A 72,089-nucleotide genomic window follows, 5' to 3' on the forward strand; every position below is an offset into this window, starting at 1 on the left:
AATTTTAGGATTAGGGTTAGGAATAGGGTTAGGGTTAGAGTTATGGATAGGGTTACGGTTAGGCTTTGTTTACGGTTAGTGTTATGGTAATGGTTATGGTTAGAGATATGGGTTAGGGTTAGCGTTAGGGTTAGTGTTAGTGTTAGTGTTTGCTTTATGCTAGGTTTAGTGTTAGGGTTAGGGTTAGGTATTACAGTCAGGCTTAGGTTTAGTTTAAGGGGTATGGTTACAGTTAGGGTTATGGTCTGGTTTATGATTAGGTTTAGAGATTATTGTTACAGTTAGGGTTATGTTTAGGGTTAGTGTTACGGTTAGGGTTAGATGTTATGGTTTGGGTTAGGGTTAGGTTTAGGTTTAGGTTTAGGGTTAGGGTTAGGGTTAGGGTTAGAAGTTAGTTTTAGGGTTAGGCTTAGAGGTTATGGTTAGGGTTAGGGTTAGTGTTAAAGCTTATGTTCATGGTTAGGGTTAGCGTCAGGGTTAGGAATAGGGTAATGGTTAAGATTAGGGTTACTGGTTAATTTTAGGGTTAGGGTTATGGTTAGGTTTAGGGTTAGGTCTTGAAGTTAGTGTTAGGGTTAGAGTTAGGGTTAGGTTTAGGGTTAGGGTTAGAGTTAGTTTTAGGTTTAGGGTTAGAGTTAGGTTTAGGGTTAGGGTTAGGCTTAGGGTTATAGTTAGGGTAAGGGTTACAATTAGGTTATGGTTAGGGTAAGGGTTAGGGTTAGGGTTTGGGTTTAGGTGTGAGGTATAGGTTTATTGGTTAGGGTAATGGTTAGGGTTATAGTTAGGGTTATTGTTTAGGGTTAGGATTAGGATTAGTGTTATGGTTAAGGTTAGGGTTAGGGTTAGGATTAGGGTTAGGGTTAGGGTTATGGTTAGGGTTAGTGTTAGGCTTAGGGTTAGGGTTAGTTTTAGGCTTAGGGTTAAAACTATGGGTTTGGGTTAGGTTTAAGTTTAGTGCTAGGTTTAGGTTCATGGTTAGGGTTAGGCCTGGGTTATGCTAGGTTTAGGGTTAGGGTTAGGTATTACAGATTGGGATAGTGTTCGTTTAACGGGTAGGGTTAAGGTTAGGGTAAGGGATTAATGTTAGGTTTAGGGTTAGAGTTAGGGTTAGGGGTTCGTGTTAGTGTTAGTGTTAGTGTTAGGCTTAGGGTTAGTGTTATGGTTATAGTTTAGTGCTACATTTAGTGTTAGGGTTAGTGTTATGGTTAGGGTTACAGTTAGGGTTAGGGTTATGGTTAGAATTTAGCATTCTGTTAGGGTAAGAGTTAGAGTTAGGTTTAGGGTTATGGTTAGGCTTAGAGGTGATGGTTAGCGTTAGGCTTAGGCTTAGGGTTAAATATTAGGTTTAGCGTTTGGTTTATGTTTAGGGTGAGGGTTAAGGATAGGGTAAGGTTTATTGTTAGGGTTAGTGTTTAGGTTTAGGGTTAGGATTACAGTTCGTGCTAGGGTTAGGTTTAGAGGTTAGTGTTAGTGTTAGGATTAGATTTAGGATTAGTGTTAAGGTTAGGGTTAAGGTTAGAGTTAGAGTTATTGTTAGGTTTAAGCCTAGGGTTATGGTCAGTGTTAGGTTTACAATTAAGTTCAGGTTAGTGTTAGGGTTAGGTTTAGGTTTTGCGTTAGATTTAGCTTTAGTGTTAGGGTTAGGTTTACGGGTTGGGTGTTAGGGATAGGGTTAAGGTTATGGTTATGGTTAGGGTTAGGGTTTGGGTTAGGGTCATTTTAGGGTTAGGGTTAGGGTTATGGTTAGGCTTAGGATTAGAATTTTGGTTTAGGTTTAGTGTTAGGGTTAGGTTTAGGGGTTGGTGTTAGGGATAGGCTTATGATTATGGTTAGGTTTAGGGTTAGGTTAGTGTTAGGGTTAGGGTTAGGTTTAGGGTTTGGGTTAGGGTTAGGATTAGAATTTAGTGTTAGGTTTAGGGTTAGGTTTAGGTTTATGGGTTATGGTTAGTGTTAGGGTTATTGTTAGAGGTTAGCGTTAGGTTTAGGTTTAGGGTTTGGGTTAGGGTTACATTTAAAGGTTAGTGTTAGGGTTAGGGATACAGTTAGAGTTTAGGGTTAGTGTTAGGGTAAGGGTTATGTTTAGGGTTTTATTTAGGTTTAGGGTTAGTGTTTAGGGTTATGTTTTGGTTTGGGGTTAGGATTTCTGTTATGGTTAACGTTAGTGTTAGTTTTAGGGTTAGGGTTTGGTTAGGGTTAGGGTTAGGTTAGGGTTAGTCTTAGGGTTATGATTAAGGTTAGGTTTAGGGGTTAGGTGTTAGGGAGGTTTAGGGTTAGGCTTTGTGTTACAGTTAGGGTAGGATTTAGATTAGTTTTAGGGTTAGTGTTAGGGTTAGGCTTAGGATTAGGGTTAGGTTTAGGTTTTTTGGTTAGGGTTAGTGTCAGGGTTAGAAGTTAGGTTTAGTGTTAGGGTTAGGGTTAGGATTAGGATTAGGGTTAAGTTATGGTTAGAGGTTAGCATTTGTTTTAGGGTTAGTCTTAGGTTTACGGTTAGGTGTAGGGTTAGGCTTAGAATTTATGGTTATGGTTATGGTTAGGGTTAGGGTTAGGGTTAAAGCTAGGGTTAAAGCTGAGGTTCCGTGTTATGGTTATGGTTAGGGTTAGACTTATGGTTATGGTTATGGTTAGAGGTTAGGGTTAGGGTTAGGGTTAGGGTTAGTGTTAGAGGTATGTGTTAATGTTAGGGTTAGATTTAGGGTTATGGTTGGTTTAGCGTTAGGGTTAGGGTTAGGGTTAGGTTTAGGGTTAGGTGTTAAGTGTTAGGACGAGGGTAATGGTTAGGCTTAGGGTTAGTGTTAGGGTTAGGGCTAGGGATTAGGTATTAGGGATAGATTTAGCGTTAGGGTTACGGTTAGTGTTAGGTTTAGGGTAAGTTTTAGGTTTAGGGATAGTGTTAGGTTTAGGGTTAGGTTTAGTGTCAGGTATAGTGTTAGGGTTAGTATTAGGTTTACAATTTAGTTTTAGGGTTACATTTATTGTTAAGCTTAGGGTTAGGTTTAGGTTTTGGGTAAGAATTTATGGTTGGGGTTGGGTTAGTTTTAGGGTTACATTTAATGTTAGGGTTAGGTGTTAGGGAGAGGGTTAGACTTAGGCTTCCGGTTCTGGTTAGATTTTGGTTAACGATTAGGTTTAGGCTTAGGGTTATTTTTAGGGTTAGAGTTAGGTTTAGGGTTAGGGTTAGATTTAGAGGTAGGTTTAGGTTAGAGTTAGGGGTTAGGTGTTAGCGACATGGGTAGGGTTAGGGTTAGAGTTAGGGTTAGTCTTAGAGGTATGGTTTAGGGTAAGGGTTACATTTAGGGTTATGGTATGTTTAGGGTTAGGGTTAGTTTTAGAGGTTAGGGTTAAGGTTATGTTTCTGGTTAGGGTCAAGGTTAGGGTAGGGTTAGAAGTAAGGTTTAGGTGTAGGTTTAGGGTTCAGGATAGTGTTATGGTAGGTTTAGGGTTAGGGTTCGGGTTAGGTATTACGGTCAGTCTTAGGGTTATTTCAAGGGGTAGGGTTATGTTTAGGGTTAGGTATTAATGTTAGGTTTGGGGTTAAGTTTATGGTTAGGGTTATGGTTAGGGTTAGTGTTAGGTTTAGGATTAGAGTTTAGGATTAGGATTAGGTTTAGTGTTAGTGTTAGGTTTAGGTGAGGTTTAGGGTTAACTTTTAGGATTAGGGTTATGTTTAGGGTTAGGATTAGTACTTAGGGTTAGAATTAGATTTAGGGTTAGGGTTAGGGTTAGGGTTAGGGTTAGGTTTAGGTTTAGGTGCTAAGTGTTAGGAAGAGGGTTATGGTTAGGCTTCGGGTTAGGGTTAGGTTTAGGGTTAGAGTTTAGGTATTAGGGATAGACTTTGTGTTAGGTTAGGATTGGGTTTAGGGTTAGGGTTTGGTTTAGAGTTAGAGTTTATGTTTATGTTTAGGTTTAGTGTTAAGGTTAGGGTTAGTTTTAGGATTACAATTTATGGTTGGGGTAGGGTTAGGATTAGGGTTAAATTTAATGTTAGGGTTAGGGTTAGGTTTAGGATTAGAGTTAGGGGTTAGGTGTTAGGGAGAGTGTTAGGGTTAGGCTTCCGGTTATGGTTAAGTTTTGGGTTATGATTGGTTTTAGGCTCAGGGTTATGGTAAATTTAGCGTTAGGTGTAGTGTTAGGTTATTTTTAGGGTTAGATTTAGAGGTAGGCTTAGGGTTACGTTTAGGGGTTAGGTGTTAGCAACAGGATTAGGGTTAGGGTTATTGTTATGTATTACAGTCAGGCTTCGTGTTAATTTAAGTGGTAGAATTAGGGTTAGGGTAAGGGATTAATGTTAAGTTTAGGGTTAAGGTTATGGATAGGTTTAGGGTTAGTGGTAGGATTAGAAGTTAGTGTTAGAGGTATGCTTAGGATTATGCTTACGGTTAGGATTAGGGTTAGTTTTAGGCTTAGGGTTAGGGGTTATGGTTTAGGGAGAGGTTTAACGTTAGGCTTCGTATTACGGTTAGTGTTAGGGTTATGATTAGCTTTAGGGTAAGGCTTAGGTTTAGGGTTAGTGTTAGTGTTAGTCTTAGGGTTAATTTTAGTGTTAGTTTTAGGATTAGGTTTAGCCTTACGGTTAGGGGTTAGGTGTTAGGGATAGGGTTAGGTTTAGGGTTAGGTTTAAGGTTAGGGTTAGCGTTAGGGATAGTGTTAGGTTTAGAGTTAGGGTTTAGGGTTAGTGTTAGGGTTAAGGTTAGGGTTAGTGTTATGTTTGGGTTAGAGTTTATGGTTATGGATAGGTTAGGGTTAGGCTTAGGGTTAGTGTTAGTGTTAGGGTTAGAGTTAGGTTTACTGATATGATTAGGGTGAGGATTAGAGATCAGGTGTTAGGAAGAGGGTTAGGGTTAGGCTTTGGGTTAGTGTTTGGGTTAGCGTTACGATTAGGTTTACTTTTAGGGTTTGGGGTTAGATTTAGGGTTAGTATTAGAGTTTAGGGTTAGGGGTTAGGTGTTAGTGATAATGTTTGGGTTAGTGTTAGGTTTAGGGTTAGGGTTAAGGTTAGGGATAGTGTTAGTGTTAGGGTTAGGGTTAGTGGTTAAGTTTAGGGTTATGATTACTGTTAGTGTTAGGGTTAAGTTTAGAGTTTAGTGTTTGTGTTAGGGTTAGGGTTAGGGTTAGGGATAGTGTTAGGGTTAGGGGTAGTGTTAAGATTAGAATTTAGGGTTAGGCTTAGGGTTAGGATTAGGTTTAGGGTTAGGGATAGGGGTTAGATATTAGCCTTAATTTAGGGTTAGGGTTAGTGTTACGTTTAGAGTTTAGCGTTAGATTTAGCATTAGGGTTAGGGTTAGGGTTATGATTATGGTTAGAGTTAAAGGTTACGATTAAGGTTAGGAGTAGAAGTTTGGTTTAGTGTTAGTGTTAGGGTTGGGGTTAGTGTTAGGGTTAGGGTTAGATGTTAGTGTTAGGTTTAGAGTTAGGTTTTGGGTTAAGGTTAGGGTTAGTGTTAGGTGTAGGTTTAGAGGTACGGGTTAGGGTTAGAGTTAGAGTTAGGGTTATGGTTAGGGTTAGGGTTATGGCTGGTTTAGGGTTAGGTTTAGGTTTAGTGTTAGGGTTAGGGTCAGTTTTAGAGGTATGGGTTAGGGTTAGGGTTAGTGTTAGGTTTAGGGTTATGGTCGGTTTAGGGTTAGGGTTCGTGATAGAGGTTAGTGTTAAGGTTAGGGTTGTGCTTAGGTTCAGGTTTAGGGTAGGGTTAGAAGTAAGGTTTAGGGTTAGGTTTAGGGGTAGGGTTAGGTTTAGGGATAATATTACAGTAGGTTTAGGGTTAGGGTTCGGGTTAGGTATTACTGTCAGTGTTCAGGTTAGTTTAAGGGGTAGGGTTAGGGTTAGGGTTAGCCATTAATGTTGGGTTTGGGTTTAGGCTTATGGTTATGGTTAGGGTTAGTGTTATGGTTAGGGTTAGAGATTAGTATTAGGGTTAGGTTTAGGGTTAGTGTTAGGGTTAGGTTACATTTAGGGTTAAATTTTAGGGTTAGGGTTATGTTTAGGGTTAGGGTTATTTTTAGGGTTAGGATTAGAATTTAGGGTTAGAGTTAGCTTTAGCGTTAGGGTTATGGTTACATTTAGGGTTAGGGTTAGGTTTAGGTTTAGAGTTAGGTGTTAGGCATATGGTTAGGCTTCAGGTTAGTGTTAGGGTTAGGTTTAGGGTAAGGTTTAGGGTTAGGGTTACTGTTAGCTTTAGGTTTAGATTTAGGGTTAGGGATAGTGTCAGGGTTAGAGTTTAGTTTTAGGGTTAGGTATAGGGTTAAGGTTAGGGTTAGGGTTACACTTAGGGCTATGTTTAGAGGTAAGGTTTCGATTTAGGGTTAGGGTTAGGGTTAGAGTTTAGGGTTAGGGGTAGGGGTAACGTTAGGATTAGGATTAGAAGTTTGGGTTAGGGTTATGATTATGGTTAGTGTTAGTATTAGTGTTCAGGTTAGTGATACGGTTAGTGTTAGGCATCAGGTGTTTGGGAGAGGGTTAGCGTTAGGGTTAGGTTTAGTGTTAGGGTTACAGTTAGGGCTCGTTTAGGATTAGGGTTAGGTGTTTGGTGTTAGGGAGAGGATTAGCGTTAGGCTTCAGGTTACTGTTAGTGTTAGTGTTATGATTAGGGTAGGTTTAGGGTTAATATTAAGGTCAGAGTTAGGTTTACGGTTAGGTTTAGGGTTAGGTTTAGGCTTAGGGTTAGGGGCTAGGAGTTAGGGATATGGTTAGGGTTAGGGTTAGGGCTAGTGTTAGGTTTATGGTTAGGTTTATGTTTATGGATAGTGTTAGGGTTAGGGTTAGGGTTTAGGATTAGCGTTAGGATTAGGTTTAGGTTTAGGATGAGAGTTAGGCTTACGGGTAGTGGTTAGCGTTAGGTTTAGTGTTTGAGTGTGGGTTGGGGTTATGATTAGGATTAGGCTTAGAGTTTATGATTAGGGTTAGTGTTAGGGGTAGGGTTAAAGCTTAGGGTTAGGGTTAGGGTTAAGGTTAGCTTTAGTGTTAGGTTTAGGCGTCGAGTTTAAGGTAAGGGTTAGGTTTAGGGTTAGGTATATTTTTAGCTTTAGGGTTAGGGTTGGAGTTTAGGGTTAGGGTTAGGGTTAATGTTATGATTAGGGATAGGGTTAGGTTGAAGTTTAGGGTTAGGTTTAGGGTTAGTGTTATTGCATATATATTTAAGATAGTTATCTCTTCCTCTTGAAGTTTTCCCCTAACCAGTATGTAGTGACATTCTTTATGTCTTAGAATCATTCCTGGTTTGAAGTTCACATTGTCTGCCAAAAAATAGCTACCCTTGTTTTGTTTCGTTTTTTTCACTTTCTGTTGCCTGATGCATTGTTTTCCATCCTTTGACTTTCTGTCTGTGAGTTTCATTTTGGGTTAGATGGGTTTCTTGTAGACAGCCTGTGATTGGTCATTGTTTCTTGATCCATTCTACCAGTCTGTTTCTTTTAATTGGTGAATTGAGGCCACTCACACTAAAGTTTATAACTGTTATATATTGGTTTCCTGTTGACATGTTATCTTTCCATACTGATTAATTGTCTGGCTTGCTTAGTAGTTTTATTCATGAGTATCCAAACTGTCTTTCAGAATTCTTTGCAGGGTTAGCTTGGTGGTCATAAATTTCTTTAGATGTTCTTTGTCATGAAAGTTAAAGATGCAACAGGAGGATATAACCTGTCAGTAGACTTGCAAATTAATTGTCAATATAAAATGACTGCATCTGTGAGTGCATCCTTTATTGGCAATTCAGGTACACAAAGGCCAGACAGCCTAGGCCAGAAAGGTAGGTTCAGGTGACAGGAAGCACCATGTGGGTTCCTAAACCATGTGCTTCTTGATCATGCAACACAGAATGTAATGGCTTAATATCCATAGAGAATCTACAACAGTCTTCAAAACCAAGCTATTGATATAGCTGGGCTTCTCCACATGAGAAAATTGGCATGGGACATTAGCTAACTAAAGAACTTTGTCATGTCTGAAAAATGTTACCTCTTACCATTTCCCATCTGTTGTAGTCAGGGTTTGCAAAGAAAGAGATCTAATATGCTACTTATAATTGATAAGATTGTATTAAAATATTTACTCCCCAAAAGTCAGATTTAGACAGGTGTAGATCTGTCCACATACTAGATACCTAAAGAATCCAGCTGAGAATCTGAATCCTATGACAATATACTTCTTAAGTCCTGCTGAACATCTAGAGCCCATGGCAAGGACCACCACAAGTTTACCTGGAGATCTAGAGGAACTGCCAATATCTCATGCAAGTCTCTATGAAGGTTGTGTACTAGGAAGAGTCAAAGTTCAGTGTTGGAAGCTACAAAGTCTGTGCACTTGGGTGCAGCATGTGTGCCGTCAGGCTAAATGATCAGTACTAAAGCCAAGACAAAAAGCTCAAGTTGAGGGCCAGAGATCTGCAAAAGAAAACAGTAGCCATGCACAGTACTAATGATGTCCTGAGCTCCTCCTCCTCTGATGATGATTTCTGTGTTCATATCTGGAAAACTGATACCAGCTTCTCCATGAGAATTAACAGCCCAGTGCATTCACCTCCATTTCTCCTTTGACATTGTTTGTAACAACCCTTCAATAGATGCTCTATGCCCAAAACCATGGTGCCTCAGTGCACTGGGTGATCCAAGTTGACATTACTAAGTGGGCCACACCACCAAAGCAGTTCTTTAGATACTTAAATTCCAAAACAGACTTTATAGGGTTCTGAGGATTGATCTCAGTGGCATAAGCATCTGCTTAGCAAGCTTAAGGTCATGAGTTTGATCCTCTGTACTAAAAAAAAAGGACATTATATAACTCCCTTATCTTAAAGTAGTCATCTGGTCTACCTCACATAAACAACAGTGAGAAAACTTGAGGCAAATTCAGTTGTAATAATCAGGAACACATACCTCCAGAGAGCTTTCTTCTCATGTTCCTTGACAAACCTCTCATGGGAACTATGTGGTCTCTTTCCTGTGTGTGTGTGTTACACTCTGCTTAATTGTGGACATTTGCATCAAACTCTAGACAAGGTGATTGATTATATAAGGCCATTTTAAAATCTTTTTGAAGGAAAAAACAAACAGTTATATACATTTGTATACATAAGTCTCACTGTAGTACATTGACAGCACTGAACACAGGAGAGAATGCCATGAGGCTGGTGGTATGCACATCACCACCTCAGTAAGGTCACAGTGGTTATAGATGCTGGAGGTAAAAAGTGGAAATAATTTAACAACCAAAACAGTTGAGATAAAAAAAAATACCGAATATGCACTTAACATACCAAATCAAAACTGGGCCTGATGGCATGTGTGTGTAAGCCACGTACTTGAGAAGCTGAGGCAGGAGAATTGTTTTAGAGCACTCTGGGCTATAAAGTGATCTCAAAGTCAACCTGAACTTCATACCAAGTTGTTGCCTTCAAAAGATAAACAGTTCAAATCTAATAAGCATAGTGTAGTAGTGATGGCCTTGTTACATTAGCATGACTATCATGCTTATATCATGCTCATCACACTATAAAAACCTAACTTAGAGCCCATTTCATAATAAAATATCATATCATTTACTAAACAGAGTACACTGATGAGTATTTGTTGTTCATCATTGGCATTTGGTGGTGATGGAGCAGTGCTTGTTGCTGCTCTCCACAGAAAAGTGACTATTGCTGCAGTGAACAGGAATATGAATGAATCACTGCAGTGGGTCCTTAGATCTTTGAGTATGAGACCCACTAATGGAAGCACTGCACTTAGTGGACTTACTATGTTTAATCATTTGAATACTTTGAACACTGACTTCAGTAGTGGTTGAAGTACTTGCTAACATTTCCACCAACAAAGTTTTATAGTTTCTTTTCTCCTGCTGTCTCATGAGTGTTCTTTTGATCTTGTGGTGATTTGTCTGTGCAATGAGATGGTGTACTGATTTGTATTTCTCTATTGTGCATAAATGCTCAATAGTTCTTCAGGTATTTCTTGACAATTTGTACCTGTTCTGAAAAGTGTGTATTCATTTCATGTTTCTATGGGATTTACATGTTAGCTGTCAGGGGGTAACATCCAATCTTCTCCTATCCTGTAGATTATTTCTTCATCCTTTTTTAATTTGATTTTTGTTCTGTTTTGTTTTTTGGCTTCCTCATTTGTGTATGAGTATTAAAATTTTATATAATCCTTTTTGCTTGTTTTGTTACCCTATCTTATTTACTATAAAAAGCACCAGCAATAGCATTGAGTAAAAAGTTTTGTTAATGCCACTACATTCAGAAAATAGAAGGCCTGGCTCATCATGTTGCACTATGTTTTACTCTAACACAGGTATCATTAAGACTGCTGCACAAATTAGCATGAAAATCACATTTCCTGAGCCAAAAAAAAAAAAACCCTTGATTTGCAGATTGATTCAGTTATCCTATCCTACATTTATATTCTTGACCTAAACATACCTGTTTCCTTAAACTTCAAATGCAGGTATAAAAACAACTGCCACATATTCTGCTAATCATCTAGCAAAATTGCCTCCCAAAGTCAGCTTCAATGCCATGATCATCTGATCTCATTCTCTACGGATGCTGGGAATAAAGGAATCGCACTTAGCCTAGGGCTTTATACGTAAGACGTTAGCAGTACAATTATTCAAATAAAAGATAATCAATGATTGCATACTTTTTATTAGTTTTTATCAAATAACCAGAAATATAAAAGTGACTATTGTAATGTGTTCAATACAACAATCAACTGGTTGAAATGGCAACTGCCCCAATGACGCTCAGAATAGTCAGTGGATAAACAAATGTGCTTCCAAAGTGATGTTAGGGGAATAATTACTGAGTGGCCAAGTGATAAAAGTATGATCCAAAAAGTTCATACATATATTTCTCAAAGGAAGACTGAGACTCACTGCCTGGGATATCTTAAATTTTCTCATAAAATCAGAATCAAATGCAGAGTTGGTGCAAATCTATAATCCCAGGACTCAAGAGGCTGAGAGAGGAGGACTGTTGTGAAGTCAAAGAAATTGTGGGCACCATAGTGATATACATAGTGAAATCCTGCCTCAATAAAACAAAACAAAACTAAACAAAGTAAAATGAAACATCACAGTTCAATGGAGAATGAATTCTTCAAAACTTAATTCCATGTCTTGGTTATTAATTTTATGAATAGACACATTTTTTTGAAAAAGCAATTTGGATGCTAGATTGCAACTCACAGCCAAATGGGAGCACTGATTTTTGTGCTGAGGCACTGCATTGGTCCCTGTGCACTGTTTCTAAAGCAGAGCTCACAGTGGAAGCGTGCAGGACCAGCATCCACAAAGCAAAGAGGTAGCCAAATATTTCATGAATCACTTTGATAAACCTCAGATGATATCTCTTCAAATCTCATTTAGGCCATTAAGGCCTTTGTTCTTAGTATACTTAAGCAGCATTTTGAAATTTGAATTTAGTTTCATACAACAAAACATAAATAACATTAAATATGGTACATAAAAAATAACTCAAATGATAATGGAAAACTGTGTATGTAAACAATGTATAAACATTGAAACAAGACACACATTTCAAATTACAGAATTGCATTGCAAATTACAGAATTACATTGCAAAACACATAATTCATGGGTTAACAGGTATGTGGAATACTGAATATTGTTAGAGCTGGTATTATTCATCTCAAGTAAGAAATCAGAAGCCAACTTTAACTTGATGCTTACCCTAAGAACTACTTGACTTTAAGTAAAGATACTCTCATTTGTAAATCCTGCTATTGACACCCTGTATCATGCCAATCACTTGCACATCCTTTCTATACTACTCTGATCTACACTACACAGAAAACCCTTCATGCATAACAATGGATATCCCTGCAGCACAACTTCTATTTAGGGCTTCTATTTTATACCACTTAGTAAAGTCCTTTGCAGAGAATTTCTATATATAAACAATGTGTATTAGCAGCCAAACTGTTAAGTCAGCTGTTAATTCAGAGATGACACGCCTATTCCTTTCCATTCAGAAGGATACCATGTGTATGTGTCCATGCAAATGCATAAAATTTAGCATTTTTCAATCAGAGTTTAACAGGCAGGTGATTCAGGAATTTGTCCTTAGCAAGCACACTTTACCGTGCCCTTGATAACACTTTCATCATATCTGCTTCATTTTTCTCAGAATTCAAAAATCAATGGCTGTTCTCACAAACAGTCTGTGAGCAGAGCTGTCACCTAAATAATTATGTTCAAAATTCTTTTGCATTGTCATGTATGATACACAGTTCACCAGGTGTTTGGGAAGCCTTCCTCCACTGAGGCATATCACTACACATCTTTGAATACTCAGTACCTTTGCCAACACCTGTGATGAGGATGGAAAAACAAGAACATACTATAAATTTAGGAGATCACTCTAAATACAACAAAGCACCAGTTTAAGGAGAGCAGTTGTGGCTATAAGGCCCTGTATCACAGACATTTATAAACATCAGACCCTCCAAGTCTGCTTCTCACAGCAATGAAGTCAGAGACCTTCCTCACTACTTTTGTAGCAGCTACAAAATGCATCAGAGTCAGGGTGTCGCCAAGCTCCTTCCCTCACTGAGCTTGTGGAGGTGCCAAGGCAACAGAGAATTCCAAAGATGATACTGGAATCTGCTGCTGTCAAAGAGAAGATAGAGTCACTCTTGCCACCAGAAAGAGGCAAAATGCACAATGGATGACCCACAGCCAATGCTGGAGGACCTCAGGAGCTGAAGCTAACTAAATACCTGAAGATCGAGACACCGGAACTGCTTCTAACCACTTGTAACTGGTTTAGGCCATTTGCACCCTATTTCTGGGCTCCCATCCACAGCCTTACCATTCTGTGGCTCAAAGATCTCCCAGGTTCTTTCCTAATGTCATGATCACGTGACATTGAAACCACTGACTGAGTGGTTTCAATGTCCAGTACTGTGCTCACAACAGGTCAATAATGCCCTGATACAGGAAAGATCTAAGAGACCACCTTTCATGGCCCACCTGGTTGGACAGTTTATATAGCCCACCTCTTCATTAGTGATTGAGTCTTGTTCTACTGCCCTCCTTCTGAGTCAAGAATAAACAGGGAAAGGAACCCCTCCTTGCAAGAGAGGATCCCAAATGATAGACTTCTGGAGCTGGCTGTCTCCTTCAGTGCTGATATCCACAGAGGAGTGCTTGTACCAGAGATTTACCTCAGGCTTTTTATTTCCAAATCCATTTGATTTCAAGGATAAAAAGAAAAAGTAAACCTAAATTTCAAAACATGTCAATCAGGGGACAAAAATGGTAAATACATTGCACACAGTCATCCCCAGATCATTCACCCAGAGCACAAGACATTTGTATTCAATTTTCCAAACAATACTGAGCTGAGTTATTCAAATAATGTTGGCAGCAAGACAGGGCTAGATCCTCCAAGGAGCCCTTGCAGAAGTTCAGATACCTTGCAACTATGGGGAAGACAGTCACTTCTTACTAGGAGTCAGACTTCAGGATAAAGGATTAAGCAAATGTATTCATATTGTAAGGATTGATTCGAAATAATTCCCTAGCACTCTGAGGAAGTCAACAGTCATGATTCAAATAAATGTATCCCTATCCTAAAGCCTGATATTCTAAATAATTCCTATCATTCTGGTGAAGTCATGAGTCACCTTCTGAACCCACTAAGTGAAGGGTCACTACTGCATAAAAACGTCTGCTTTCTATGTGACTCCCTTCCCCATTTGATCCCAATTTAATCAACATACTTGAACTATTAATCATATTGACTCCCATATTATTTTTTGTCTTCCTCCTTTTTATCAGTACCAGGGATCGAACTTACAACCACACACTTATTATGTACATCTGCCTTGTGAGTTCCAAGTATTCCCACCTTAAATGCATCTCACCAAATGATTTTACTCTATAAAAGTCCCTAGAAAAGACAGTCTTTGGCAACCCACTCAGGACCCTTTCTCTCACTCAGACAGCTTTCTTTCTCCCAATAAATATGTTCTACTCTTAAATTCTGTTGTTCCTAAAATTTTGCTTCAATTTTAGAGAGCACAAACTCATACCAGATATAGTAGATCAGGAGTTTCTTTCCCCTGTAGCAACGCCATTATAAATTTTTCTCTTTAGTGAATTCAGATAAATGAGTAGCAGTTTGTGTTCTATAAAGCTGATGTCACCTCTTCAGGGATACTCTCATTGAAGGTCTTTATGCCTGCATTTAAGTGCTGCTTCTGTTTTCTGAAAGTGAACTGATCTGTAATTTTGGTTATGGTATCTATGTCTCCTGCAGGACTTCCTAGAGCTATTGTAGGATCAGTACACTGGGAATTTTCAGGAGAAAGATGACTGGAGTGCTAACATCCTGAAGAAACAAACATCTATGATTCTTTGAAGTTGCATGAATTGGTCACTTTTCTCTTGCTCTGTCAAAATACTTGACACACACAACTAAAGGAGAAAAGGTTCCACATATTTCAGCCCATGACCATCTTGCTCCATGGTAGAAACATCTTTCGACAAGGCTGTAGTAGCGGGAAAACTACTCACCCAGTGCAGCATGGAGGAAGACAGAAAGGGAAAAAGTCCAAGCAGAGATGCACCTTCACACCCGCAGCCCAGTGACTTCCTCCTTCCAGCCAGGTTCCCTTCCCAACAGCCCATCCTGCTATGTCCTCTGTGGATCAGCCCCTGCAGGAGATGAGCACTCTCACAATTCTTTCAGCTCTCTAGGCCCACCTCTGCCCTCTGTTGCAGTGGGGATAAATCCCCCAATACATGAGACTTTGGGGACACATCCTGTTTAATCATAACATTACCTAACTCTGGGGGCAACAGCTGTGACATTCAGTGCTCAGAGACAAATTCCTAAATGAGGGGCATATGGTCTGACCTCTAAATTCAGAGACAGCAAGACTGAGATAGAGAGACAGAAACAGAGACACAAAAAAAGACAGACAGATGGAGTGACTGGGAGATAGACAAAGAACTAAAGGAAGAAGAAAATTTTTAAAAGGCCTCAGAACATAACAAAATCGACATGCTACCAGCAGAGAGGAAACTTAAAGGATTCCTGCCATACTTGAGGCCATTTGGTACACAGGAAAAGTGAAAATAACACATTTTTGAACCTCTGTCACTAATAGATAATGAAACAGAGCCATATTAATATCTATATTAAGAAAGAAAAGAGCCCAAATGTGAAGAACCCACACAGAGTTAAAAGAAAAAATGAGACCAACAATTTAGATCTAGAGCTGGGGATCTATTTCAGACCTAGAGAGCTTCCCTCACACGTGTGAGGCCCTGGGTTCTATTCCCACCATTGCAAATAAATACATTCTGAAATGAATTTTATAAACTTTTAGTAAATGGCCTAAGCCATTTCCTGTGGAATACACTGTGATCTGTGAATTTTGGGAGGCTGAGGCTGAGGGACCGCAAGTGCGAGCCCAGCCTGGGGAGACAGTGGCTCAGCGAGATCTGGTGGAACTCTGAAAATTAAAACAGGGCTGGTGTGGCCCCAGTGCAAAGCCTTGGGTTCAACCTCCAGTAGCGCTTAAAAATTTTATAGAGGCACATTAGATCAGACTCAGCCTAAATGCATCCCGTATTTTAGAAACTGCCAGAAGTATTTTCTAGAGTGATTTGTGGGAGTCAAGTTTAAGGAGTCAAAGGAAGGTGATCCTTGTGTGGCCTGCGGTCAGACTTTCAGTTTCCTGGGATTTTTCATATCCTGCGTGGTGCAGATCAGTGCGCTTGTTGCACGGACACCAGCTCCCATCCCAAGACAGCTTCTCTAGGAATCTGAGATCTGGCCTCACAGAAGCCACAGGTAACTGAATGTGTCCCCACGAACTCCAAATAATGGTGACAATGTTAAGAGTCCTGAACAGCACCAATTATAGGATTGCATAAGGGTATGGTTGCTGAAATTCTCAGGAACTGTAACCTGCTGCTAAACCTCAATTTTGACCTCCAAATTGTGCAGCTCCCTGTCCAGCCAATCTGATAATCTTCCAGGACAGCACCGAGGCGCCCAGCAGGCGGTGCTACGCAACCGGCTTGAACCTGAGGACCTAGCCCCTCCTCCTGCTGTCTAGGGAACACTGCAGGGGCCTGGGCTTCCAGCGGGTCTCTCTGTCCAGATTGCTTTGTGTTTCTCATCCCTGAGCAGTGGAGCGCCTTGGACGCCACCCAGAGGTGTCTGTGTCAGAGCCCCTGACCAACACAGGCCTGCATGGTGCAACCCAGCTGCAGAAGGGGATTTAGACAAGTTTCCCAGGAGTGTCTGTGAACATTTCTAGGGACAGCTGCAAGAAAGGGGATCGAGCTTGGAAAGGGACTCAGTAAACTGCCTGGAGAAGCTGGCTGCTGTGTAGCCTCCAGAGCAGTGACAAGCCCTTGGGACTTGAAAAACTCTGAAAGATTCCAAGAATGTGGTTGTGAATCATGAAAGATGCCTACAAAACACTTGCGGGTAATTTTCATTCCGCCCTTTCAGCGTGGACACAGGGTTTCTAAGGCATGGAACCAAGACACCATCAAGGAAGTGGTTAATGAAATTGCCCACAGAGTCTAAACAAAACACACAGCAAAACCAGAAGACACAAAAAATAGTCTACACACAAGTGTGATAACAACATTGATTTCAAGTTCCACAGCCACGACAGGGAGCCACTTTAGTGCCCATCAGTGGAAGAACCGAGAGGAAAATATGGCCCCTGCACGCAGGTGAGTATTGGTCACTTTTAAAAACAAAGCCCTTCCCTTTGAGGCCACAAAGTGCTGAGTGAGGCATAGGAGGCAACAAGTCAAAGGTGGTGCAAAGAATCCACCCATGGTCAAAATACTCAGAAAAATTAAATCTACTGACACACTGCAGGAGAGCAACAGGCAAGGTCAAGCCAAGACTGTGTCAGGCTGACAGGCCGAGATTTTACACTTGATTATAACATGAGGAAGGGGTCGTGAAAGGCTGTCCCAGGAATCATTTTTTTTCTTTTCTCTGGGACAGGGTTCAGGCTGCTTTTCAACTTGCTGTGTAGTCGAGGCTGGCCTCAGACTTGCTATGATCCTCCTGCCACAGTTTATATCTATATCTACATCTATATCTGTATCTACATCATCAATATCATCTATATCATCTATGTCTATATCTATCTATATCATCTAAATCTCTATCTACATCTCTCTGTGTCTATGTCTATTGGAAGCTATGGGCTCTGTCTCTCAGGAGAACCCTGACTAATACAGGCCATCTTTCTTTATTTTCAAGACTGTTTCCCTGGCTACTGCTGATGGGCTACTGATGATGCACCCATGAAGATCCCCTGTCCTGGTGAAGGGAGGTGCTGGTGTATGTGTCCTGCCTCCCCTCCCCCCTTTTCACTTCAACATGTCCTTGTAAGTCAGATGGATGCTTCCAGTCTCCACATGTCTCTTATTATTATCAGTAATCAGGTGAGTGAATGTTCATCCCACAAGGAGATATCAGTAATTATCTTTTGAAGAGCAATGAACAGCAGACTTTATCTTTTAGATCATAACACACTGGTGTTGGTGAGGAAGTGCAGGAAGGAGACTCCTTCTGCCTTGCTAGTGGTACATTCACTTCACAAATAATTTCAGTAGTTAATTTAAGAGCAACACATCTGACTATCTTAGGATTCCGTGCATACAATCCTGTGCATAGGAAAATACTGTGTAATAATCTAAGAATGATTATGTTTGGTGACAGAAGCCAAAGAGGCTAAATGGTATTGAGTCATTACATACATTTGCAAAATACGTCAAAACACATGTGAGATAGAAGGCCTTACTTATCTGATACAAGCCCTTACTTATCTGATACAAGTGATAAACTCTGTTCTCCCAGAATTGCTGTGTATCAGGATCCAAGAGGCTTTGCTGTGACTGCTGCAGTAACAGCTTGGTTAATGAATGTGCAGACTCAGTGGAGATGCCACTGTGTAACAATCTGCTCTCAGGCCCTGTCCCTTGCTTAAAGGCAGGACTCAGGACAAAAACCTGATGTCCCCCATATCTGTTTTCCCTTTTCTTATTCATCTTCCCATGGTGTAGGGGGAGGGCAGGGAGGCAGCACAGAGTACCGGGCTGGGTTGGAAGAGGGCCAGGGCTCAGCTGTGGGAGAGGGGGTCACAGGATCCAGACCAGGGCCACTGGGTCTCTGCTTTTCATCCGCAGATAAAAACAACCCAGAAAATCAAACAACTATCAGGTGAGAAGAATTTCTCAAAAAAGGATCCACCATAGATACATATAATACAGCCATGTAAAATGTATTAAAAGTATTTACATGTTAGCTGAGGATACATTTGCTAGTTCTGCAGGAAAGGCAGGACACTGTACCACTCAGCTGCTGCACAGATATGAAAGCTCATGTTGTTGTATCCCCTCATGAAAAATCCTTCACTATAGATACAGTGAGGACTTAAGCTGAATACACAGTCACTGAGGTAATGGAGTTGACACAAGTGGAGAGACTGTCTCTCTTCTCCTCCTGCAAAGAGACAGAACTCCAGGCTTCTATCACTGGTGGAGCCATGCACTGGTGGTTCTAGGCATATGCTTAGCAACTGTACAAAGAAGTGTGCTGGGTGACCTAGAACTGTGCCAGCCTTCTGTGAGGAAAGATTATGGGGTGAGGTGGAAGTAGTAGAGCTGTCTGGAGATGCTGTGGATGGTTGCTGGAGGGAACATGGGCCTGCACCTCAGGGCCACACAGGTGCATGCCCAGGGAGCACAAACTAGTGACACTGAAAGGCTTTCCCACGACCAGGCAGGGCACTGTGAGTCTCCATTTCAATCCAGTGCTCCCCAACACCAGGGACAGAAACAGGACACCTGGAGGCCAGGGTGGCCACTTAGGTGATGGGCAGCCCTGCTTGACACAGGTGAGCAAACCATGTCCCTCTGGGGCTAAACCTCCAGTGGGTCCAACTCACTGCCTTCTTGAGGTCTGGCAGCAAGGATGTCACACAGAAGCATGGCAACACACTTGAAGCTTTGCTCAAAATAAATAATTTAGCTTCCCTGGAAGAAAGGATCAAAAATGCCCGAGTCTGGGAAAAACAAGGTTGAGAACAGTGCTCTGCATGTTGTATAAATAAACTGAAGTTTTACAGGACATGGAAACAGTGTCCGTGGGTGGGTCTGCAATGCATGAAATGATGTGCATGCAGGTTTTATACCTGCAAAAAAAAAAAACTGCAAATAAATGCTGCATGTATACAACTTCCTGTTTGTATTATACTGCAGGAAGGGATATCCAAGCAACAACCTAGATTTATGGAGCCGCCTCTGTAAACCCAGGACAAAACCCACCACAGGATTCCATCACCCAAATGGGAGGGTTCAGCGGCTCTCATCCCTGCTTGTTGCTGCTGCTGGTTGACAATTTTGAGGTGTTTCTATCTGCACAAGCCATCTCTGCCTCTCTCAGCTTGTGGCTGTCACAGTATGGATCAGACTATGTATTTACTTAAAATCACATCATGATTTCAGGACGGGTGGCAGCCTCTTGTCTAGTGGAAATTATTTTTCAAGTTTGGGCATAAGAAACATTTTACAATGTACTTAGCTTGTTGAAGGGAAATGAGGTTGTTTGAAATAAATGCAGGAAACTGATTTTGTCAGTGGCAGATTCAGTTGCTATTAAAGCCTGTATTTTTGGGGATAAAAAGACATGAGTCAGGTGTTGCTGTACCAGATGCTGGAAGGCACAGAAATGTTCCCATGTTCAGTTCCCGTTTTGCTTCCCTCGTTCTACCAAGCTGTGGAGTGCATTCCCAGCATTCAAGCACGTAGGGTTTGAATTGCAGCAGAAATCTGTAAAACCTCAGTTAACTGGGGAGTAAAAAGAGAAGTAAATATTTTTTTCAAGACATAGTTCTAAATATATGCTTATATAAACAACAAAACAAAAAGAAAAAAGAAAGAAAAAGAAAACTAATGATAGTGCTCTGTTTTGTTCCTATGCCACAGTCTGAGTCAGAAAGGAGAAGAGCAAAGTTCACAGACTTCAAAGGTCATTGTGGCACATGGACTTGGTCCCCGAGGGGCTGAGGGTGTGCCCACACCACTATGAGAGCCTACCCAAGGAAGCATTTGTCCCCTGGTGGAGGTGGAGACCAGGACCCAGGGGCTGAGGTCCTTGGGGCTGAGGAAGCAGAGTGTTGGTTGCATCCTGGGCTCTCTGCCTTCCCATCCTAGAAGGCTACAGCATGGATGTGGTGGGGGAAAGGGGTGTAAGGCACGTGGTGCTGAGCTCCTCTGTACACTGAAAACTCTGTGCTCAGCCTGGCAGTGAGAAGATTCATGTCCTCTTCACTGGACAAAGAGACTCTGAAGAAAACTCTATGTATCTTCTGGCAGTAGCAGGCACAGAGGAGCATGGCAGCTTTGAGGATGGGGTGGGCAGTGCCCCCCCCACCACAGCGGGGCTCCAGTTGTCTACATGTATTTGTGTTTTTAAAAGTTAGTCAAAAGTGGTATGTAGGCTTTCTGAATGCCAAGAATCCTTATTTTATATATCTATAAACTGATGTTTGAATTTTCTATACTGTGCATATGCTTCATTATACCTAAAAGAAAATTAAATCATCCATTTTCACTCAACTATTCAAGAAAATACCAACTATTTTTCTTAACTGAATTGAAAGAATATAAGTAATATTGAATGGAACACTATAAATAAAGTAATGTAAATTTAAAACGGAAAAACCACAAAGGTTTCCCTCCCAGGATGAGTGGTCTGCCTTCAACCACCTCTTCTCTCCTGTCCTCACCTGCTGTGTGGGCCTGTGTCACTTCACTGTTGAGTGGAGAGAGGGACAGGCCACAAGCTCTCTGTCATCTCAGGTAAAACCAGGGACATGGCCTTCTTTCAGCATTTTCAGTGGCTGTAATTTTATAATTCACTGACTAGCTCTGCTGTGGTACATTCATAGTTTCTAATTATTCATACTGAGTAAGAACAGAACACGGGTGTCTGTCATTATTGTTTTTTATAATGAAGCCTTAGAATCGGAATTTCCAGGTTAAATGTATACAGGTTGAGTTGCATAGTCATACATTTCACACCTGAAGTCTCCAAGTAGAGTTGGAGCCTGGAAGGGAAGGCCAAGGCTGCTCAGATATCTGTAGAATTCTGAGGTTGGGGAAGATGGACCGGGCAGAGGTGGAGGACACTATGGCACTTAGCAGGAACAATGGGAAAGAAAGGCCCAGGTCAAGTCTGCTGATTCATCAGTCCACTTCTCAGCATAGCAGCACACACTGCACGCTGGACAGGAGAGGGATGGAGTGGCCCTGGTGCCAGAGCTCCTCTTTGCAGGCCTGAGGCCCCCTGTCTCACTCAGGGGAGCTCTGTACAAGAAGGTCAGCCTGTTACAGAGCCCACCTTGACTGAATGTCTTCCACCCAGGTGCAGAACTCAACTGCCACATGTGGACTCAGCACAGCTTGGAGCAAGACAGGTGCCTACAAGGAACAGGTCAGGAGATGGGGACACTGCAGCCAGATCAGGGTATGAAGCCTGAAACAAGTGACTGGGCCCTGACAACCATACTTTCCTCCAGCAGTAACCACACCCCACAACAGTGTGCACTAAAAGACTAAGTAACTGAAAGGAGTTACTCACAAAAATACATTCACTAGGGACAGTTTGAAGATACAAAAGTAAAATGAGATGTGACCCTAAATGGATATGTGGTGTCCACTGATGTCCCTGAACCACAGGCATCAGGAGAAAACACAATGATGAACAGAGCAATGAGAAGCACAGGTGATGGGTAAACCTCAGAAGAGCTTATTAACAACAACAAAGCCAGGGCACGATAAGTGCCCTGGTGAATTTTATCCAGTGTATAATAAAGAATAAATACTAATGATTTTTCAATTCTTCTAGAAAGTTGAAGGAAAAAATCATAACCAACCTCTTTTAGATGACAAAGTCACTCAGATTTTGCCAGACAATAATGTGTTAAAAAATTGGAGTAAATTAAAACACTCTGTTGATCAATATTCCTAATGAACATACACAAAAATGTTCAGCTAAATCCTTGCCAGGGTAACTCACCATCATATTCAAAAATTAACCACCATGATCAACCCTGCTCTCAATCTCAGTGGTGCAAGAATAATCCTGCTCACACAAACCATTCAGTGTCACTTGACAAATTCACAGCATGAGACACAGTTAAGCCCTCAATGAATTTGGAAAAATAGCTTTGAGAACCTCAAAAGTTCAACACTGATTGCCAATAAAAATCATTCAGAGACCATATGTAGGAGGAATGGACCTCAACACAGCATGACAAGATTATGTGTTGACAATCCCATCTTTGACATCAACTCAGAAACTGACAAGCTTCAAGCTTTGCATCTAGTGTCATGAAGGAAAAGAAGGCTTGCAACTCTTTTCAACATACTACCCGAAGTCCTAGCCATGGAACTGAGTCTAGCATAAGAGACCAGATCCTTCCAAATCAGAAAGGAAGAATTAAGTGTTGTCTCTGTTTTCCTGAGGATGCAACCTTGTACATAAGAAACCTAACCTCCATTGAAAACCTTGAAGTACAAATTCACAATTCACTTCACTTGCAGGATATAAGATCAATGTGCCCACTCAACATATGTCTTACAAACAAACTGTAGCTCCAAATGCAAACTACACAATTCATTTCAAAATTCATTGAAAAGAAGTAATGCTTAGGAAATACTTAACCAAACCTGACCTCTTCTATGAAAATTGTAGAAATCAATGCAATGAGTGAAAGAGCGCTAACAGAAGAAAAGACACACTGTGATGATGGGTGGGGATGCGGGATGCCCCACATAGCATTAACCTTCATACTTTTCTTGTGATTTGGCTTCAACAGTCATCAAATTCCATGAGGGATCAGAGAAAAAGAGAATGTGCTCCAAGGACACCACACCTCAGTCCTAGTGTGGAAGGCATTTGGAGTAATATTCTGAAGTGCTTGCTGACTGCAGTTAAAAAGCAGAGAATCTATCAACACTGTTAATGGGATTTCAGTCCTACTCACTGTGACTGAAACTGCAGGCTAGGAAGGTGGTAGAGAGGTTAACTAGGTCAACTGTTTCTACGAAGTGTCTAAAGAGCAAAGTCAAATTTTTATTCCGTGAACACACAACACTGTGATCAATTGCCAACTAAGGATACAGAAGGATTACAGAATCCCATCACTCTGGGAAAGTGAGGAAGGATGAGGAAAGATTTAAGCCTCACCTGGGAAACATAGAAAATTGATGAGACCATGTGTTAAAATTAAAAAAAAAACCACAAAAGTCTACAAATGTATGAAAATATCAATCATTAAGAAATCCCAGAAATCACTATGAAAGGTACATTAATTACTATTAATCTATAATTATTTTTACTATTTTATAGATTTAAACAGAGTATATTTATATGGCTCTTTTTATTATTTAAAGAAAGCAGTAATCCACTAAATAAACTCTGTTCTAAATATGCTAAGACAGAGAAAAAACCCACAATGATAAAATAATTCTCATACTGAGCTACCCAAATACTAGGAGAGTATATTCATTAGCATATCTGCAGTCATCCCAGTAAAACATTCAAAAACTTGAAACAACACAAACCTGGGAGAAGATCAATGTCCACATGATGGGAAACCTTAAGCTAGGTGTGCTGACTAAAGTACACTTGCAAGAAAAAATCACAAAGATTTGATTTCTCTATTGACAGGCAATTTCTGAATTTTCATTTTTATCTTATTTCTTTTCCATTATCTTTTTTTGTTGTTGTTGTTCTTTTTTTGATACAGGGTTCTGCAATTCAATTCAAGCTGGCCTTGGTCTTACCTTATCAACTAAGATGACCTCAAACTCACAACAATCCTCCTGCCTCAACCTTCTGAGAAAAGGAATGACAGGTGTGCACCAACATCACTGACTGTGTTTTCCTTTTTAAATTTTCTCTAAAACAAACTACTCAGAGTTATGTGAAATTCTTAAATTTTCTCATGCAGATTATACACAATCAAATCAGAAAGCACTGAAAACACACTGAACATGTTTCAAAATCCTCGCTGACATACAACATAATATAACATAGCATAGCATAGTAGATAATAATAATAATAATAATAATAATAATAATAATAATAATAAACCAAAAAGCAGCCACCTAATTCTGCTTCAGGCAACTGCTTGCAAAGAAAGTTTAATAATCCCTAAGTTAGCCATACACTAGCAATATGATCCAGGAATTTCACATCTAAATACTTTTTTTGAAATAAAAGACAATATACACTCAAACACATGTATAAAAATGGCTGTGGCAGCTTATTGTCAAGGGTCAACCCCGAAACAGAACAAATGGCCATCAGGAGATGGGTGACAGGTGCATGAACAAGTCACACCTAGTTGGATCAGCCCATTATAGTTTGTTGTGGCAGCACAGGGGAATCCCAGGATGGAGACACTACTTGAAGGAGACCAATCAATGAGCATCACAACTGAACAGGTTCTAGGAAAGGAAAACTATGCAGCAGGGACACAAAGCCCATGGTCTTTTTGGGGTGCGAGGACAGGAAGTGATAGCAGCAGCTAGAAGAATAGTTCTCCAGCAGTGATGCTCATGTGTCCTTCATTACCATGGGGTGATGATGTCCACAGCCTTGCAAAACCTCCCCTTGCCCTCACCACCTGCTGTCCACCCTTACAGGATATCACAGTATGGAGCACTACAGTGTGTGGCTGAGGTAAACATCTAAGAATGAATAAGTAATCATTCATAGACACGTGAGAGTAAAACTTGCTATGAATCCTGCTCCCCTGGATGTACTGTGGTTATAACATGAAACATTCAAGGAACATTATTATAGATATTCTGGGAACATATACATGCTCCCTAATGAAATTGAAATGAAACTAATGTAAGCCCAGGAAACAAGTTATCATAAAATGTGACAGATCTCTAAGTGAAGACACTGAGTCCCTCATCCTCAGTGACAATGTACCCTTAGAATACAGATGTATATTTGGCACCCAACCTGACACATCTAATGCATCTACAGATTTGTTGCATTAAAATCTTCAAAGTGCAGCAAAGTCTAAAACCACAATCACTTTTCAAGGTTTTACTTGCTGTTTCCAAGGAGGACACAGTTTTGTTCCACAATAAAAAGAAAGGTGGAATCAGAGAGAGATGTCCAACTGTGGACCCCAGCATGTGACCTCACTTCCTTGGCAACAGGTCCAAACAGAACTCTGAAGGCTCAGGTCACCAGACACCTTGGTCTGGTGACAGTTGGCCTTCACAAACAGTTGGCTCGAGAGAGTAAACAGGTCACATGTTGAGCTGCTTTCACAGCACTTGAGGGCCAAGCGTCAGGACCCCACATCGGGAGACCATGTGGGAATGACTGAGAAGATGGTACTCTTGTCCCAGATGCTTCAGGATGATTGTTGGCAATTGTCCAACTGAGAAGGGCAGCAAAGGACAGGGCTCACTGTCCTGATCCCTCAGACACCCAGAGAGAAGAGGGAGCCCAGGACAGTTGTAGCTAGGGTCAGCCATCAGCCACTCAGAGACACCGAGTCCAGCACAGGTAAATTAAGGCCTGGCCAGCACTGTGAGTCCCCCTGCACAACTTCCATCCTAGGTCATCAGTGTGAGGCGGTCTGAGGACAGGCACAGAGGGCAGATCCTCCTGGATATACCAGGTGCTGGGAAGCTGTGAGCCTGGCCCACTGTCAGGTTCCCATCCAGGACAGGGCTGGCAGGAGGAGAAGGGCAGCACCCACATTCATCCACAGCCTCCAGAGTCATTTTCTATCCTCCTGGGCAGCAATTAGAGACACAGCTGTCTCTCTTAGAGGAATATAATGTTATCTGGGTTCACAAAGTGAAACCTGTAGTGTCTCAGAGCCTCTGGCTTCTTGCTAGGCACTGGGCTGTGCCCCAACAGAGCTGCACATATGACATCGATCTGGAGCTGCTTGCTGAGCCCTGTGTGCCGTGGCCCTGATCCAGACTCTGGGACCCACAACAGGTGCTGGCTCAGGTACAAGGTGTGTGGGTGGAAAGGACTATAGAGGCCCACAGATGACAGAGACAATCTTCTGGTCAGATTACTCTTTCAGCACCTCCCTCCAGGGCTTGGCAAACAGGGGGCCCATGGCCCTGCTCCCAAGGAATCTGGACTGCAGCTTCTCAACCTCAATATCCTCTCTATTCTCCCTCTACCTTGTCACAGGCAAGGTCACTGTTCACAAATCGATGGGAGCAGGAGAAAGGGGACATAGACACAAAGTGACTCCATTTCCTATCATGATTTAATTATGCCACTGCACTTCATTGTCAATTCTGGGGCTGGTGTCCCTGGACCATTAGCTGGTGCCTTTTTACCCTGGCCCCAAATCTTATACATAATGCAACCTAACTATAATACAATCTCACCAAAGATGTTGCTCACCTAATATGTCAGGCCCACACTTCTCTGTCCATTTCTCTGGCACTTGTTTCACTGAGTTTTTCCATGCATCTCAGTTCCTATTTCAGGACCCTCTGGGCTAAATGAATTCCAGAAGAGGGCAGTGAATACAGCTTCTCAGCCTTCCATGGCTAGGGAAGAGGAACTTAATTCCTTTCTGGGGAGTTTTCATCAGAAACCCTGGGAACATTCTGTGGGGACACATTAATGGACCTGGATATCTGGAATGAGCCTCCTTTTCTTTTTTTCTTTTTCTTTTTTTGTCTTTTTGTTATTACCAGGGATCAAACTCATGACTGCTTGCTTGCAAGGTGGGTGATTATACCGCTGAGCCAAATACCCAGCCCCGAGCATCCTTTTCTCATCTCTAAACTGGGGGCCATCATTTAACTCATAGGTTTTATTCCTTCATAGAGTTCTATTACACCTCTCCTATTTTGAGCTCTTTTTTATCCATGCTAGTATTTTAAGTGTCCCCTGTGAAACATGACTTTTAATATGAGAATCCCTTTTCTGCTTGGCCCCCTGGTGACCTCTGGACCATGAGCCTCTGTTGACCATTTGGAGTGTGGGCTTTGCTTCAGCCCCAGACCCTCCTGAGAAGCCATGTGAAGGACACAAATTCCATGTCTCCCCACTGTCTTATCAGAGATCAGAAGGCAGCCTGCAGAGAACCTGGCAGAGGGCATTACAGCAAGCACAGTGCAGGCAGATGGGCCTCACAGCCTGAAGGAGCCTCTGGAGTTGGCTTTCCTTGACAGCTGTCCCAGTACTGCACCCTCCTTCCTGGACCCCTCCCTCCAAATCCAACATCTCCACCCCACAGTTCCAGGTGCTGGGAAGTTTAGGTCATACCTTAACAGCCCTCTGGGACTTGGCCACTTCAGATTGAGATCCTAGCCATGTGAAAGCACCTATCTCAGCCCGTTTAAAATTCTGAACAGTGGAGGGCTGAGTGGATCCAGACTGCAGGGTCAATGAAGGTGAAATGGGGGCTCCATGTCAAGTGGTTACCTGTGGTGTGGGACCCATGAAGACCTGCTTCCGAGGCAGTGCTGATTCCTGAGGATGACTTTCCAATTTCTCACTGACCCCCACTTGGGGGAAGATGTTCTATTCATTGGAAAGGAGATTGAAGAATTACTCTATGGGGTTCAGGGTATGTTCAAGGCAGGAAATCTTGAGTATGGCAAAGCATCCATGGCTGTCAGATGTCATGGAAAAGCAGACAAGTGTCAACAACCCAAAAATGTACATGAAGACACACTGTGTTCAGACACTTATCTGGGTATTGTCCAAGATCCAGTAAGCAGAGCAGGTTCAACCTCTGCCATTTTGAGTTTCAATATTCTTTGGAGTCCACGAAGTCACCCTTGGCAGCCGAACAGATATGACTCACTTGAAGGGAACTGTTTTGGGTCCCAGCCCCTCTAGATATGGGTACAGACCATGCAGGAGAAGGTCTACAGATGAAAAGAGAAGTGGGTAACACATCGCTTCCTGAGCTAGAGACTGCAGAGAGGCAGGACAGACATCAACTGACCACTGATTTCTCAGATATTCAGGGAGCAGCATCCCTGAGCCCTTGAATGTAAGGACACTGCACATACCAGTCTCTGCCTTCACCAAGCCTACCTGCAATGGATAGGGGCAGGGAAACATTGTGTCAGGCTTCCTTGAGGAAAGCAGGGATGTGATACAATTGAGAAAGGTCTCCTTCTCTTGGAGATTGCTTTCCCAAGGAGCCTCTCTGGGTGGAAGAGGATGGTGCTGGGTGCTGTACAGACCTGACATAAGGCCAGGCACCCCTCCTTACAGGTCAGCTGCACATGTAGTGAGAGGAAAGGTCATGCCTCTCACTCTGCTCCCTCCCTCTCTCCCGCAGGTCCACCTCTTCTGTGCTTGATTCCTCATTGCAACTCTACTGTCATGGGGATCCCCAGGCTGAGCTTCTCCTGGACCAGCTGGAGCCTCCTGAGGCCACCAAGCCTCAGTCCAAGGGTAAGGTGCCCTGTGGTATAGCATGCAGGCTTCTGGGGAGGGGGATGGGCCTTGGAACTCAGCAACGTGCCCAGATGCTGGGTGAGCCAGGAGCAAGAGACCCTCAGCAGTCAGTGTGGTATGCAGTCTGGGAGGCTTTTCTGGGCTGTGTTGGTGCACATGGCTGCCTCTGACAGACTGTGGTTCAGTTTTTCCCTGAGAAGTCATGGACAGTTGGTGATCTTTTCTCATCCTGAAACTACAGGTCCTGTTTCAGCTCATGCTGAAGTTGCACCTGCAGAGCTCCTTCCAGGTCCACCTGCAGCTACCTCACCAGCTCTGAACCAGCACCTGGATACCCTTGTCCACCAGCTGCAGAGCTGGTCATCTTGGTGGCTCCCCAGCAGGAGTCATCTCTTGAGCTCTACCTGTGGGCAGCTCTTGATCCACACCTGCCATTCACCTCTCTTCCAGATTTACTTATTATTGTATTCACTGCTACCCTTATTTCCCAGAGATATGTCAGTGGTGGAAACAATATAAATAAAGTTTTTAAGATTTGGGTCTTGTTTATAAAAATCAGCTTGGTGTCATTGTGTTCATACTCAATGTTGTGCAAGTTTCACTAATGTCCAGTTCCACCACAGTTTCCTCAACTTTGTACAAAAAGCAGTTTTGTTTTCTTTCCCCTCATGGTCCATCCCAGCCACCACTGATCTTATGTCCTCCTAATTTACCTCTGCTACATTTTCCACATCAATATAATCAAGTTTCTCTTGGACCAGGTGATGCTGGAAGTGACTTTTTAATATTACTTTATTCTTAAAAAGGAAAGCATGTTTGATAAATATCCTTGATTCATCTCTCACATATTCAATTAATTACCCATGTTTTTTTCTTGGACCAGAAATACATATTATAGTTAAATATGCAATAAAATATGAGTGAATAATAAAAGCAATGACATTGTGGCTATTGTTCCATCTAGGAACTGTGACCTCCCTCCCAGGTGCTCTTCCTCCTATCTCATCTTAGGGTCAGCCTGAGTGTTTAAGCCTGTGGGTGGGGAGTGTGTGTAGAGAACAGCTCCTCAGGGATTGCATGTAGGACACAGGGACACAGTCTTGTCATCCAATATGCCATAAGAAACAGCCACCTTTTTAAATGTCATTTTTTGAGTTAGCATCCTAGCAGTGGAGTTTCTAGGTCTCAGTCATAGGAGCTAGTATAGGACCTGTTCCTGTCCATGGCTCTGAATATACACAGTGTCTGGGCACAGAGCTCCATGGCGACCTCTGATGCAGCTGGACAAGCTCCTGTGTCCCCTTGGGGACAGTGCATCCCCATGACATCCCAGCAGACCACTGAAGAGCATGACACTGCCCCGGCTCTGCTTCTTACAGATGAATGAACATTTTCTACATCTTAATTGAGTTTCTGTTACAAAATACTAGATCTCAGAACATACTGGACACTGGGGAAATTTGGTTCAATATTGCCTTGTGGAAGTTGTAGAATCCTTTTGATTCAGCTTCTTTACAAATGTGTAAATTTCCTATTTTTACAGGAGAGTGCACCTAGCTCTTCTCACAGAGCTACATCCTCTGCCCTTTTTACTTTTTGATTTTTAAATTTGACACTGTGTCTCACTGTACAGCTAAATTGCTGAGTCTGAGCTCCAGTGTGTGATCATCTTGCTCTAGTCCGGTAGAGTATGGGGATTACAGAGACTTTATACCTCAAATGGTTTCACTAGGCATTTTTAATAAACCAACTCCAAATCTACTGCTATGGTCTGGCTGACCAGCTTTAGAATATGGTTGGTTGCTCTTTCTCTCCAGGCTGTGCCCAGGGGTCATTTTATGAGATGTCAGTAACATTCTGCACTTGTGTCAGTTGAGTGACCTTCTTTCAGGACCAACTAACATGCATGTATGACATAGGCTCTGCACTGAGCTTCCTCACACACTGGACCCTGAGATTCAGACACCCCACATGCTTTGCCACCTCTCATCAAGGTGAGCTGGGAAGGTGAGTCACAGTAAACCCATCACAGTGAGCCCTGCCCTGTTCCATTCCCAAATAGCATGCATGAAGGGTAGTGGCTGCAGACTGCCCCCTGGGCTGAGTCTGTGCCCATCAACACTGCAGAAACCATCTGATTAGTGTCCATGAGAGCCTGAACACATGACCTCCACCAGGCTGTCCCAAGTTCCTACATGACCCCACACAAACACTCACACCAGCCCAAATGGTGCTAAGCTGTCAAACTGTGCATCTCTACCTACTGCATTGGCCATAAAGAAAGGACACCCTAGATTGAGCTGGGGCTTGTGCTGGCAATGGCTGTGGCATAAAATAGCTGGTCAGTTCAAGAAAATTTGATAACAGTCACTGCTTCATGGGTTGTACTATAATGCACCACATAGGGCCTAATTTCTTTTCAGCACATTTAATGTACCATGTGCCCATTATCAATGTAATCAGTATATAGTATAAATAGCAATAAAATACATAATAAACTATGAAGGAATACACAGAAAGGAAACCTACATCTGAGATGTCAGGAGAAAAAGAGCAACTAATGAAAAATCTCAACAGGAAGCAGACCCTCTGCATGGCTGGCAAGGAGTCCTTCAAGCAGAAGCAAGCCTGAGAACAAAGTCCCAGCTCTTGTCAGGCTAAGTCCTTGCTAATGGAATTTCTGGAACTAATCTTCCTATTATAGGAGCATTCACTTTTATACTTTGCTCTAGGAACAATCTAACAGAGACACATAGAGATCTCACTGTGTGCTGGCTACCCGAGATCCCCAGAAGCAGCTCACTCTTGGGGAGACAAGTGAAACCTCACTGTCAATAGCAGGTGATGACTGTGTCATGGAACAGAAAGGGAAAAACAAACACAGGCAAATCGGGAGGAGCCCACAGTCTGGCTCCCAAGCCCTGCCTCTGTAGCTCTGCTCAGACCCCTGATTTCTAGCAAAGTGATCAAAACTGACGTCTCTTCTCTGGCCTCAGAATAAAGGCTTAGAAGTGGCTCTGACAGAGATAGCCAAATGAGCCCCCATCCCTTCTGTAACTGCTGTCTCCAGGAAAAAGCCCTTGGTCCTCCTCCACCTCCCTCCCTAGTTCTCTCCTACTGAGCTTCCATGGCTGAGCTACTGCCAGGCAGTCTGGCTGGAGATGCTTAACAAGCCCTTCAGTATACATTTATGTATTCTGTATATACGGGACTGTCACATACACACAGCCTTCCAGTAAATGGTCATGGGATAGAAAACTGTTGTGAAAAATGACATCTGACTTGAAGTAACCCTACTCTCTACTTTATGACCCCAGAATCCATGTGGTGGGGAATGAAATACATGGGGTTCTCTCCCCTCTCTGCAGCCTCTCAAAACTCAGCCAGCCCATTGTTGATTGCACAGATGCTTGCCTCACCGAGCACACTCATCTAAAGCCTCACTGGACACCGGGACCCAGGTGCTGTGACTGTGTAGCCAGAGGGCAGGAAGGTGAGAACACAGTGGCAGTCTGGCAACTAGCTGGCCAGCTAAAAAGAACTGATCCCATGGTTCTTGACCTGCACACCTGTGGGAGACCAATGGGACAGAGGCACATTCCATGTGTGCATTTTACACAGGTGGGACTTGAGCCCATCACCTGTCCAGGTGATGTCCAGCTTCTGAGGGTCCAGAGACATGCCACTAACAGGCTGACTATACTGCCAGTCCTTATAACATAGTCAGTGGTCTTGGCACAGGAAAGGCATGCATGGCCCCAGTGCGGAGAAATTTGTCCCCAGACGCAGTTGGGCTGGAGCTCCCTTACTTACTTGGTTTCCAAAGTGTGGTCCAGATCTGAAGGATGTGCTTCATAATCTGGTTTTCCCAGCCTTTATCCTTGGCCAGATTCCATTCTGTCCATGTCCTGAGTCATTTCAAAGGTACTGTGTCTACCTAGATTCCTCTAGACAGGAGCATCTGCATTTGTCTCCCTATGTATCCAGATACACATGCATCACACAAGGACCACACCTTAGGTCACCTCTGGGATGCTCCTCATGATGCTCAGCTCCCACATGGCACCATACACAGGGACCTGGATTTTTCCATGCTGCCTGGCACTGATCCTGTGCTTCAGCTTGCCATGTGCCACAATACCAGTTCAAGTGACCTCCCTCAGGTTCAGGGAGCAAGGGAGGCCACGTTTCCAGGTACTTGGCTGCCATGTGTGAAAGTGGGGCCAAGAGATGCTATTTCCCTGGGCCTTTGGCCTGGGAATGACTCCCCTCAGACCATGGTATGAGGAGCAAGCTGGGGAATCGCACATCTGCTGCCTGGAGAACCATGTTCTAGTCCAAGTCAGAACAGCTGAGACCCTCAGTGACCTGCGGGGCACAGGGGTGGAAATGAGGCACATGTCCATCACAGGGCTTAGGAAATGATGCCAGGGTAGAAGAATGAAACTCAGTATCCTCTCTACAGCTGTGTCCACCAGGGATTTGGGATTATGGATGTGATGAGTGCCTGGGGACAGGGCACAGGGCCTGTGGGTTGGTTTGGTATTGAAGTTCTCTGTGTCTGGGGCATGAGATTTTCTCAGAGTTTGGGAGATAAAGGGGTATTTTGGAAGGTGAGATCACTATGGAGAAGAAACAACACAGAACCAACATTAGCAGCAGCAGTAAGCAAGCATCTTTATTATCCAGCCCATATATACTGACCCTTGTCAGGCATTAGATTTTTGTGCACCGTCACAAGCGTGACACATGCACAGTTGTCTATGCTAAGTCTTGCTTATATATCTGTGACCATGGTGTGCTAATGTTAAATGGTGGGGAAATGTCCTTACTGGTCCTCCAAACCTCTGGATGTTGAAGCAGTGTGAAGTGGTTTCCCACATCCCACCCCCTCAAAGTTGGGAACCTGTGCTTATTGTAAGTGACCCATCGGGTGGACTTGTGCACACAAAGATAATAAAGGTAAAGGCATAAAACTACTAATGCCACCACAGCACAGCTTATGGCCACACAGAGCTAGGTTGATCCCAAGCATTCCTAGTACTGGATGAGCAGGTTCTGCTGTGCCACCTGGAGGGCAGAGAACTTCACATCCATTTCTTGCAAGGCTTCTTGCTCCTGCCTCTGGTGATCAGTGACATCAATGCCACATTCTACATGCAAGAGGGCACAAGTACCTCCTCTGCTGTGTTTAGTAAAGCAAGGGTCATGTGGTTTAGCATTTGAGAAATTTATCCATTAGCAATGTCAAATCCTGGCAAGTGTGATTCAGGGCCTGGACTCCGTGTTACCAAGGGTTTCAACCTGGAAGACTGGATCTATACCCTTGGTCCTGGTAGCAACCCAGCCATCAGATAAAACAATCAGGCCACCTGTAGAGTATGGTGGCACCTGTTGAGAATGGTAGCATCTAGAGTACACTGTTCCAATAGGGCACTGTGTTTATGATGATGGGTTTGATAGTGCCCTGGATATATGGGAATCCCAAGGTGCAGTTTCCTGCTCAGTGTGTGGATATTTATAGGCAGCACATGGCCCATGTTTATAGGCAGCTCATTGACTTATGAGGCTGCTATAGCTAGCTAATCAGTGGATATCACTCTGGTGAGCTTGTTGCTACCCCAAGTGTTTCTATCATTTTTCAGTGATACATGGTTACACAGGTCAAGTGGTACTTATGCCACAGTAGGGTGCCACAATTCCATCTTTACCTGTTGAATACAAAGTGGGGCTGCATCCCATTATGCTCCTTGATTCCCTGTCACCCACCCCCAGCCATGACATTGAACATAACAGACCCCAGTCTCTGTGGTGAGGCCGTGTTCTCTGAATCAGCACCTTGATGGCCTGGTATCTCTGTTCCAAGTCTGCTGCCATCAACCAGTTTATCAAAGTCTGCTTATTCCTCACAGGCTGTTTTTGGCATGTTCTGTAGAACTTGTCATATAGAAGGAGTGCTGTCTGGGATAGCCTTTGGGACACCTCCTGTGGGCTCAGCTTTGTGTTATCAGCCCCATTGTCCCATAGCTGTAGCAGCCACATTGGAACAGTTTCACTCATCTTTTATTTGAATTATTTCACCAGCTCTGATGTTCCACAGCCATGTAGGCTGCATACATGTGTTACAGGTAGAGATGGATGGTCCTGAGACCCCGCCTCCTTGGGCTAGGGGCTGCTCCACCTGCACCTTCTGTCAAATAGAAGGCTTCTCATGCAATACCAGGGAACTCTTACAGGGACTGTCCTGGTCATGGAGCCTTAACCTCAGGAGGGGGCCGTACTCCCTGGGTTGTGCAGTGTTGCTTCTGTAGGAGCCAGCTGCCATTCCAAGTCCTCCATGGGATTCGCATGTCGATCATTTCTAAGGCCTTCAACATGTCCTAGAGTGTCAGATGGACCACTTTCCAGTCTCAAGGGCCTCCAGCTCCACCAAAAAATGCCTATGGTTGACAGGGAGATTCTAGGGGAACCTGTCTACAAACCCTCAGGTTTATCATTTGTTGTCAGGCGCTGTCTTCAGAGACAACAAGAGGAACACTCACTTCATCCTGCCCACTATGCCATTGATCTGGGCTGTGAGGCTGAAGGGGTGTTTTTCAGGTGAGGTCCCCTGAGATAACAAAGCATGCAGAGCCCACATTAGGAGCCCAGCAAGTAAGTGTTGTTACTGTTCATCCTGCATTACTGGCCATTGCCAGGCATTCATTCCTGTGAAGGGCCTTCTCTGCTCATCTGAGAGCTCAATACCTCTGCTTGGGTCTCAGAGGGTGCCTTCTTTGGCCAAACACACAGCCATCTGGATGGCTTGGCTTATTACTTACTTTATGCTCATCGCTGAGACAAAATACCTGATGGCCAAGTTAGGAAAGGAAAGGTTTATTTCTTACAGTTTTTGGAGGCTTCAGTCCAAACTCAGTTGGCTCCAAGACAGGTGGGCATGGCTGGGCTGCCTTTCATGGTGGCTGCAAACAGCAAGCTCAAACCATCAAGCAGAAAGATATACCTTCTTCCTGCCATTACATCACATCCTGGCTCCAGCCCTATGTGGGTGGAGCACTGACACCATCAATCCAACCACTAGAAAATGAATGAATCACAAATACACCATGCAAACTCATGAAGCCGGGGGGACACAGACATAAACCATGACTCTTGGACTCTGGTTTCTACTGGCATGCCCTGTCTGGGTCATCCTTGTGCTCTGTCCAGATGACTGCCACACAGGTTCCCACTCACAATGCCATCTCAGCTGACACAGCAGCATATTCTGACCTAAACCCTAGATCAAACAGCTGTTTAATGTGCCTGAACTTGTGATCCACTACATTCTGGCACTCAACCTCCAAAGGGTGGGTAAACTAGGTTTGCTATCGTGATTGCTTTTTGGACAGCAGGACATCGGTGAGCCCTTCTCCTTTGCTCTTCTTTTCTCACACTCCCTGAAAGATGTTTGAGGATTTCTTACCTCACATACACACCACATGCACGAGCCCTCTGTGGCAAATCATTTGTCGTTTACAGCAGCATGAATCTGAGTTCAGTAGGCTACATAATATGCAAGTTTTCTATCTCAATATTCTCTGTGTTGTAGGAAATAATCTCAGTTTTACTCAACATGTTGAGATCTATAAAATCTATTTCAGACATACTTAGATATATGTGGTGTAATGCTGAGATCATAAAAGAGGTAGTCAGTGTCTAAGGGCAACTGAAAAAAGATTTGAAGAAAAATGTTTATATCCAAGCAACAGTAATGAAAGATTTCTCCAAGAAGCAAGCCCTACCTGGGAACAAGCACTATGTGTGACACACCACCACCAGGGCAACAACCAGACCTTCAGTCAGCACCATTTGCAGACTATGGGGGAAAAGAACAAGAAATCACCAGGAAGCAAGCCTTCCCTGTGAACCAGTGCCATGCCCGGGCCACTGCCACCAGTGGAGGTAAGGTAGGGGACATTCAGATCCCAGGGTTATCTCATGAGTCAATGCCATTCATGGACTGTGGGGGAAGAGAACAAGAATTCAAGAAGAAGCAAGTCCTCTGGAAAAACCTCTCCTTGTGCAGGTTTTTGCCACCAGGAATAGATAGGCACATTCCAGTCCCTTCTGTCCTGTGGGCTGGGAAACAAGAAGAGCCACATCCTCTGCCACTACTGCCACTACCACCACCATCACCTTCACCACCAGTACGTGACTGGCCCATCTTCACAAACGCAGGCTGTGATGAGAGTTATTGAGGTGAAATGTGATTGGATGCCTGTTGTGTTTGGTGTTTCACTGACTTTGCAGGTGTAGGGCCCATGGTCTGATCATCTACTCAGAGGATACTGGTATGCAGTGTGGCATCTATGGGGCTCTCCTTGTGAAAGTGGTAGCCATTGTTAAATTCCCTATTCTCTTGTTTTGAATTCATGTATCATTTCCATTGTTTTGTTGGGTTGGGTTTTATTTTGTTTGATTTTCTTATATTCAAAGGCATAGGCAGCTATTTCAAATATAACAAGCTATATTATGGTAGCCATTTTGGATTTACTCCTGTCTTGTTTTTAAGTCTTTATTGCATTCTTTGTTTGGTTTTTATTGGTTCTATTCTGTTCTGTTTGATTTTTACCATGTCTGAAGGTATCTGCAGCTATTTGGAAGACAAGACATATTAAGACAACTATTGATTTCCTATTGTTTTGAAGTTTTGTGTCACACTAGTTTGTTTTGATTGGCTTTATTCTGTTTTATCTTGCTTGATTTTATTCTCTTCCAAATAAAATTTAAACATTTTTAAAAAGAAACAGATATGGTAAGTGAAAGGACAAGAATAGAGATCCCAGAGAACTATGCATATGTGGAAAATTGACTTTCCAGAAAATTCCACAGCATTTCAGTGGAAGAAGAGAAACTTCCATGATAAGTGTATCTGTACATGTGTCAAATATGTGTATAATCCATAGAGAGCAACATAAAAAGAAAGTTCTTAACCCTTAACTCTTATCATATCAGGATTAACTGAAAAATCAGAAAGGATCAAGGAACAGAACCAAAACATAAGTCCATAGTGAAGCTTATGATTTAGATGTAAATTTTCAATCAAAGGCTCTTGTGTTTAGAGGGTGAGTTTATCATAGGGCTTCTAGGATTTTCCATCTGTTTATCCACTGATGAGTTCCTGGGATGGAGTTGTTAATGTGTCTCTTCTGAGAGATGGGTCAGGGTTTGAGGAGGGAAAGTGTGTATCTCTGGCACCTCACTTTCTACGCTGCTTCTGTGCCATTAAGTCACCAGCTTTCTGCCTCTACCACTTCTACTATGTGATGCCTGCCCTGGAGTCGACCCTGGACAAACACCACTGACAGCCAGCACAAACCTTCCCACCTTTAGTTGTGGAAGTGAGTATGGTATCCCAGCAATGTGCAAATAACAAATACACATTCTATGAAACAAAACTGGACTTCTCCAGGAATAGGTAGAAAATTCCAATTAGCAACATTTAAACATGACCCATAAGAGAACAAAAAATGATAAAATATGTTTCATTGAAACTATGAGTTATAAACTGGTCCATAAAAGACTTGCTACAAGAATAAAATGACAGCTAGAGATATAGCTCAGTGGCACAAGCACCTGCCTGACAAGTGTGAGGTCCTGAGATCAATTCCTCATACAAAAATAAAATAAAATAAAATAAAATAAAATAAAATAAAATGGCAAGTGATAGATTGACATAAAATATTTGGAAATCCTGTATCCGAGGAAACCTTCTTTCTATGCCATAAAAGAAATAGAAAACACAACAGTGATCAATTTCAAAATGTGGAAAACACAGACAAGAGAATTGGAAAAAAATATTTCAGTGAGAAACACAACTAGACTGAAAATAAACTCAGACATGTTTCTTATCATTCTCAGTTACCAGATGAGTGACTGTTCATCCCACAAGGAGATACCAGTGATTATGTTTGAAGAGCACTGAATAGCAGACTTTATCTTTTAGGTCAAAACACACTGGTGTTGGTGAGGAAGTGCAGGAAGGAGACTCCTTCTGCCTTGCTAGTGGTACATTCACTTCAGACATCAGTTTGGCAGTTAATTTAAGAGTAACACTTCTGACTAGGTTAGGATTCTGGGCATCCAATCCTCTCTACTTACTACAGAGAATTTTACAAGATAGTCACGTCAACTTTGTTCCCAATAACTGAGAACTGGAATGTAAATATCAAATATTAGCTGAAAGAACAAACAAACTACAAAGGAGCTGTGTATTAGGAACCCAGGAGACTTTTCTGGGGCTGCTGCCATAACAGCTTACTGAACTGAGCTACAGACTCAGTGGAGACATCACAGTGGCAGAATCTGCTCTGTCCCTTGCTTACAAGCAGGACTCAGGACAAATACCTGCTGCCTCCTCTGCCTGTTTTCCTTTTTGTCACTCAAGGGTCTTCAGTTTCTCATCAGGGAAGCTGAAGAGATAGCAGTGACATCATAGAGCCACAGATACAGAGTGATAAAAAAAGCAAAAAGCCAGAATGCAAGAAAGAACACAAGAGGGAACCAGCAGGAGATTGGTGACAGTTATTTATACATGGACCTTAGAAGTCACATCACATGCCATCTGCTATATCTGTTGGTGAAGCATGAGTGAGGGGTTCGGGAGAGACCTTGGAGTGGGGGAGAGCACTTACTTACCATGCATGAGTCCCTGGGCTCACTTTCAGCACTGCTAATGCTAATTAACAACAATAATAAAAACTAACTGAGATCCATACTTAAAGGAACAAGGAATTCTTTACTCAGGATGTGGCCATCAGAAGGTGAGCTGTCAGCTATTGAGCAGGTGCCTAGGTCATGGCTGTGGTGACTCACACATGGGTGAATCTAGAAACAATGCCAGTAGATTTGGGGGTGCAGCTCCATCCATAGTGCTTCCTTAGCCTGTGTGAGGTCCTGACTCTAGACCACAGCAATAATGCATAAAAGAAATTCTGATGCTTAGGGAACATAAAGATAGCTGAACTGATGAACTTCCACCCCTTCATGATGCCTCCACAGAAACAGGTCCAGGAGGAGAGTGTCATTTCCACCACCACACAGCAGAAGCCAGGCCTGTGTACACTGTACTCACCTCCATCCCAGCTCTTCCTGGATTTCATCTCTAACTCTGTACACTTTGTTTATGTGACACCATTGCACAGGTTTTACGAAGATCATCTAGTACCACTGATGATGTCCCTAGCAAGCAGATGCCAGGATGACCTCTCTAGTGCAGGGGACAGCCTTGGAATGCCCTGAGAGGAATGGTATTTTGTCTAGGCTTATAGAGGAAATCAGAGTGAAAAGTGGGGTCTAAACCAGGTCTTTCTCCTCAGAGCTGGGACCCTAGCTGCACTGCTGCTTTTCCTTCCCCGTGGGCAAGTTGTGCCTCCTGACAAGGACCTCTCACTTGGATGAAGCTGTCCTGTTTATTGTGAAGACAATGAAGAGTCATTCCATGGGCTTCCATGGTACCCAGAGCAGGAATCTCTGGGGGATACTAGAGGACTCAGGTCCACACAGACATCATGGAAGGAGCTGATTGTTGCCTTTAATCATCAGTGTAGCAGCCACTGACCATGATGCAATGTCCAGCGCAGAAATAACCACAGCTGTCTTGTGACTTCAAGTTATTCAGGCCACCCAGTCACCCTGGAGAGCAGACCAGGTACTACCCACATTACAGTGAATGTAGTGTTATGTAGACACATAATAGGGGAAAGGGAGTCCCCATAACGCACACAGAATGGGGTGTTGCATCAGTATATGAACTGAAGGTGGTGGAAAGGCAAGCATGAAGCACTCCCTGTGTCCACTCACTTCTCAGATAGTTATAGAGCAGCATCCTGTAGAGTACACATGAGTAGAGTAACACTGACCACACCACTCTCTTTCTCACAGAGGCAACATGTCATGAGGTCAGGAAAGGGAGATGCATTTCAGGCTTCCTGAAGAATGGAGGACAGGTGGTCACAACACTGTCCAGGGACTTCCATTAACACATGAGGGCTGCCTGGATCAGCACTGCCCCATTCAGGGCACAGTAGCTGAAGCTGGACTCTGTAGCTGGCGCAAGAAGCTGGTGTCAAATGCCACAGGATGCCTTGGGAGGGCAGGCTGGGAGGGAGGCCAGACCTCTACTGCTGCTTACAGCTGTCTTCCCAAGGGCCAGCACTTCCCTTACTGACTCCTAGGAGGTGCTGCTTACCAAGTTGGGACACCCAGTCCAAACTCACCTGCGACTTTTGGAACAACCTGAGCTCACTGAAGCTGAGAACTATGGTGAGCAATGTTTGGCCTCAGTCTATCACTCTCTGGGGGGGGGGTGTGACACTTTACATGGAGAATGGCTTTCAGACTTGGGGCCTTCTGAAACACTGGGGCATGCACAAGTGAGTGGGGAGAGGCCCAACTGGAAACTTTCCTGGGGTGGACTTGTGCACAGAGTTGTCTCTGAGGAGCCCTGGGAGGCTTTGGGACCTGCAAGGAGCAAAGACATTTGGTGATTTTTCTCCCTCCTCTGAGGCAGGGCTGGTACCTGACTGAGCTCAAGTCCTACTTGAAGAGCTTGTGCCCCCTCCAGTGACCTCACCAGCTCTGGGATCAATGTGAAAGCTATGCCCAGTTCAGTACCAGATCTTCATGAATTTCAGAGCTGGGGCTGTTGCTGGCTCCATGGTAGATGTCCTGAGCTCTACTTAGGGCCAAGTCCTGCAAAGTACTTGCCTTTCCCTTCCCTCCCTTGTATCCCTTGTATTTCTTTCAGTTTTCATTTCTACTCTTATGTCTGTAATCTTCTAAACATTACATTCTAAGTTAATTTAAATTAAGAGTTAAGATTTCATTAGTTTCAACATGTTCAACTCAGTAGCCCATAAGCACATCACCAATTTGTACAATATTCACATCTGTGGAGTTTCAGCTTTATCCTCAGTTTTGGACCCATCCATAGCCCTGTTCTCTCCTGCTAGTCCTCATGTGCTTCTAACATTTCTCTCGATATGATTTGCTACTCTGAATCTTTCATATCAGTGCATCAGATTCTGTTTGGCCAAACATTACTGGAAGTGACTGGCTGCTATTGCTTCTTCATATAAGAGAAAACCCCAGACAGACAAATTCTACAGGTAAATATAGAGACCATTGTGTATATACTTACCTTTTCAAGTTGGAAAAGCTTTCCCATGATTTCAGTGACAGAAGGGCGGTTGAAAGTTCTGATCCATCTCATTTGAAAAAGAGAAACAGTACTAATGTAGAGACCACAGCAGGAACTCTTTCCGTACAACCAATAGTCAGATAGATGATTGCTATTACAAGTGTGAAAGATGTCTCAAGAGTCCACTTTGTGAGAGAAGTGACAAATTCTTGTAACTCAAAGGCAATCACCACACATGGCCATTAAGTACAGAAAATCTTGAGCCTCCCAAAGCTGATTCATACAGGGGACAGATCCCTGAGATGTGCTGTGTCCCCATTCGATGGCTGGTTTTAAGGCAGGTGCTGAACAGCACTGGGGAGATTATGGGGTGCATAGCAGAACATTGACTCGCAGCTCCCATCACACTTATACACAGGATTCCCTGGAGTTTGCAGGGCTAAGAACAGAGATTTCTCCCAGAGAGAAACTTGAACAACTTTTCAAGACTTCTGTTCAAGGGTTTGATTCACAGTACAATTTGAAGCAGGAAGGAACTGGGGCATTTCTTAGCCTCCATGTGGAGGGTGTACAGGAGAGCTACTTTTAGGATGCTGTGCCTGGATGCTGGAAGAAACTCTGCCCTGGTTCCAGGGCCACAGGAGGTGAAGGTCTAGGGGTGACAATCTCATGGCAGCACAAGGATTTCCAAGGGCCAGCCAGTGCACAAGGAATCTCTACTGCAGTCCAAGGCTTCCCAAAACCAAGACCAGCTTGGGGAAAGGACATTTGGATGTCAGGGTAGCCAGTCAACTAATGAACAGCCCTTTCCTGACACAGCTGTGCAAAGCATGTCCCTCTGGGAATAACCCTCCAGCAGGTCCAACTCACTGCTTTTTTCAATTCTGGCAGCAAGGAAGTCACACAGAAGCACAGCAACACAATTGAAATTTGCTCAAACTAAATTGTTTAGCTTCCTTTGAAGAAATGATTGAAAATGCACAGGTCTGGAGAAACAAGGCTGAGAAAAATGCTCTGCATTTTGTGCAAATAAACTTGTCCTTGACAAGAAATGGTAATAATGCCCATGAATGGGTCTGCAATGGCAAGGCATAAAATCTCATGCATCCAGATTCCATAAATGCAAAATAAAAATGGCAAAGAAATGATATATGTACACGATTTTCCTTTGGAAGGATAATCCCTGCAACAACCTGGATTTACCAAGCGACATCAGTAAACCCAGGGCAAAACCTACCACACCATTCCATCACCCAGCAGTAAAGGCTCAGCAGCTCTGCTCCCTGCTTGTTGCAGCTACTGGTTGACTATTTCTAGGTGCTTCTATCTGCACAAGCCATCTGCCCCTCTCTCAGCTTATGGCTGCCAGGGTGTGGGCTGGACTATGTGTTTACATAAAATCCCATCATGATTTCAGGATGGATAGCAGCCTCTTGTCTACTGAAACTTATTTTTCAAGTTTGGGCATAAGAAATCTTAGACAATGTGCTTATCCAGTTGAGGGGAAGTGAGATTGTTTGAAATAAATGCAGGAAACTCATTTTGTCAGTGGCAGATTCAGTTGGTACTGAAGCCTATATTTTGGAGGTAAAAACACACCAGTCAAGGTTTTCTTTTCAAGGTACTAGAAGGCAAAGAAATATCCCCAAATTCAGTTTCTGCTTTGTTTCCACCATGCTATGAAGCTGCAGATTGGATACTGAGCATTCAAGCATATGGGTTTGAAGTGCAGTAGAAATTTTTAAGAACTTTAGTTAACTGGGGTATGAAAAGACAAAGGTTTTTTACAAAATGCAATTCTAAATATATGTTTAAATAAATAAAGAAACCACAAAAAAAGAACAAAAAGAAAACTTGATGAAAATTTTGTGTATTGTTCCAATGCCAAATCCTCATTCAGAAATTAGAGGGGCAAAATTTGCAGACTGGAAGGGTCAATGTGGTCAGTGATCTTTGTGTATGTGGGGTGAGAGTGTGCCCCACACACTATGCCAGCTGAACACATGGAAGCACCTGAAGGCTGGTGGAGGCTGAGGCCTGGACCCAGGAACTGAGGACCCTGAGGCTGAGGAGGCAGAGTCTTGGCTGCACCTTGGCAGGGCTGCAGCATGGATACAGTGGGGGAAAGGGGTGTAAGGCAGGCAGTGCTGGGCTCCTCAGCATGCTGCTCACTCCCTGAGCTACCTGGCAGCAGGAAGATTCAGGATTTCCTTGCTGGAAGAATAAACACTGATCCAAATCTCTTGCTGTCCTCTGGCAGTAGCAGGCACAGATGCACACGGTGGCTTCTAGGGAGGCTTCTAGCGCCACTGCACCGTGGAAGGGCTCTGTCTGACCTCATGTCTTAGAGATAGTGATAAACAGGGTGTTGCCTTTCTGAATATCAAGACTCCTTTACACACACACACACACACACACACACACACACACACACACACACATAGATAGATATTCAAAGTATGTCCTGTGCATTTCATTACATATAATGTAATTAAATCATCCATTTTTACTTACCTATTCAAGAAATTAGCCACTATTTGTTGTTAAACAAATGGAATAGAAGTAATATTGAATAGAGCACTATAATTAATTCAACAGAATAAGAAAATGAACAAAAAAGAAATAGGCATCCCCCCAGGATCATGGTCTGCCATCAATGAGCCCCTCTCTCCTGTCCTCACCTGCTGCATGGGCCTCTGTGTCTTCACTGCTGGGTAGAGAGAGGGCCAGGCCATAAACTCTCTGTCATCTCAGGGAACACCGGGGACATGGCCTGAGACATGGCCTTCTTGCTGCATTTTCAGTGGCTGTAATTTTATAATTGATGCAGCAGCTCTGCTGTGGTACATTCAGTGGTTTCTAACTATTCACAGCTAAGCTGAATAAGAAGAGAATATGGGTGTCATCAACCTCATTCTTTATAATGAAGCCTTAGAAGTTGAATTACCAGGTTAAATGTACATAGGTTGAGTTTCATACTCACAGATTTCACACCTGAAGTTTCTACATAGAGTGGCAGCCTGGAAGAGGAAGCCCAAAGCTGTGCAGATCTCTGTTGAGATCTGAAGGTGGGGAAGATGGACCAGGCAGAGGTGCTGGACATCATGACACCTAGCAGGAACCATGGCAAGAAGGGCCCAGATTCAGGCCTGCTGATCCATGAGTGAGCTTCTCAGCAAAGCAGCACAGCTTGCAGGCTGGACAGGAGATGCCTGAAATGGCCCTGCTGCCAGAGCTCCTCCCTGCAGGCCTGTAGCCCCTATCTCACTCAGGGGAACTCTGTTCAAGAAGGTCATCCTGTTACAGATCCCACTTTGACTGAATGTCTTCAACTCACGTGCAGAACTCAACTCCTGCATATGGACTCACCACAGCTGTGGAGCAGTTCACAAAATGGGGACACTGCAGGCTGGTCAAGGTATGGAGACTGAAATAAGAGACGGGCTCATGACTGCAAGTTTCCTTCAGTAGAAGCAGTATGATGAGAATATTTTGCTTAAAAGACTTAATAACTGAAAGTAGTTACTCACAAGAATATACACTGTAGGGTTAGTTTGAGGATACCAAAGAGAATGGCTGCATTGCTAAGTAAAATGAAATATGACCCTTAATGGGTGTGTTGTTTCCTTTGGTGTCACTGACCCACAGACATCAGGGGCAGACACACTGATGAACAGAGCAAAAATTAGAAACAAAAATCAATATCCAAAAACCAAAACAAACCCTTGGAAAGTAGGACTGCAGGGAAAATAATGTTTTACACTGGCCTGGCCTTCTGGAGGGGAGTGTGCCCCAAGTGGCTTTAACTTTTACACCTTTCTGGGGGTCTGAATTCAAAAAAATCATCAAATTCTGGGAGCGGTTAAATAAAAAGAGAATGTGCTTCAAGGACACCAAGCCTCAGTCCCAGTGCAGAAGGCAACTGGAGTGATGCTCTGAAGCACATGCTGACCACAATTAAAAATGAGAGAATCTAAAACAGTGTTAATGGGATTTTCAGTCTTACTCTCTGTGAAAGAAACTGCAGGCTAGGAAGGTAGTAGATAGCTTAAGTAGTTTGACTCTTTCTGCAAAGTGTCTAAAAATCAAAGCTGAACATTTTATTCCATGAATACACAATGTTGCTATCAATTGCCAATGCAGGATAATGTGCACCTGTAATCCCAGCACTCTGAGAGGGTGAGGAAGAATGAGGAAAAATTTAAGCCTAGCCTAGGAAACTTAGAAAATTAGTGAATAATTTTGTAAATAATTTTACAAATATATGAAAATACAATCATTTAGAAATCCCAGTGCCAGGTACATTAACCACTATTAATCTATAATTATTTTTACTATTTTATACACTCAAAAAGAGTATCATTATATGATTCTTATTATTATTTCAAAATAGATAGTAGTCCCTTGATCAAATTCTTGTTCAAAATATAAATTTAGGACAGAGAAAATAGGAACGATCAAATTCTGTTTATATTGAGCTACTCATATCTTAAAAGGGTATATTCAGTAGCATATCTGCAGTCATTTCAGTAAAAACTTTAAAAAATTAAAACAATGCAAACACCAGGCAGAACATCAATGCCTACATGATGGTAAGTCTTATGCTAGTTGTGTTGACTAAAGTACATATTCAAGAAAACCTCACAAAGATTTGATTTCTCAATTGACAGGTGACTTGACTTTTCATTTTTAAATTATTTCTTTGGTCTTTCATGTATTCATTCATTCATTCATTCTTTTTTTCATTCTATTTTTAGAAAGGGTTTTGCTATGCAGTTCAGGCTGGTCTTCATCTTATTTTGTAGCCCAGACTGACCTCAAACTCACTACAATCCCCCTGCCTCAACCTTCTGAGTACTGAAATGACAGGTGTGCACCAACATCCCTGACTGGGTTTTCCTTTTTAAATTTTCTCCAAAGCAAAATTAGTCAGATTATGTTATATTCTTATATTTTCTCAGGTTGATTATTCAAAATCAAATCAGAAAGCACTGAAAACATGCTGAAGGAGTTTCAAATTCGCAACCAACACATAACATAGTGGAACATAAAATAGCATGACATAATATAGCACAATAAAACAAAACAAAACAAAAACCAACCACTTAACTCTGCTTTAATCAACTGCTTCCAAAGATACATTAAGAATTTCAAAGTTGGGGCTGGGGATTTAGCTCAGCGGCATAAGCACCTGCCTTGCAAGCAGGCAATCGTGAGTTCGATCCCTGGTACCGATAAAAATGAAAAAGACAAAAAAAAAAAAAAAAAAAAAAAGAATTTCTAAGTTAGCCATGCAACAGAAATATGATGCAGTAATTTCACATTCAATCACTTTTCTTTGAAATAAAAGTGTATAAACACACAAGAACATGAATAAAAATGGCTGTGGCTCCCTGCTGTCAAGAATCAAGCCATAAACAGAACAAATTTCCCTCAGCACATAGGTGACACACGCATGAATAAGTTGCAGTTGGTTGGTTCAACCCATAACAGCAGGTGGTGACAGCACAGGGGGAGCCCTTCATGGAGACACTGCTTGAAGGAGACCAATCAAACAGCATTGCCACTGAACAGGCTCAATGCCAGGAATGGCAGTGTACCCAGTAGGGACACAAAGCTCATGGTCTGTTTGGGATAGGAGGACAGGAAGTGATAGCAGCTGCTAGGAGACAAGTTCCCCAGGAGTGACATGCATGTGTCCTTCATCCACATGGGCCAATTATGTTCATGGCCTTGCAAAGCCTTCACGTGCTCTCACCACCTGCTTTCCCTCTCTCACAGGCTGTCAGAGTACGGAGCACTACAGTGACTGGCTGAGGTAAACATCCAAGGATTGATAAGTAATCATTCATAGGCATGTGAGAGCAAGACTTGCTAGGAATCCTCCTGCCTTAGGCATGTGGGGTTTTAACATAAAACATTCACATCCTTCAAGGAAAAATATTATGGGCATTCTGGGAACATGTCCATACTCCCTAATGGAATTGAAATGAAACTAACATATGCCCAGGAAAGCAAGTCACCTGAAAATGTGACAGATCTCTAAGTGAAGACACTGAATACCTCATCTTCAGAAACAAGGGACCTTTTGGATGGAATTGTGTGCTTGGCACTGTGCCGGCCACATCTCAAGCATCTACATGTTTGCTGTATTTAAATTTTCAAAGTTCAGCAAACTGTAAAATCACACTCAGTTTTCCAGTTTTTCACCTGCTGTTTCTAAGGAGAACATATTTATTCCACAATAAAAATAAATTGGGCATTAGAGGGGGAAGCCCAGCTACGGACCCTATGAGGACCCAAATGAGGATCCCTGTGAGCTCATTTGATTGGCAACAGATCTAAACAGAACTCTGAAGGCTCCGGCCAACAAGCACCTTGGTCTGGTGACAGTTGGCCTTCACAGGCACTTGGCTAGAGAGATTGATCAGTCAATATGTTATGCTGCATTCCCAGGCCTCAAAACCCCAGCATCAGGACCTGTCATGGGAAAACTACCTGGGAACAAGTGAGAGGATTGTTCACTCAGCCAAGATACTTCAGGATGCTCACCAGGAACTGCCCAACCATCAAAGGCAGCACAGGGCAGGACTCACCAGGATCAGTCCCCAGGCACCCACACATAAGAGGGAGCCTAGGCCAGATGTCCCTAGGCTCTGCCACCAGCCACTCAGAGACACAGATTCCAGTACAGGGCTATTTAGGCCTGGTCACCACTCTAAGTCTGCATAAACAATTCCATCCCTAGGTCATCAGTTTGAGGGGATCTGAGGACCAGCACTGAGGGCAAATGCTCCTCGGCAGGGATGTGGAACTGAGCCAGGGCCACTGTCACATTCATGTTCCTATCTAAGACACGGCTGGCCGGAGGAGAAGGGCGGCAGCCATTTTATCCACAGCCTCCAGAGTCGTCTCCTGTCCTCCTGGGTAGAAGTCTGGGATAGTACTTTTGTGTTTGAGGAACATACATTTATGTTGTTTAACAAGGTGAATCCTTTGGTTTCTCAGAACTTCATGCTTTCTCCAGGCTTTGAGGCTCTGTCGCAACAGAGCTGTACACAGGACATTGGCTTGGAGCTGGCCCCTGGGCCCTGTTTGTCATGTCCCTGCTCCAGACATGATACCCACAATAACAAAAGGTATCTGCTCTGGTGTGGGGTGTGTCAGAAGAAGGGACTATATAGAGGCCCATAGAGTACTGAGGGGAATTTAGGGTCAGATTAACCATTTAAGCACATCTATCCAGGACTTGTCAAACACTGTGCCTGTGGTCCTGCTCTCAAGGAATCTAGATCCCAAGTGCTCAAATTCCATATTCTCTTTACTCAGCTTCTACCTTGTCACAGGCAAGGTCAATGTCTACACATTGGTGGGAGAAGGGGAAATGGAACACAAACACAAATTTACTTCATTTTGATTGAATTCTACCATTGTATCTTATTTTCAGTCCTAGCCTGGTGTCCATGGACCATTAGCTGGCTGCCTCTCCACCCTATCCCCGGCTCTTACACATCATCAACTCACCACAGATGTGATCACCGCAAATGTCAGTCCACTCTGTCCATTTCTCTGGCACTTGTCTTACAGGAATTTTTCAGGTACCACAGTTCCTAGCATAAGAGCCTCAGGGCTATATAAGCACAAGAAAAGAGCAGTGAACACAGCTGCTCACCTTCCATGCCTATGGAAGAGTAACTTAATTCCTTCCTGTGGACATTCTATCAGGAAACTGGGGAACATTCTGTGGGGCCTCATTAATGGATCTGGAAATCCAGAATGATCCTCCATTTTCTCATCTCTAAAATTGGAGGCCATCTTAAGACTCATAGGTTTTGTTAATGCATAGACTTCTATTCTGCCTCTTCTCTATCAAGGTGATGTCAGCATGGTAGTATTGCTTAGTGAGCCCTGTAGCACAAGCCTCTGTGGACCATTTGGAGTGTGGGCTTTGCTTCAGCTCCAACCCTTCCTAGAACTCATGTGCACAACAACAATTCCATGTCTCCCCACTGTCTCATCACAGATCGGAAGTCAGCCAGCACAGAGCCTGGCAGATGTCTGTACAGCAAGCCAGGTGCAGGCAGATGGACCTCACAGCCTGAAGGAGACTCGACTTTTCCTGAACAGATGCCCCATCTCTGGCCATTCCTCTCTGGCTTCCTCCATGGCTGACATCTCAGCCCCGCAGGCACCAAAGCTGAGAAGGTGATTTCTTACCTTAGCAGCCCAGTGAGACTTGGCCACCTGCAGATTCAGGTCCTGGCCATGTGCAAGTTGATCACTCAACCTCAGTTTAAAATGCTGAATGATGAGGTGCTGAGTGGATTGAGAACTCAGGGTCGCTCAGGATGAAATGGGGGCTCTATGCAAAGTGGTTAGCTGTGGCCTGGGCCCCATGAAGACTTACAGTAGAGCCTGGGCTGATTCCCATGAATGATCTTCCATCCCCTTTACTGACCAACACTTGGGGGAAGCTGTTCTATTCTTTGGAAAGTAGATTGGAGAGACACTATATGGCCTCAGGGTTTGTTCAGTACAGGAAACCCTGAGGACAGCAAAGAATCCATGACTGTCAGATATCATGGAAGAGCAAATAGGTTTAATTATGCTACAAATACACATTAAGACACATTGTGTGCAGACACATTTCAGGGTATTGGCCATGACCTTGTAAGCAGAGCTGATGCAACTCCTGCCCTTTTGAGTTACAATGTTCTTTGGAGGCCACAGAGTCACCATTTTCAGCAGAACAGATATTGCTCCCCTAAAAGCCATTTCTCTGGACCCCAGGCCTCCCTCAGTTTGGGTACAGACCATGCATAAGTGGTTACAGCAAAGATCACTACCTAAGCTAGAGACTGCAGAGAGGCAAGACAGATACCAACTGACCTCTCACTTCTCAGATATTCATGGAGAAGCAGCCCTGATCCATTGATTGCAAAGACATGGCATATACCAGTCACTGCCTTCACCAAGCTGACTGCTCTGGGGAGGGGCAGGGAGAAAATGTGTCAGAAAGTCCAAGTGTGATACAACTATGCAAGGTCTCCCTCTCACAGAGACTTCTTTCAGCCACTAAGGGCTCCTTGGGCTCAAAGTGCCCCACTGTGGGTGGGAGAGGCTGTGGCTAGATGCTTTACATACTGGGCAGAAGGCCTACACACCCCTCCCTACAGATGAGTTGCCCAGATATATCAGGCCTCTCACTCAGCTGGCTCCCTTCTGCCCCAGGTCCACATCTTCTGTGCTTGACTCTTCATTGGAACTGTACTTCCATGCAGATCCCCAGGCTAAGTTTCTTCAGGAACAGCTAGCTATTCCTGAATGTCCCAAGCCTGAGCTCTAGAGTTTGTGGGCTTGTGTGCAGGGGATATGCCTTGGAACTCAGCAAAGTGCCCAGATGTTATGTGATCCAGGAGCATGAGATCCTCAGCAGTCAGTGTGGGGATGTAGTCTGGGAGACTTTGCTGGGGCTGAGCTGGTGCACAGGGCTGCCTCTAACAGGCAGTGGGAAGGTTTTGCCCCAAGAAATCCATGGACAGTTGGTGATATTTTCTCTTCCTGAAATCACCGGCTTCCTGAAAATAAACAGGCCAGTTTCAGTCCATGCATAAGTTGCACCTCCTGATCTCGTGCCAGCTCCACCTGTAGCTCCCTCAACAGCTCTGGCCAGACAGCAAGAGCCAGCACCTGGATTCCCTTTTCCATCAGCTGCAGAGCTGGACCTCCTGGGTGCTCCACAGCAGGAGTCATCTCTTGAGTTCTACATGTGTGCAGCTCTTGACCCATGCCTGCCATTCCCCTCTGTTCCAGTTTTATTTATCATTGTAAATGATACCATTATTTATCAATGTAATGATATCATTATTCATCGCTACTCTTATTTCTCAGAGACTTGTTAGTGACAGAACAAAATAAATAAAATTTAACATTTTAAAGAAGTTTAAAGTAATCAGCTTGCTGACATTCAGTGTATTCTCAATGTTGTGCGGAATTCCCCACTGTCCAATTCCAGAATGTTCTTCAAATTTTTACACAATGCTTTTTTTTAACTTTCCCCTCCTACTCCACCCCAGCCACCAGTGATCTTATGTCCTTATAATTAACTTATGTTACATTTCCCACATCAATGCCATCAAGTTTTCTTTGCGCAGAGAATGGTGGTAGTGAGTCTTTAGGGTTAGTTAGATTTAGGGTTCAGGTTAGAGTTAGGGTTAGGGCTGGACTAAGCTTCCAAATATTGCATTATACCCACTGCAATGATCATAAAGAAAGGACAATCCAGACAAAGCAGTGCTTTGTGTTGGCAATTTCTTGTCTGAGCTAGGTTCTCAATGCCAACAGCATTGAGAACAGTCATGAGTTGATGGACTGCAACACTGTGCACAAGGTAGGGCCTAACTTCCATTCTATGCATCACATGTGCCATGGACCTATCAAAAACATAATCAGTACACCCTGTAAACAGGTACTAATAAAAAATATGATAATTTATAAGCAAAACACACAGCAAGAAAATCCACTTCTGATATGTGGGAATAAAATCACAACTGATGAAAAACCTCATGCCAGAAGAACACACTCTACCTGGCCAGCACTGAGTCCTTCATGCATATGCAAACCTGAAGATCAAAGCATCAGCTGTCCTCAAACTAAGACCTCACTAATGGAATTTTGCAGCCAACCGTACTATCATGGGAACTGCACTTTTATACTTTGCTCTGTGCAAAACCTAACAGAGACACATGGAGATCTCACTGTGTGCTGACTACCCAAGATTCCCAGAAGCAGATCACTTGGGAATACAAGTGAACCCACACTGCCAACAGCTGGTGATGACTAAGTCATGGGACAGAAAGTGAAAACAAAATGCAGGCAAATCTTCTGGAGGAGCCCTAGTTGGGCTTCCAAGTCCAGCCTTTGTAGCTCTGCTCAGACTCCTGATTTCTAGCAAAGTGATCAAAATAGCTGTCTCCTCTCTAGCCTCAGGATACAGGCTCAGAAGTGGGTGTAACACTTACAGCTGGAGGTGCCCCTTGTCCTTCTATATTTTCTGTCTTGGCAGAGAAAGCCCCTTGTCTTCCTCTACTTTCCTCCCCTGCCTGCCCAAGGGAGGTTTGAAGGCTGAGCTGCTGCCAAGTGGGATGGGTGGAGACGGCTAGCAGGGCATTCAACATACATTTTATCAACATAATTTTATATGTGCCATGATAAGAACAGGTGCCTTGCAGAGTACATGAGGAGCTGATATCAGTACTGGTTGTGATGGGCATGGGTTCTCCTTACCACACATTAATACTGTGCCTGCTTTTTAACACACTATGAACCACAGGAAAAGTGAGTCCCCAGGGATTCAGGAATCAAGGGAGCCTAAGATATTCTGGTAAGTAGCTCCACTGTGTGACAGTGGGGTCAACGGATAACACCGTCCTTGGCCTTCAGCCTGGGGACTGACTCATCTGAGCTCATTGTCTGACCAGTCTATTTGAAGGCTGTGCATTTGATGCTTGGGGAGCTGCTTTCCAGGTCAAGGTCAGAACATTTTAGAACTTTAATGCTCTGTGCATATACAGGAGGGATGGAAGTGAGGCAGATGTTCATCACAGGGCTTAGGAAGTGATCTTGAAGGGGGAGGCATGAAATTAGGTCTCTTTTTTAAAGCTGTACCCCAACAGAGATTTGGGCTTTAGGATGTTATGTGTGCATTGGAACAGGGGACAGAGGCTTTAGTTTTGTGGGGTATTAAAGTTCCCAGTGTCTGTGGTATGAGATTTTCTCAGAGATAGGGTGATGAATGGATATTTTAGTGGGTAAAAAGAGAAGAAATCACTTGGAGCCAACTTTAGCAACAGCAATAAGCAAGCATATTTATTATCCAGCCTGTTTATATCATTCATTATTAGGCATTACATTCTTGCATATTGTCACAAGCCTTAGCACATCCATGGCTGTCTATGCTAAGTCATGCTTATAGACCTGTGTCCATGCTGTGCATATGCTATGCAGTTGGTTCAGGTCCATACAGGTCCTCAAAGCCTTTGGGGTTGAAACAGTGTGAAGTGGTTTCCCACATTCCACCACCTCAAAGATCAGGGAAATATGCTTATTGTAAGTGACCCATATGGTGGACTCATGTACAACCACAGTAAGTGTAAAGCATAATACCAGTAATCCCATTGCAGTGCAGCTTATGTCCACCCAGATTGAAGTGTATCCCAAGGATTCTCTCCACTTCATGTGCAGGTCTTGCTGCAAGGCCTGGAGGGCACAGAACTGCACATCCATTTCTTTTAATTTTTTTTTTATTTAAAGAATGAAAATAAAATTAAAAGAAACAATAAAAAAGTAGCATACAGATCTCAAAAAATTAACATCATCAAATTGCTAGCTGATACATTACATCCTGTCATCTTAAAAATAATTGTTAAAGTTACAAAACCAAGGTGTAAAAAGTGGCTAAACACTCAAATATTTACAGTGCAAACCCTTCTTATCAATGATTAACAGAAATTTAATAATATGGACATCTATCATACACACTATAGATACCGTTACATCCTTTAGAGCACTTTCCTTTCTATTTTACAATATCTATTATACACTTTGGATCATATTACTTTGCCATTGTTAGTATATTTTACACCATAGACACAAGGTGATATTTACTACTGTGAGTGTTATTTCACTTATGAGAATATTCCCAAGTTGCCTCCATTTACCAATAAAGAACTCAAGACCATTCTTTTCTATATCTGAGTAGTATTCCATTGTATAAAAATACATTTTTCATCCACTCTGCAGCTGATGACCATCTTGGTTGTTTTCCAGATTTAGCTATCACATATTGTGCTGCTATGAACATGGGTGCACATATATCACCGTGACATGACATTTTCAGTTTTTCTGTGAAAATACCCAGGAAAGAAATAACTGGATTGAATAGAACTTCCAATCCTAGTTTTTTAAGGAATGTCAATACTGATTTCCACAGTGGTTGCACCAGTCTGCACTCACACCAAATCATCAAGAAAATTACACACTCTGACCAAGTGGGATTTACCCCAGGAACACAGGAGTAATTCTTGATTTTCCTTTTCCCCCCGCAGCCTCACCAACATTTGTTATCAGTTGATTTCTTGATGGCAGCCATTCTTTCTGGAGTGAGAGGATATCTCAACGCTGTCTTAATGTGTATTTCTCAAATAATTATTAATGGTTAAAATTTTTCATATATTTATTTGCCATTTGTACATCTTTGTCTGAGAACTGTGTGTTTATTTTTGATGCCCATTTGTGGAGATGATCTTCGAATCCTGGGGCTTGATGTTTTTCAGTTCTTTATATGTTCTGGATATAAGTCCTTTGTCTGAGTGGCTGTTTGCTAAAATTTTTCCCATTTTGTGAGTTTACTTTTCACTTTATTGTTGATTTCTTTTGAAGTGCAAAAATGTTTTAATAATATGAGATCCCAGTTGTTGATTCTTTGAAGTATTTCCTATGTGGTTTGCATTTTATTCACAAATTCTCTGACAACCCCAATGTCCCCAAGATTTCTACCTACCTTGTTCTCCAGTTGATTTAGTGTTCCTTTTTTAATATTTAGATCCTTGATCCATTTGGACTTTAGTTTAGTGTATGGTGATAAACATAAGTGTAGTTTCAGTGTTCAGCATGTGGCAAGCCAATTTTTCCAACACCATTTATTATGGAGGCTATCTTTTTTCTAGGGAACATATTTAGCACATTTTTCAAATGTAAGGTGGCTGAGTGTCTCTGTGGTAGTGTTTGCATCTTCTAATTTATTCCATTGATCCTCAGGTCTCTGCCAGTAATATGTTTATTTTTATTACTGTGGCTCTGTACTATAGTTTTAAGTCAGGATTTGAGATGCCTCCTGCCTTGCCTTTGTGATCCAAATTCGCCTTTGCTATTCTAGGTTTCTTCTGTTTCCAGATGAATTTTAGGAATATTTTCTCTAGATCTACAAGGTATTTTAATGTTATTTTGATTGGGATTGAATTAAATCTGTGTAACAGTTTTGGGAGGATGGCCATTTTCACAGTGTTGGTTGTTCCTAACCACAATAAAGGAATATCCTCCCATTTTCTAATATCCTCCTCAATCACTTTTTTTTAGCGTAGTATAATTTTCAGCACATAACCCTTTTATATTCTTGGCTAGGTTGATTACTAAGTATTTCATTATTTTAGATGCTATTATGAAAGGCGATATTTCCATAATTTCTTTCTCATGGCGTTTGTGTACAGGAATGCTATTGATTTTTTGAGTGTTCATTTTGTGTCCAGCTATGCTGCTGAATTTGTTTACTACCTTTAGTAGTCTTTTAATGGAGTTTTTGGGTCTTTTATTTAGAGTATCATGTCATCTGCAAGTAATGATAATTTAACTTCTTATTTTTATTCATTTTATTTAACCCGCTTGTCTGATTGCTCTGAATAATATTTGCAGAACTATATTGAATAGGAGTTGTGATAGTGGATATCTTTGTCTTCTTCCTGATTTTAGTGTAAAGGCTCTCAATTTTGTCCATTTAGTATAACGTTGGCTGTAGGTTTCTCATCAATAGTCTTTATGAGATTAAGGTAGATACCATCTATTCCAACTTTCCATAGGCTTTTCATCATGCACATGTTTTGGACTTTATCTGCCTCTTTTGAGATGATCATGTGATTTTTATTTTTGGCTCTGTTGATGTGGAGTATTTCACTTACTGATTTGCATATTTTGAACCATTCCTGTATTCCCACTTGGTCATGGTGTATAATCTTCTTGATGGTTTGCTGCATTCTATTTGCCAATATTTTATTGAGAATCTCTGCATGAATGTTCATTAGTGAGATTGGCCTATAGTTCTCCTTATTAGTTGGGTCTTTTTCTGATTTTGGTATCAGAGTGATACTTGCCCCCCAAAATGAAGTTAGGGAGGATTTCTTCTCTTTCAATTCATTGAAGAGTTTAATTATTATTGGGGTTAGGTCTTCTCTAACCTTTGTATGGAATTCAGCCATGAATACATCAGAAACTGGGCTTTTGTTTGTTGGTACATTTTTAAACTTTTTTCAATTTCCATAGCTAATGCTGGGTTATTCAAAATTGTTTTATCTTCTTCATTGAGCTTTGTTAGTTCATGTTGTTAGAAATCTGTCCATTTCCTCTGTGTTTTCCACCCTAAGTGAATAGAGATTTTCTGAGTAGGTATTCATGATCTTTTGAATTTTTATGGAATCTGTAGTCATTTCCCTCTTTTCAGTCATTATTGGGTGTATTTCAGTTTTTTCTTTCTTTTTCTTGATAAGGCTGGTCAGAGAGTTGTCAGTTTTGTTTATTCTCTCAAAAAACCCCAGCTGATTCCTTAATTCTTTGTAACATTTTTTAGTTTCAATTACATTAATTTCTGCTTTAATCTTTACAATTTCCTCTCTTCTATCAGTGTTGGGTTGGACTTGCTCATTTTCTAGAAAATTGAGATGTAGGACTAGGTTATTTATTTCTGTTCAATCCATTTTCTTCATGTGACGATTTATTGCTATACATTTCCCTCTGAGGACTGCTTTTAATGCATCCCATAGGTTACAGTATGTTGTATCTGTGTTTTCATTGTATTGTAAGTATTGTTTTGTTTGCCCTTTAATTGCATCTGTAACCCACTGGTTATTCAGAAAGTTGTTATTTAATTTCCATGTATATGAAGGCTTTGCACTTTTTTGCCATTGATTTCCAATTTTATTGAGATATGATCTGATATTATGCATGGGATAATTTTGTTCCATTAGCGTTTAGTTAAGCATGCTGTATGGGTTAATATATGATCTATTTTGGAGAAGGTTCCATGTGCAGCTAAGAAGAATGGATATTCTAATATAAATTACGATTTGGTTGAGTGGAACACTCTGTAAACATCCATCAAGTCCATTTGCTCACAGGTATTATTCAGTGCTGTTATTTCTTTTCTGATTTTTTGCCTCATTGATCTATCTGTAACAGTGGGGTGTTAAGGTCTCCTATTGCAATTATATACTTGTTTTTGGTTTTTCATGCCCATAAGTATTTGTCTGATATAGCTGGGTGCTCCTGTAATTGATGCATATATATTTGTAATTCTTCCTCTTATAGTTTCTCACTTACACATATGTAATTGCCTTCTTTATCTCCTTTAAACATTTTAGGTTTAAAATTCATATTTTCTGCAAACAGAATAGCTATCCTGCTTTTTTCTGGGTTCCTGTTTCATCTTTCCATCTTTTGTCTTTTAATCTATGAAGGTTTTTTTTTTTTTTTTTTTTTTTTTTTTTGGTAAGATGTGTTTCTTGTATACCATATTGCTGGGTCCTGTTTCTTGATCCACTCTGTCAACCTGTTTCTTTTTATAGGTGAGTTGTGCCCATTTACCTTTTTAGATATCACTGATATGTACAGACTTGACTTTCCATGTTGTATTTCTGTGGTTGATTTTCTGCTTTTCTCCCTTGTTCAATTTCTTGCTGAGCCTGGTCATTTCTTTCTGTTGTTCTGGAGATTGTAGTCATTTGTATCTCTAGCACATCTTTCAGTAATCCTTCTGGGATTGGTTTGGTGGACATGAATTTCTTCAGTTGTTCTTTGTCATCTTGTTTCTCCATTAAATTTAAAATATATTTTTTCTGGGTACATCAGTCTAGGTTGAAAGTTGTTTTCTTTTAGGGCTTGAAATTGTTCACTCCAAACTCGTCTTAATCTGAAGGTTTGTGCTGAAAAGTTTGCCTTAATAGTAATCATAGTCTTTCCTTGACAGGTGAGTTGTGTCTTTTCTCTAACAGTTTTAGTATTCTGTTTTTATGCTGTATGTCTGTGATCTTAATTATTATATGTTTGAGCATAGATTTACGTTTATTGTGACTATTTGGCACTTTGTGCATCTCTTATTTGTATATCAGAATTTTCCTCATGTTTGGAAATGTTTCTGTTATTATTTATGTTAATAGCTTAGTTATGTCATTTGCATTGACTCCTGCATTTTCAGTGATGTCTACTAGTCTTACATTGTTTCTTTTGGCATCTTGTTGAAGATGCTGGATTGTCATTTCATGATGTTTTGTTATTTTTATATGTTCTACACATTCATGATCACTCCCTGCAATACTATCCTCAAATTATGAAATTCTATCCTCAGCTTCATTTAAATAGTTTTGCCAACTTTTGATATATTTTTTGTTTCTTGACTATCTCTTTGCATATGTTTCATAGAATCTGCTTGTTTTCTACATTATTCACTCATAGTTTCAATTTACCATGCTCCTGTATTTTTGTTTTATCTATTTCTTCTCTAGCTATGTTGAGCAACTAGTTTACTATAGTTGTTATTTCTTTAAATGAGACATTATTTCTAATTTGATTTCCTCTATAGCTTCATGGATTTGTTTCTTTACTTCATTTGCTATCTTTTGAGGTTTCTGATTTATGACTTTTAAAGTCCTCTATTTCAATGTAGGTTGGTCTTGCTCCTGATGGACTAGATGTTTGAGATTGCATTTTGCCTTTTCTTTTTGTCATTTTCCAATAGGTATAACACCCATGGTGGAATTGTTTCACTCACATTTTGGTTTAACTCTTTTGGCCACTCCCATATTCCAAAGTTGTCTAGATTCTACACATGTATTATTGGTAGAGAGGAGCAGTCCCCTGAGTCCCTCTCCTTGGGCTAGGGGCTCCTCCACCTCCATCTTCTGTCAAGTAGTAGGCCTGTCGTGCAATACAAAGGAACTCTCACAGGGATTGTCCTAGTCATGGGGCCTTAACATCAGGAGAAGTCAGTACTCCTTGGGTAATGCAGTGTGATTTCCACAGGAGCCAGCTGTGATTCCAAGTCCTCCATGGGATTCACAAGTCTATCACTTCTAAGGCCTTCAACATGCCCTTGGAAGTCACATGAACCCTTCCCAGTTTCTGCATGCCTCCTATCATTGTCAATTATCAGGTAAGAGAATATTCATTCCACAAGAGAAACCCTGTTTATGTTTTGAAGAGCACAAAAGCAGACTTTCTTTTTTGGGGCAAAACACACTGGCATTGGTGAGGAAGTGAACAAAAGAAATTTCTTCTCTCTTGCTTGTGGTACATTCACTTCAGATATCATTTTGACAGTTAATTTCAGATTAACTCATCTGACTATCTTAGAATTCTTTGCATACAATCCTCTCTATGTCATGAAGAGAATTTTATAGGATATTCATATGAACTTTGTTTCCAAAATCTGAAAACTGCAATGTGAATATCCAATAACATTTGAATGAATAAACAAACCACAGCAAAGCATGAAGTGAGAACCTACTAAAGAAAATCCATAGGAAAACACTGTACAGTAATCTCTCTGTACATAATCTTTAATGATTATGATTGGTGAAAGAAGGCAGAGAGGTCAAATTATTTCCAGTCATTACATACATTTTGAAAATATGACAAGACACGTGTGATAGAAGACAGGTCAGTTCATATAAGAGATAAACTCTGCTCTCTCAGAGTTGCTGTGTATCAGGAATCCAGGAGGCTTTGCTGGGACTGTTACCATCATATCTCTGTGAAGACAGGATCAGGGGAGATGGCACTAGGGCAGAATTTGCTCTCAGGCTCTGTCCCTTGCTTACAGGCAGGACCCAAGGCAAAAGCCTGATGCCCTTTGGACTGTTTTCCCTTTTATAACTCAAAGCTCATCAACCTCTCCTTTTGCAAGCTTCAGAGATAGCAGTGGATTCCCCACAGCCAGAGATGCAGAGAGGGAGAAAAATAAACACTAAAATGTAACAGAGAACATAAGAGGGAAAGAACAGAAGATGGGTCACAGTTATTTTAATGCTTGAAACTTAGTATTCACATCACATGATGTCTTCCATTGTCAGTTATTTAAGAGTGAGTCAGGAGCTGGGGAGAGAACTCAGTGTAGAGTACTTGCTTACCATGCATGAAGCCCTGGGCTCAATTTCAGCACTGCTAATGCAAAATAACAACACTAATAATAATAATAATCAAAATAATTCACTAAGTGAGGCCCATAATGTAGGGAATGGGCTGCTCATCTTTTGGCATCAGAAGGTCATCTGTCAGCAATTGAGTAAGAGTCAGGTCATGGGATTGCTAATTCACACAGGTGTGAATGTAAAAGCAATACCAGAAGATTCGTGGGTGCAACTCCATCCATAGTGCTAGCATAGCCTGTGTGAGGTCCTGACTCAAGGCCATAGCACCAGTATGTAGAAGAAATTGTGATGCTTAGGGAACATAAAGATGATTGAATTGAAGAACTTCTGCCCCCTCACAATGCCACCAGGGAATATGTCCAGGATGTCAGTGTCATTTCTACCACCAGGCAGCACTGTATTCCATGTTCATCGCACCCGTTCCTGGATTTAACCTTTAATTCTGTACACTATGTACACAAGACACCAACCAACAGGCATTACAATTGTCATCTCAGAATGGTGATAATGTCCCTAGGAAGTAGATGCCAGGATGACCTCTATAGTGCATGGGGACACTCTGTGAAAGACCTGAGGCATGGTGTCTTGTCTAGGTTTAAGTAGGAAGTCAGGAGGAGGATTTGGGTTTAACCCAGATCTTTCTCCTCAGAGCTGTGACCCTGTCAGCACTGCTGGTTTTTCTTAGCCTTGGGGAAGCCTTGCCTCCTACCATGGATCTGTCACTTGGGTGAAGCTGTTCTCTTCATTGTGAAGGACACCGGAGATTCATTTCATGGGCTTCCAAGGTATCCACAGCAGGAATCTCTGGGGGATACCATAGAACACAGGTTCACACAGACATCATAAAAGGAGCTGGTGAGTGCCTTTAACCACCAATTTGCTAGGCTATGACCATGATGCAATGACCAGAACAAATGTAGCCCCTGTTCTCTTTTGATTCCATGTTATCCAGGACACAAGTCCCTCTAAAGAACAGATCAGGTACTACCCACATTACTATGAATGTGCCTAACTTCCTGGCCTCTGTATATGTGAACTCATAATAGGGGAAGAGGTGTTCCCAGAAGGCACCATAATGGAATGATGCATCACTATATGAAATGAAGAGGAAGGAATGGCAGGCAGAACACACTCCCTCTGAGCACTCACTTCACAGATATTTACAGTGCACCAACCCTGTAGAGTAAGCACAAGTAGAGTAACACTGCAGACACCATTCTCTTTCTCACAGAGACAACACCACGAGAGTGGGAAAGGAAAATTGATTTCATGCATTCCTAAAGAATGGAGGACAGGTGCTCACAGCACTTTTAGGGATGACTATCAGCAGGGGAAGGCTTCTTGGACCAGCACTGTCCCACTCAAGACAAAGAGAATGCTGGGCTGGGCTCTCTGCAACTGGAGCAGGAGGTCTGTGACCAATTCTATAAGATGTCCCAGCGGAATTGGACCAACCTGAGCTCACTGAAACTAAGCACTGCCTTCAGAAGATTTTGGCTTTGGCCTGTGGGCCTCTGGGGAATGCATGGGACACTTGACAAGGAGAAAGACTGCCAGTCTGGGGACCTCATGTAACCCTGAGGCATGCAGAAATGAGTTGGTCAAAGCTGAATGAGAAACTTTGCTGGGGTGGATTTGTGCACAGAGTTGTCTGTGACAGGCACTTGGAAGTTCTGGGGCCTGCTAGCAGCAAGGACAGTGGGTGATTGTTCTCCTTCTGCTGATGCAGGGCTGGTACCTGACTAACCACAAGTCCCAATTGCAGACCTTTGGTCATCTGCACCTCCAGTGACCTCACCAGCTCTGGGATCAATGTGAAAACCAAGCTCAGGCACCCTGTCTTAAGGAATTCCATAACTGGCACTTTTACTCGCACCATGACAGGTGTTTTGAACTCTACTTAGGGCCAAGTCCTGCAAAGCACCTGCTTTTCCCTTCCCATCCCCTTGAAACCCCTCCCTTGTATTTCTTTCAGTTTTGATTTTTATTCCTATGTCTATAATTATTCTCAACGTCAAATTCTAAGGTAATTTAAATTAAAAGTTAAGATATCATGCATTTCAACATATTCAATTCAGTAGCACGTCATCACATCACTAATTTGTACAATTTCCACATCCATTGAGTTCCAACTCTCTGCTCAGTTTAGGACCCTTCCATATCCTTGTACTCTCTTGCTACTCCCCACCCCCTCTGACTTTTTCACCCTCTAATTTAGTACTGTGGGTCTTTAATATTCATGCGTCAGATTATGTTTGGCCAAATATTCCTAGAGGAGACTGGCTGCTATTGCTCTTTGATAGAAGACAAAATCCCAGGTAGACCAAAGTGTACAGGTAAGATGTAAAGTCTATTGTGTATTTACTCATCTTTCCATGTTGGAAAAGCTTTCGCATGATTTCCATGATACATGGGAGAGAGAAAGATCTGATTCCTTACATTTGAAAAACAGAAACAAGAATAATGTAGAATCCAAAATAAGAAACCTTTGCTTACAAGCAGCAGACAGACAAATAATTTGTATTAAAGGTAACAAAGAGGTGTCATGAGTCCATCTGTGAGTGATGAATTCTTCTTGTAATTCAAAAGAGAATCACCACATGTAAACTAAGGTAGAAAACGCTGAGCTTCCCAAAGCTGATTCATGGAGGCACACATCTCTGACATGTGCTGTGTCCCCATCTGATGGCAGGTTTTAAGGCAAGTGCTGAACATCACTGGAAGAACATGGTGTGCAGAGAAGAGCCCTGTCCAGAAGCTCCCATCACACCTCTACACAGGTGTCCCTGGACCTTGCATTGCTCAGAATAGAGATGTATCCCACACAGAGATCTGCATAACTTTTCAAGCTTTTTGTTCAAGACTGTAGTTCCCAACACTGTTTGAAGCAGGAGGAAACTGGGAGCCTCGCTACACTCCACATAGAGAGTTCAAGGCATCAGAATGGGTCACGAGAACCAGGGAAAGCTGCGGGGATGTTGAGCTCAGTCTCTCTGGGCCCACAAGGAAAGAGGAAAAGGAATCTGATCACGAAGTAATACACTGATGAGAGAAGAATGTGTGCATGGAGGATCTTGGTTTTGAAAATGAAATGTCTCTGACATCAATGTGTGTCCACCCACAGACATGTAAGTATCTATGCCCAAGAATGGTGTCTCAGCAGTGTACTTACTTATGTAAAGCCTGATTCAAAATAAAAAAGAAATTTAAAAACAGAATTTACTGTAGTTCAGTGCAAGGGCCTGGATTCAATTCCCAGAATTGAGTTAAGGAAAAAAAAATTGGGAGCAAGCTGAAGGGCTGCAGAACACCATCGCCTGGTCTTTCTGGAGAGCAGTGTGCCCCGAGCAGCTTTAGCCTCCACTTCTTTCTTGGGCACTTGGATTTTAAAAAATGATCAGCTCCATGAAGGATGGGGAAAGGAGGATTTTCATCCAAGAATACAAGGTCTCATTAATAATGTAGAAGAAATTTTCAAAGATTACTAAACTGCATGGTGTCCACAGTTAATAAGGATAGCTTTCAAATCTGTTAAGCAATAGGATTTGCAGTTGTAGGAACTGTGATAGTATTTGTAGGTTAGTAAGGTGGTAGACACATTAACTAGATTGATTCTTTCTACAAAGGAGCTATAGATCAAAAGCAAACGTTACCCCACAGACTTCATAATTATTGTGAATTACCAAAGGAGGATATCCTATACCTGTACTCCCAGCAGTCTGGGAGGGGAAGGAAGGAGGACCCCAAGTTTAAACCCAACTTGGAGAGCTGAGTAAATTATTTAGAGTCTATCTCAAAAATTAAAAAAAAAAAACATTTTTAAATGCATTGGCATATAGCTCATACAGGAATCCCTAGGATCATTGAACACAGTGATTTAGCCACTATTCTGTTATCAAAAAATTTAATCTATTTATAAAATTGTTTTCATACTTTATTAACATCTACCTGTGCTACATTAAAATCAAAAAGAGGAAAATTGGTTGTTTGTTTTATTTTCCTTTGAGACAAGGTATTGCTATGTACTGCAGGCTGACCTTGACTCAACAAGTATTTCAGGCTAGCCTTAAACTCCCTATGATCCTCATGTCTAACCCTCCCATGTGCTGGGATTACAGACATGCACCACCATGCCTTGCAAGAAAGTGTTCTTTTTTTAATTGTCAAGAGGATAAAACCAAATGAAATAAAACAGAGTAGAATCAAACAAAACAAAAGGATGAACATGGTACATCAGTTAAAAATAAAATCCAACAGTGGGTTGTGTGGCCTCTCAGCTGGTACAGAAAATGACTCAACACCTTGCTGAACTCCAAATTTCTCCAGATAATTGGGCAAGTACCTAAATTTTGCAAGGTGTCTATTGTTAACATGTCTTGTCTAAGAAGCAATTCATATCAATTACCAGGGAAAGAACACAGAACTTTGATTTAGTATTTCCAATGTCTGGAATTTATCGCAAGAAAAAGAGATATATGCTCAATGCAGTTTTTCTAAGAGGAACTAGACTTGTGTACATGGTCAGTAACAGGATAACCAAGTAAACCTCTACCTATGCATATAATATAAATATTCAACACTACGCAAATACACAACAGATGTGAGCAGAACTGGGGAGTATGGTTAGAGACAGCCGAATCCAGCAAGATGGGTATTCTGCAGCAGGTTCAACAATGTGGGTGAATTTTTTTTTGTGGATTTAAATTTTTAAACTGCTGATCACCCTTCCTCATCTCTCAAAGCCCCATGCCACATTCAGACTCCTCACAAAGCTTAAACACCCAAGAGACACCAATATTAAAACAAGCAGAAAGCCCTTATCAATGGAATGGACTGGAGACAAAGCATGTGCAGGTAGAATAACTGCCATCTTAGTATAACATCTAGGTCCTCTCTCAGTCTGCAGGGAGGAGCTCCAAGTGGAATAAAATCTTCCTATTGGGGTAGATGTCCACGGCTCATCAGGGCCAGGCTCACTGAGAGCAGAGGCCATGTGAGACCCTGAGCTGCCCTGCCCACAGGTCCCACACTAGGGCTGGGCTCCCAACTGCACCTGGGGGGGGGGGGCAAGGATCCCGGGCCACGTGCCAGGCTGGCCATGCGGACCCCGACAGAGAGGAGGGAGGAAAGGAGGGCCCTGAAGACCTGAGGCTAGGTCGTCCAAGTGCCGTGTCTGCCACCTCCCTGAAACCCCGATCAAGGGCAACTGCGCCTCTAACATTGGGGCCACCTGTGCGCGCTGCCACTCAACACTGGCTGCCGCCCACCTACCTGGCCCAGACCCAAGTCCCAGCCCAGCCACAGCCTAGGCCGAAAGGAAGGAAGGAAGAGTGCTCAGGTCTCCTGAAGGGGTTACTAGTGGCAAAATGGCCACTCCGTGCATCCCCTGTGAAGCGAGGCCGGGGGCGGGGCGAGACTGAGTGGGATGCGGAGGCCATTGGCTAGGGACCATCCCTGGGTGCAGGCCGCCCAGGTTGGGCCTGGTGGATTGTAATCTTCGCTGGCGGCCAGGGGGTGGGGCCAAGCGATGTGAGGGGCGGGGCCAGAAGCTGGGACCCAGGAGGTGCAGAGCCCTCCAGGAGGCAAGAATGAGGCGGTGGGCGTGGCAGTGGGGGTTAGTGTTTCTCTGACTCTGGTTGTGGCTGCAGGGTGAGCTTCTGGGAGACTGAGCCCCAGGCCTGCTGTGAGAGGAAGCAGAGGAGTGGACTGAGTCTGACGCTTGGAATTTATAGATGTCTGGACTCAAATCTTCCCGGGCCTGACACCTTAGGTACACTTCTTCTCTTCTGGGAGCCTCAATTTCCACTATTATTATTCTCGTATTATTTTGCTTTGAAATATTGTGTGGTTTTTTCTATTAAAAAAACAAACTTTGGTGAATGGCAATACTCATCTCTTGGCACTGTTGTGAAGATACAATTAAAACCCTGCAGAGCTCTTTCCATGGTTCCTACCATACAGCAAGTGCTCAAATGCCATTGTTATTTGTGTTGTTGCCCTTCTTTTATTACAGAGAAATGAGTGCTTTCGGTATCCGTCGTCTGATGTCTTCATAACTTAAAAATATGTTTAAATGTTAATATAGCACACTAACAAGCATATGTAACACTTACAGGTGTAGGATCAGGGCCTCTCTGAGGTGCTTTACATATGTTAATTCTTACAAGAGTAGGGGTTAGGAATTATTTTCATTTTCATTAGCTGTGTGAGCCGAGACACCAACATTTAATATCTTTTCCAATGACAAACGTGTGGACAGAATTTAAACCCAGTGGGCCTCATACCAACACCTCTGTTGACTAACCCATACTTGGCACAGCACTGCTACAGTTCTACTTTGGATTTTTCACATGAGTGAAGCATGAAATTGTTCATGGGAGGTTGCACAGGTAGCTAGAGGCAGATTGTGTCAGGGTTCACTAGAGGATCAGATTTAATTTGTGTGTGTGTGTGTGTGTGTGTGTGTGTGTGACACATAATGGATTTATAAAGTAGGATTAGAATGGTCTTCTGTAGAGTCACGAGGAGAACACAAAAGGGCTATGTTCTCCTTGAAGATGCAGAAGAATTGGCTGAAGGTAACATGGACTGTTCGTGGGCACTGTGTGAACATTTGTTGGCCTGCTTTGGGAACTCAAGAAAGATTTTCTGGGGTGAGGTCCCAAGGTCAGAGAATGTACATGTTCAAGACATCAGCAACAGTGGTAGTCAGTGTGGAGCAGAGCAGAGAACCACTGTTTTTGTTGTATAATTGTTACAGTTTGCTATCTCATAGTTACATTCTTATATAGTGCCCTAAGCAGTCCATGGTGGCCAGGAAGCAGAGTAGAGGGACAGCACAAGGGAGGAAGGGGCCAGAGACCAGATGGAGTACCTAACGTCATTCCTCCATGACCCAAACAGATGAGCCCAGAAGTACACTTTACTAATCGCTTGGACAGCACTTAAGCCCATCAATTGACAATGAAGTCAATCATAACATAGCAGGAGTTTTGTAATGTAAAAATTACAGGTGATTTATATATGTGCATATATATATACAGTATTTTGGGGTTTTTCCACCTTTAAAATTCTCTCCAAAGTCAAAAAAATGCTGAATTTTATGTAACAGAAATAAACTTTCCTTAGGTAAATTTTAGAAAATCAACTTAAAAAGACTGAAAAATAAATGAACAAGAGTTTGAAAAAGAATAGGGTTTAAAAATACTCACAGGAAGAGCCAGAAATCTTTACTCTGCTTTGAACAACTTCTTGAAAGACAGTTGAACAATTTCTGAGTTAAACAAGCAAGACCTGAAATATTCAACTGCACACTGAGTGTCTTCCCCTTGGAAATCAGTGCTACAGCTATACAAACACAAGAATGACTACAGCAACATTATTTTTGAGCTCAAAACTGGAAACACCAAAAAGGGCCTCAGCTGATGGACACATGAGGATCTGTGGTTCATCCACACAGAGGGATGTGATGGCTCAGCCACTGACAAGGAGCAGCACTTGGGAAACCTAACATGGTTATGAGGATTGAATAAACCCCACCAGCTCCTCCCAAAACAAAAACAAAAACAAAAACCTGCATCTTCTATGGTTGCAGACCTGTCACCTCTAGAAAATACAAAGTGTTTCCCAGAGACAAAAAGCAGACACACTGATTAGGATGGAAGGAAGCAATTATAAGGAGCCATAAGGAAAATGTGAAGGTCACGTATACATCACCACTTCAGTGATGATTTTCAAGGGGCTCATGTATGACAAGATTCCTAGAGGATTTTTTTTTGTTTTTAGTTTCAGTTTTGTTTATTTTTGGTACCAGGAACCAAATTCAGGACCCTGTGCTTGCCAGGGAGCACTTTGCCACTGAGCTATATCCCCGGCCCATGTCAAGTTGTATCCAATTTTCTATTTAAACCTGTTAGTTCATTGTATGTCAATTATAATGAAATAAAATTGCTTTAAAAACCCTTCTCATCTGAGCTATCACAAAAGCTTTATTTTCTTATAGATTTACTGACAAGCAATTTTGTTTTTTATAGATTTATTTCTAAGCGGTATTGTTTATTTATAGATTATTTTATACGAGGTCTGTTTATTTATAGATTTATTTAATTTTGTTGTGCTGAAAATTGAATCCAGTGCCTTGGTCCTTTTATCATAATTTATTCCCAGACAGGGCCTTGCTAAGTTGCTAAGTTGTTTACATGGGGCTGGATTTTACTACATTTATTAGCATTTTTGTATACTAAAGTATAACAAAGGTAATTAAATTGAGTAATCTCAAGTAAATCAATAAATACAGCTTAACAAGCAATAGCTGGGTGTGATGGTACATGCGTGTAATCCTGGCACTTAGGAAGCTGAGGCAGGAGGATTGTTGCAAGTTCTAGGTCAGCCTAACTTACATAGTGAATTGAAGGCCAGCCTGAACTACACAGTGAGAGTCTTAAAAAATAAATTAATAAAATAAAACAAGATAAACCCTGGACTAAGGCAAGGAATTATCTTCTAGTCAAAAGCATGGGCATCTTCAGAGGATTTACTTTCGAAGGTGTTATGGTTTGTATCTGGGTGTCCCCACCAAAGCCTCATGAAGTCACAGAGGCAGCTAAACCTAGCATCTGTGATTGGTTCAATGTTTAGTGCTGTGATTGGTGAAGAAAGTGCTTCACCTTCCCGGGGTTTGAATTATCGGAGTAAAAGAGGTCTCAGCAGTCCATGTGAGAGAAGTGAGAAAGTCTTGTAATTCAAAACGAAATCATAACCTGTGGCCAACAGGTGCAGAAAACATTCAGCGTCCCAAAGTTGACTCACCCAGGCACAATTCACTGAGATGGGCTGTGTCCCCATCCAATGACACATTTTTAAGGCAGGAGCTGAAAAGCACTGGAGAGAACATGGGGGAGCAGAGTCCTGTCCCGTAGCTCCCATCACAGCTATATACAGAGCCATCCTAAGACCTCAAAGGACTAAGAAGAGAGGTTTCTCCAACACAGAATGCTACACAAATTTTCAAGTTTTCTTTCCAAGAGTTTGATTCACAGTACTCTTTGAAGCAGGAAGGAGCTGGGACCCTCCCTAGACTTTACGTAGACCATGCACAGGAGAGCTGTTTGGAGGATGCTGTGCATGATTTTTGGAGGGAACTCTTCCCAGGGCCATAGAGGTGCAGGTCTAGGGGTGAAAAACTCATAGCACAGCAAGGTTTTTCATGGGCTAACCAGTGCATTGGGAGTCTACGCTGCAAACCAGTGCTTCCCAACGCCGGGGACAACATTGTGCAAGGCCATTTGGATGCCAGAGGGGCCAGTCAGGTGAGGGGCAGCCCTGACTGACACCCTGAGAAGAGTATCCCTCTGGAGTAGAACCCCCAGCAGGTCCACCTCACTTCCTCTTCAGGTCTGTCAGCAAGGACATCACACAGGAGCACAGCAACACAATTGAAGTTTGCTCAAACTAAATCATTTAGATTCCTTTTGAAAAAAATGTTTGAAAATGCACAAGTCTGAGAAAAACAAGGCTGAGAACAGCCTTCTGCATGTTGTGTAAATAAACTGACCCTTTACAAGTCACGGAAATAATGAATGTGGGTGAGTCTACAATGGCAGAGGTGTGAAATCACATGCATGCAGGTTTCACAATTGCAGAAGAGTAACTCCAAATAAAGGCTACATGTACATGACTTCCCTTTAGCACTGCACTACAGCAACCTAGATTTACTGAGCCACCTCAGTAAACCCAAGGCAAAACCCACCACACAATTCCATCACCCAAATGTGAGGGTTCAGCAAATCTGCTTCCTGCTTGATGCTGCGGCTGGTTGACAATTTCAAGGTGTTTCCATCTGCACAAGCCATCTCCACCCTTCTCAGCTCATGATTGCCTGGGTGTCCCATCATGATTTCAGGATGGGTAGCATTCTCTTGTTTACTGAAAATTATTTTTGAAGTTTGGGTGTAAGAATCCTTAGACCATGTGCTTAGCAAGTTGAGGGGAAATGAGGTTGTTTGAAGTAAATGTAGGAAACTCATTTGTCAGTGGCAGATTCAGTTGGTACCGAAGCCCATATGTTATGGGTAAATTGGCATGAGCCAGGGTTTGGTGTACAAAATGCTGGAAGGCACAGCAGTGTCCCCAAGTTCAGTTTCTGCTTTGCTTCCCTCATTCTACCAAGCTTGAGAGTGTATTCTCAGCATTCAAGCAAATAGGGTTTGAACTACAGTAGAAATCTGTAAAAACTTCTGTTAACTGGGGACTGAAAACACAAAGAAATGTTTTTTAGCAAAATGCGGTTCTAAATATATGCTTAAATAAAGAAGCCAGAAAAAAATAACAACAAAAAGAAATGTAATGACAATATTGTGTTTTGTTCCAATGCCACTGCCTCAGTCTCAAAGACAGGAGCAAAATTTGCAGAGTAGAAGGGTCACTGAAGACAGTGGTCTTCGTGGTCTTCATCCCCAGAGGTGCAGAGTGGGTGCCCTGCCCACTAAGCCAGATGAATTCAGGATAGCACCTGAATCCTGGTGGGGGCTGAGACCAGGACCCAGGAACTGAGGCCCCTGGGGCTGAGGAATCAGAGGTTATGCTGTGTCCTGGCTGCTCTGCCTTCCCTTGCCTGAAGGGCTGCAGCATGGATGAGGTGGGGAAAAAGGTGTAAGGCAGGCAGTGCTAGGCTCCTGTGCAAGCTGCACACTCCCTGTGCTGCCTGAAAGCAGGAAGATTCAGGACTTCCTTGCTGGAAACATAGACACTGAAGAAAAACTCTTGTCCCATGGCAGTAGCAGACACAGGTCAGCACTGTGGCTTCTATGGTAGGAAGGGCAGGGACACCCTCCACAGCAGGATCCTCATGGCTTTATGTGTTGGAATTTTTAAAAGTTAGTCATGAGCGATGTGTTGGCTTGCTGAATACCAAGCCTCCTTATTTTATATTTACAGTGATATTTGAAGTGTCTGTATTGTGCATAACTTTCAGTATATATAATGAAATTAAATCATCCAGTTTCACGTACCTATTCAAAAAATTAGCCACAATTAAATATTAACTGATTTGAATAAAAGGAATCCTAAATAGAACACTACAAATAATGCAATGGAATGGAAAAATGGAAAAAACACCAAAAAGGCTTCCCCCCAGGTTCAGTGCTCTGCTCTCCCGGAGCTCCTCTCTTCTGCCCTCACCTGCTATTCAGGCCTGGGTCTCTTCATTGCTGAGTAGAGAGAGGGCCAAGCTATGAGCTCTTCTATCATCTCAGGTAGGATCCAGGACATGTCCTAGCACATAGCCTTCTTCCCGCATTTTCTGTGACTATAATTGTATAATTGACTCAGCAGCTCTGATGTGGTACGTTCACGGTTTCTAACTACCCACACTCATAACTGAATAAGAAGAGATCACGGGTGTCTCTCAATCTTATTTTTTTATAATGAGACCATAGAAGT

This window comes from Cavia porcellus, unplaced genomic scaffold (genome assembly GCF_034190915.1).
Source record: "Cavia porcellus strain 051 isolate PalLab524CR breed Dunkin Hartley unplaced genomic scaffold, mCavPor4.1 scaffold_81, whole genome shotgun sequence".
Lineage (NCBI taxonomy): Eukaryota > Metazoa > Chordata > Mammalia > Rodentia > Caviidae > Cavia > Cavia porcellus.